Raw genomic sequence first — 51,003 nt, 5'->3', positions numbered from 1 at the left:
ATTTTCAACTCTTCCTGTTGAGGCACATTTTCAGAAAACCGTTGATGCAATACTGCAGTTTGTCCAGCAGGTGTCAGTGTCTCCCCCAGAGATCACTTCAGTCTTTCTTCATCATGTAAAGATCAAGAAGAAATTAAAATTAAAAGGAGGAAAATGTTCCATATTTGCGAATCTGAATGAATTCAATAATAAGTTTGTTAAAATCTATTATTTGAAATGTATTTAATTACTACTACTATGAGAACACTCAAAATTCAAATAGTTATTGATACGTTTATTTGAAGGTATTTTCCTGTTATTGAATATGAACACAGATTGTTTTACCTCATTCAAATCATAAATAGAGATTACAATGCAGTAAATAGCTTTCAAGAAAATTTCAAGAAATATAAATTAAATTTTGTTATGAAAAATAATGGTTTTTGGCTTTCAGTGTTTCTTTTTTAGTTAACATGACTGAGTCGTAATTTATCTTGTCACTGTTTTCATGCTTCATATGAGAACAATGCTTTTTGCTTCAATGCAACACATGGAAAATTTTAAGGGATATAATATGCGAGGAGCATGTCTTTAAACTGACTGTATTCACCATTGATTCCCAATCAGGGGTCTCGGTTTGATTTTAAGGCAGGGGCGTCAAACATAAGGCCCATGGGCCAAAAATCGTCCATAAAAAGCTCCAAATCTGCTGAAAACCACCAAATAAATTGTAAACATTTTTTCAAGAAAACACCGCTTTAAATATATTTAATGTTAATAATAACTAATAATCTCACTCACTCATATTAAAAGATCTAGGGGTCAGCAATTAACTACAAATTAATGTTTTTTGGACTGTGGGAAGAACCAGAAGTAAACTCATGCTCAGGGAGAACATGCAAACTCTGTAAAGAAAACATGTGCTGTCATCCAGCAGCATTGTAGCCTGCAGTCCATGTCAATGTATCCCTGCCTCCCACCACTCCATCATATCAAAATGTTTGATAGCTTGTGGAGCAGATATTGTAGCCATGTTGAAAATAAATGACCCGAAAAAGAATCTATTTATTTTCTGTTTATTATTTACACCAAATAGAAGGTATGAAATGGAGAAAATGGCTGTGATGGAGAGCTGGATGTCTAAGGGCTTCCATGTGTTTCCAGAGGCAGGGTAAACTGGGTGAAGATAATGATTGTTTATGTGAAATTAATTTTACATATCATTTAAAGCAATAACAGGAACGCCCGAGGGCAGCTGACTCTGCCGTTGCGCAGCGCGTTTCGATGTGGTCTCTCATCACTCGCCCCGGGGAAAGAAGCGGCAGTCGGCCTTAAAGGCCAGTTCAGAATGGCACAACCGCCATGTTAAACAGACCCAGGAACCGCCCGGTGGAAAGGACTGCCTGACGCGGAAAATTCCCTTTGACCTCAGGATGATCCGGGATAAGTTGTAAGGTGTGCATCCGCCGGTGGACGGTGTCGTGTGTCCCAGGTTTTACCACATCTGCTTATGTTGGAAAACATAGTTTAATGGAGGTGAACATTCGGCGAACTGATACTGCTCGACTGACACAATCAGTAAAACACTTTTTTTAATGGTTTTGCTGCTCATTCCTGCACTTTTCTCTCCCAGCCACACACACAGGCAGAAACCGTACACACAATTATTATCAGAGCTTTCCAGAGGCTGCAAAGAAGCTGGTGTTTCACTTGATCTTTTCCTAACAAGAACAGCAGCGAAGAGTCGGAGGAACGACGCCTCAGCTCACAGCGCTACTCCGACACTTCCTGTAGTGCGACCCCAGAGTCTCTGAGAAAACTCCCACTCCGCCCGACACTGGAAAAAATTAGTAGATTGAACATATTTATAATGACCACCAATATCACAGGAAGGAGGGGATTGTATTAAGGTCTGACTGACATTTAAAGCGACACTTGGGGCCAATCCCAATTCTACCCCTTACCCCTACCCCTTACCCCTACCCCTATGATATGCGCGTTCACGAGGCTTAAGGGCTATCCCAATTCTCCTTTTTGAATAGGGGTAGGGGTAAGGGGAAGGGCTATTTCACCCCTTTCAGCAAAGTCTGCATCGATGAAGTCCGGACCCATGCTTGTATATAAAAAGCAAATGTGGACCATCAAGATTTGTATTTCAGGACCCCGGGTTTAGAGGTTAAAAAGGAAGAAAAGTTTTTGAAATCAAAATACAGCGCCAAAACACATTGGGAGTAAATTATATTATTCGTCTAAGCTATAATATGTCAGTAATAAAACGTGTTTATATAAATATATTTGTATTACTTTAGGAAATTCATAAAAGAAAATGGCTTGGAAGGGGAAGTTACAGCCCAGCAAGCTTCAAAAAAGTGGGAGAACCTCAAAAAGAAATATAAGGTAAATAATAATACCATTATTAAAAAATAAAAGTAATTTCTAATGTAATTTCTATTATTTCTAATATCCATAATTTTTTGTTGTTATAGGAGTGCGGCGGTGCTTAAAGGGCCAAGGGGTATCCCAATTCATAGTGCTGCAAAGATAGCCCTAGCCCTCAGCCCTATTCTAAAAGGGGTAGGAGAGTGATAGGGGTAGGGCTAAGGGCTAAGGGGTAGGGGTAAGGGGTAGAATTGGGATTGGCCCTAAGGAACTTTCAGTTTTCGTAGATTTTGGCGGCGCCAGTGGACAAAAGCGGTAGTGTTTTGCCTGAACGAATACCACAGTTCCCATGAGGACTAGCGCGTGGTGTCATAAAATGCTGCTCCCGGTGGCATGCTGTCGGACTGAACTCGCCTACATTTGTTCCCAGTGGCTGTGTGAAGGATGGATAGCGACGAGGTAATGAATCTAATGGTGGCCAAACAATATTGTATCATGATGCTGAAAATAAACCTTTAAATCTGTGTTTGGGTCAAAGCAGTATCGACTCAAGTCCAAGTCAAAGTTGCAAGTCAACTCGAGAATCATCAAATCCATGAACTGAGTCTGACTCGATTCATGAATCAAGACCCGAGTCTGACTCGATTCCAAGTCATGTGACCGTCTGACTCCGTTTCTATAGCAACTCTTTGATCCACTCAAATCTGCATCGCAGCCAGTTTGAACTGGATTTCATTTTAAATTTTTTGCAACGTCCAGCGCAGACATAGCCTCTTGCTGTTGACCCATATCATTCAAACATTAAAATACTGCCCTTGTAGTTGCTGAGCAAGCTTTTGACTTCCAATTCTTGGCGAATTCAGGTTTTCCAGGACGTTTCCAGTGTGACAAACCAACAGGAGAACCAACCACTCACTGAGAAATGTAAGCACCTTTGTTTTCAAGTCTATATTTGACATTATTACTGGAAATAAATAACAAAAGTGTTTTACACCAACGTTTTCTGAATTGGCAACACTCCACAACAACTTTACTGGCTTTTACTGTTTCATTTTGCTCATATTGTTAGATTTAACAGATGTGTGTGTGTGAGGCAGGTGTATATTGGACATTTGTGAAAGCAACATGTTCTGAACTGATGTATTTACAGCAGTCATCCAAGATGAACCAGTTTGCACCGAGTGGGCTTCATCGAGAGCCTCAGACGTGTCCCCAATTGGGGTCCCACGCACGTGACCGCCGAAAGTCCCACGCGCGCCCGGGGTATGAGCCCTACACTCACCCCCGACTGGAACGCCACCCACGCCCCCTGCAGGAGCTTCCTGCATGCTTTCAGCAGGAGCCCCACCCAGGCACCCAGCAGAAACCCCACCCGCTGGGGCCCCAGGTATGGAGATAATTTAGTTTCTTTATTATTCAATCAATCATGATTGATGATTGATTGATTGATCAAGATTAAATTTATGTGTCGTCCTACCCACTTCTACCCCCTTTCTCTCTGAATCTTGCCTGATTAACTCGGCCAAAGGCTTGATGGCGATAACAAAAAGGCCAGGGGATAAGGGGCAACCTTGTCAGCTAGACCTGTTCAGGGGGAAAACAGTGGAAATTTGTCCATTAGTAATAATTTTAGCTTGTGGTTTTCTATAAAGTGTATTAATCCAATTAATAGAATAAGAACCAAATCCAAATTTAGATAACACCTTGAATAAATAAGGCCATTCAAGACTGTCAAAGGCTTTTTCAGCATCTAAAGTGACAGCTATACTGGGTTCAGCACTGGATGTTGCCTCATGAATAATATTAAACAACCTGCATAAATTATTGGCAGAGGATCTCTTCTGAATAAAACCCACCTGGTCTGGGTGTATCAGTTTAGGTAAATATTTACTCAACCTATTTGCTAGACCTTTAGAAATCACTTTATAATCAGTATTCAAAAGGGAGATCGGTCTATAAGATGAGCACTTTAGGGGATCTTTTTTTTTTTAGGGATCACTGTAATCATAGCCGAAAAAAAAAAAAAAGGAGTCAGGAAGGCTTTGTGTTCTGGATGCTAGATCTATCACATCCATAAGAAGAGGCACAAGCAAATCCTTCAACTCTTTATAAAATTCAGGAGGAAACCCATCTTCCCCTGGTGATTTATGGGATTGTAAAGAAGATAAAACCTTCTGGATTTCTTTTGAAGTAAATGGGAGATCAAGATCCCTCTTGTCCTAGATTAGATAAAAATGTATCTACTGCAGACAGATCTTCCAGTGATTCTAATTTATATAGATGAACATAAAAGTTTTTGAAGGTTTCATTTATTTCTTTTGGATTTTGGGTAATACATCCACATTCATTTTCAATTTGATTAATTGTTTTTAAACTTTCCTCCCTTTTTAACTGCCAAGACAGGACCTTTTGAGCTTTTCCCCCCCAATTCATAGTGCCTTTGTTATGTTCTCGAAATATATCTTCTCAGCTCTATAAGTACTTAATGTATTATACTTAAGTTTTTTATTGACCAATAAATTATAAGTCTTTTGATCTTAATGATGTTGAAGATTTTTCTCCAGGCTCAGAATTTCACTCTCTTAAATTTCCAATTCTGCTGTATAAGATTTTTTTTTTAAGTCTATTAGTATAGGAAATGATCTGTCCTCTTAAATGAGCTTTTAATGTATCCCATGAAACGAAACTAATGGGTTAGGAGGCACAATTTGTTTCACAAAATAGTTTGATTTTTTTCCCTGATAAATGTACAGAAGTCAGTTTTCTTTAGGAGGGTTGGATTCAAAGGCCACCTGTATAAAGTTGGTCCTTTTTCTGGCATTTCTATAGACAGAGTAAGGGGGGAATGATCAGAGAGAATGCTTGGTAAATATTCGGACTCTAATGCTCTGTAACTCAACTGTGTTGACAGTAAGAAAAAATCGATTCTTGTCTGTGAATTATTACGGCCCGAATAATATCAGTAGTCTATGTTTTGGGGGTGCACCTGCCTCCAGACTTCTGCTAGATTTAAATCATTCATAAATGACAAAGTAGTTAAGGCTGAGTTTGTTTTGGAAATGGAGGTTGAAGATTTATCCAGTACTGGATCCAAACAGAAGTTGAAGTCTACTCACATAAGAATATGTTTATGACCTCCTGATACCTTAAGAAAAATGTCCTGGATAAAAGAAACATCATCACAGTTTGGAGCATAAAGATTTAGCAAAGTCCATTGTTCTGAGTAAAGTTGACAATTTATCAAAACGTAACGGTCTAATGGATCAGTAATTGTATCATGGATAGTGATGAGAATATTTTTATTTATCAAAATAGCGACTCCTCTTGCCTTGGAGTTAAAAGACAAGGAGAAAACCTGGCCTATCCACCCTCTCTTTAATTTTTTGTGCTCTTCTATAGTGAGATGAGTCTCCTGAATAAAGGCTTTATCAGTTTTAATCTTTTTAAGTATGTTAGCACTCTTTTTTGTTTGACAGGTCCATTTAAACCATTAATATCAAAACTGACAAATTTTGCAACCTTGTTCATGAGAAAAAAAAAGTGGTTTGACAGTAATATACCTTATAGCCTCTCAGCAAAAAACCTGAAGAAAATGCCTCTCTTACAATAAAACCAAACATAAAAACACAAAAGAAACTAAACCCTTCCCCTCCCTTTAAGTACCGACTCCCCGAACACTCGGCACAATCCAAACTTACCAACCAGGGTCTCCACTGAACGCTTCCGAAACACAACATACTTAACTAATACTTCGCTCGGCCAGGAGCCCCAGGTACATAAACTTATAATTATTCATCATAAAATAACACAATATAAACATTTTCACACCCGCTCTAACTATGAATGTAATGGTTGAAACTGCCTTTCAAGTGCAGTACCCAAACAATCGCTTTTTTGATAATATATCCAGAACCAGACTAGAAGAATTAACACAACAACAAGAGAAATTAGGAATCATGAATAAAAGATCACTTTGTGGTGGGTGGGTGTGCTCTGAAAGAACAAAGCCGATGCCAATATGAATGAATGACCTTAGGGAATGAGCTCTTCGCTTATTATTAATAGTGGAGATTAATGTGAACACAGGACTGAAGGGAAACTGCTCAAAGTCAAGTTTGACTCCGCGAGATTTGGAAGAGTGAGGAGCCGATTCTCTGATGAAGACTCTTCTAGTCTGTTCCACAGCGACTCCACACACGAGAAGATCAGGAGAGGAAGATGTGGTGCGATCTGTCCTCTGTTGTCTTCTAGTGTGTGGTCTCTGAATCGGAGAAGACTGAAAAAAGCCTGTAATGTGTACTGGCTTTTACTGAATGCGGAAGCAGCCAGCAACAGCGCGGAGACAGGCGGTGGAGCGAGGTCAAAACGAGCAATAGCAGCTCTTCTCTCTTCTCTTGTTGGCCCCGCCCATTGGGTTCAGTCAGATTCGCAAGCAAAACTTCTGGATTTGCAAGCAAAACTTTTGAATTCAAAACCAAAGCTTTTTTCTGTTTCGATCTAAAAAAAAAAACACAAAAAAAAAATTGGTGAGGTTGCCACTTAAATTATTTAGTTCTCAGATCTATTCTATTTGATTGAACTTTTATTTTTTAATTGCAACTTGATGTTTTTTGGTCTCAACTCTCTTTTTCATTTGCAAAACCGTTTTTGATTGATTGAATAATAAAGAAACAAAATTATCTCCATACCCAGGCACATTCCTGGCGAGAGCCCCACGTGCGACCAGGGTATGAGCCCTACGTTCACCCCCAGCAGAAGCTCCACCCAGGGCCCCAGCAGAAGCCCCACCCAGGCACCCAGCAAAAACCCCACCCGCTGGGGACCCAGGCACATTCCCGGCGAGAGCCCCGCGTGCGCCCGGGGTACGAGCTCTATGTTCACCCCCGGCAGAAGCTCCACCCAGGACCCCAGCAGGAACACCTGCCAGAGCCCCAGCAGAAGCCCGACCCAGGCCCCCCACTGAAAAACAATATGTGCCCCCAGCTGGAGCCCAACGCACATTCCCGGCGAGAGCCCCACGTGCACCAAGGGTTTCAGCCCTACATCTGCCCCCACCAGAAGCCCCACCCAGACCCATGGCAGTAACTTCACCCAGGCCCCCAGCAGCAGCCCTCCTCAGACCCCTCAGGCCCCCAACAGCAGCCCCCCTCAGTACCCCAGTAGCAGCCCTACTCAGGCCCCCCTCAGGCCCCTCAGGCCACTAACAGCAGCACTCCTCAGGCCCCCAGCAGCAGTCCTCCTCAGGGCCCCTCAGGCCCCTCAGGCCCCGGGTAGCAGTCCTCCTCAGTACCCCAGTAGCAGCCCTACTCAGGCCCCCCTCAGGCCCCTCAGGCCACTAACAGCAGCCCTCCTCAGGCCCCCAGCAGCAGCCTTCCTCAGGCCCCCCTCAGGGCCCTCAGGCCCCCAGCAGCAGCCCTCCTCAGGCCCCCCTCAGGCCCCTCAGGCCCCTGGTAGCAGTCCTCCTCAGGCCCCCCTCAGGCCCCCAGTAGCAGCCCCCCTCAGGCCCCTCAGGCCTCCAGCAGCAGCCCTCCTCAGGCCCCCCCCCCAGGCCTCCAGCAGCAGCCCCACTCAGGCCCCCCTCAGGCCGCCAGCAGCAGCCATTCTCAGGCCCCCCTCAGGCCCCCAGCAGCAGCCCTCCTCAGGCCCCCCTCAGGCCCGAAGCACCAGCCTTCCTCAGGCCCCTCAGGCCCCCAGCAGCAGCCCTCCTCAGGCCCCCCTCAGGCCCCGAGCAGCAGCCCTCCTCCGGCCCCACTCAGGCCTCCAGCAGCAGCCCTCCTCAGGCCCCTCAGGCCTCCAGCAGCAACCCTCCTCAGGCCCCTCAGGCCTCCAGCAGCAGCCCTCCTCCGGCCCCCCTCAGGCCTCCAACAGCAGCCCCCCTCAGGCCCCTCAGGCCTCCAGCAGCAGCCTTCCTCAGGCCAATCAGGCCCGCAGAAGCAGCCCTCCTCCAGCCCCCCTCAGGCCCCCAGCAGCAGCCCTCCTCAGGCCCACCTCAGGCCTCCAGCAGCAGCCCTCCTCCGGCCCCCCTCAGGCCTCCAGCAGCAGCCCCCCTCAGGCCCCTCAGGCCTCCAGCAGCAGCCCTAATCAGGCCCCTCAGGCCTCCAGCAGCAGCCTTCCTCAGGCCAATCAGGCCCGCAGAAGCAGCCCTCCTCCGGCCCCCCTCAGGCCCCCAGCAGCAGCCCTCCTCAGGCCCACCTCAGGCCTCCAGCAGCAGCCCTCCTCAGGCCCCCCTCTGGCCCCCAGCAGCAGCCCTCCTCAGGCCCTCCTCAGGCCCCCAGCAGCAACCCTCCTCAGGCCCCCTCAAGCCCCCCTCAGGCCCCCAGCAGCAGCCCTCCTCAGGCCCCCCTCAGGCCTCCAGCAGCAGCCCTCCTCAGGCCCCCCTCAGGCCTCCAGCAGCAGCCCTCCTCAGGCCCCTCAGGCCCCCCTCAGGCCCCCAGCACCAGCCCTCCTCAGGCCCCCCTCAGGCCCCCAGCAGCAGCCATCCTCAGGCCCCCCTCAGGCCCCCAGCTGCAGCCCTCCTCCGGCCCCCCTGAGGGCCCTCAGGCCCCCAGCAGCAGCCCTCCTCAGGCCCCCCTCAGGCCCCCAGCAGCAGCCCTCCTCCGGCCCGCCTCAGGCCCCCCTCAGGCCTCCAGCAGCAGCCCTCCTCAGGCCCCTCATGCCCCCCTCAGGCCCCCAGCAGCAGCCTTCCTCCGGCCCCCCTCAAGCCCCTCAGGCCCCCAGCAGCAGCCCTCCTCAGGCCCCCCTCAGGCCCCCAGCAGCAGCCTTCCTTCGGCCCCCCTCAGGCCCCTCAGGCCCCCAGCAGCAGCTCTCCTCAGGCCCCCCTCAGGCCTCCAGCAGCAGCCCTCCTCAGGCCCCCCTCAGGCCCCCAGCAGCAGCCTTCCTCAGGCCCCTCAGGCCCCGAGCAGCAGCCCTCCTCAGGCCCCCCTCAGGCCCCCAGCAGCAGCCCTCCTCCGGTCCCCCTCAGGCCTCTCAGGCCCCCAGCAGCAGCCTTCCTCTGGCCCCCCTCAGGCCCCTCAGGCCCCCAGCAGCAGCCTTCCTTCGGCCCCCCTCAGGTGCCCCTCAGACCCCCAGCAGAAGCCCTCCTCAGGCCCCCCTCAGGCCTCCAGCAGCAGCCCTCCTCAGGCCCCCCTCAGGCCCCCAGCAGCAGCCTTCCTCAGGCCCCTCAGGAACCAGCAGCAGCCCTCCTCAGGCCCCCCTCAGGCCCCCAGCAGCAGCCCTCCTCCGGCCCCCCTTCGGCCCCCCTCAGGCCCCCCTCAGGCCTCCAGGAGCAGCGCTCCTCAGGCCCCTCAGGCCCCCAGCAGCAGCCCTCCTCAGGCCCCGCAGGCCCCCCTCAGGCCTCCAGCAGCAGCCCTCCTCAGGCCCCTCAGGCCCCCCTCAGGCCTATAGCAGCAGCCTTCCTCCGGCCCCCCTCAGGCCTATAGCAGCAGCCTTCCTCCGGCCCCCCTCAGGCCCTCATCAGGCCCCGAGCAGCAGCCTTCCTCCGGCCCCCCTCAGGCCCCTCAGGCCTCCAGCAGCAGCCCCCCTCAGGCTCCCCTCAGGCCCCTCAGGCCCCCAGCAGCAGCTCTCCTCAGGCCCCCCTCAGGCCCCCAGCAGCAGCCTTCCTCCGGCCCCCCTCAGGCCCCTCAGGCCCCCAGCAGCAGCCCTCCTCAGGCCCTCCTCAGCCCTCCAGCAGCAGCTCTCCTCAGGCCCCCCTCAGGCTCCCAGCAGCAGCCTTCCTCAGGCCCCTCAGGCCCCCAGCAGCAGCCCTCCTCAGGCCCCTCAGGCCCCCAGCAGCAGCTCCTCTCCAGCCCCCCTCAGGTCCCCCTCAGGCCTCCAGCAGCAGCCCTCCTCAGGCCCCCCTCAGGCCCCCCTCCGGCCTCCAGCAGCAGCCCTCCTCAGGCCCCCCTCAGGCCCCAAGTAGCAGCCCTCCTCAGGCCCCTCAGGCCCCCAGCAACAGCCCTCCTCAGGCCCCCCTCAGGCCCCCCTCCGGCCTACAGCAGCAGCCCTCCTCAGACCCCCCTCTGGCCTCCAGCAGCAGCCCTCCTCAGGCCCCTCAGGCCCCCCCTCAAGCCTCCAGCAGCAGCCCTCCTCAGGCCCCTCAGGCCCCCCTCAGGCCTTCAGCAGCAGCCCTCCTCAGGCCCCTCAGGCCCCCCTCAGGCCTCTAGCAGCAGCCTTGCTCCGGCCCCCCTCAGGCCCCTCAGGCCCCCAGCAGCAGCCCTCCTCAGGCCCCCCTCAGGCCCCCAGCAGCAGCCTTCCTCCGGCCCCCCTCAGGCCCCTCAGACCCCCAGCAGCAGCCCTCCTCAGGCCCCCCTCAGGCCTCCAGCAGCAGCCCCCCTCAGGCTCCCCTCAGGCCCCTCAGGCCCCCTGCAGCAGCCTTCCTCCGGCCCCCCTCAGGCCCCTCAGGCCCCCAGCAGCAGCCTTCCTCAGGCCCCTCAGGCCCCCAGCAGCAGTCCTCCTCAGGCCCCTCAGGCCCCCCTCCAGCCTCCAGCAGCAGCCCTCCTTAGGCCCCCCTCAGGCCCCAAGTAGCAGCCCTCCTCAGGCCCCTTAGGCCCCCAGCAACAGCCCTCCTCAGGCCCCCAGCAGCAGCCCTCCTCAGGCCCCCCTCAGGCCTCCAGCAGCAGCCCTCCTCAGGCCCCTCTCTGGCCCCCAGCAGCAGCCCTCCTCAGGCCCCCCTCAGGCCCCCAGTAGCAGCCCTCCTCAGGCCCCTCAGGCCCCCTGCAGCAGCTCCCCTCCAGCCCCCCTCAGGTCCCCCTCAGGCCTCCAGCAGCAGCCCTCCGCAGGCCCCCCTCAGGCCTCCAGCAGCAGCCTTCCTCAGGCCCCTCGGGCCCCCAGCAGCAGCCCTCCTCAGGCCCCCCTCAGGCCCCCAGCAGCAGCCCTCCTCAGGCCCTCCTCAGGCCCCTCAGGCCCCCAGTAGCAGCCCTCCTCTGGCCCCCAGCAGCAGCCCTCCTCAGGCCCCCCTCAGGCCCCCAGTAGCAGCCCTCCTCAGGCCCCTCAGGCCCCCCGCAGCCGCTCCCCTCCAGCCCCCCTCAGGTCCCCCTCAGGCCTCCAGCAGCAGCCCTCCTCAGGCCCCCCTCAGGCCCCCCTCCGGCCTCCAGCAGCAGCCCTCCTCAGGCCCCCCTCAAGCCTCCAGCAGCAGCCTTCCTCAGGCCCCTCGGGCCCCCAGCAGCAGCCCTCCTCAGGCCCCCCTCAGGCCCCCAGCAGCAGCCCTCAGCCTCCTCAGGCCCCTCAGGCCCCCAGTAGCAGCCCTCCTCTGGCCCCCAGCAGCAGCCCTCCTCAGGCCCCCCTCAGGCCCCCAGTAGCAGCCCTCCTCAGGCCCCTCAGGCCCCCCACAGCAGCTCCCCTCCAGCCCCCCTCAGGTCCCCCTCAGGCCTCCAGCAGCAGCCCTCCTCAGGCCCCCCTCAGGCCCCCCTCCGGCCTCCAGCAGCAGCCCTCCTCAGGCCCCCCTCTGGCCTCCAGCAGCAGCCCTCCTCAGGCCCCTCGGGCCCCTCAGGCCCCCCTCAAGCCTCCAGCAGCAGCCCTCCTCAGGCCCCCCTCAGGCCCCTCAGGCTCCCCTCAGGCCCCTCAGCCCCCAGCAGCAGCCCTCCTCTGTAAATATTGATTAGTTCACTGATAACTTCATTATGAAAATGTAAAAAAAAATAAAATGAAAAAAAATAAAATAAAACAAATGTTGAAGAATCTGTCTTTGAAAAGTGCAGTTTGCATGTTCACATGATGGAAAAGGAGTCTGAAGAACCTTTTAAGCCCACACCTTAATAGGAAGGCTGTCAGTTCAGTTTGAAAATTGTGTGTGTGTGTGTGTGTGTGTGGGGGGGGGGGGGGGGGGCTACAACTGTGTGTGTGTGTGTGTGTGTGTGTGTGTGTGTGTGTGTGTGTGTGTGTGTGTGTGTGTGTGAGCGTTCTCGTATTTCTATCCTTGTCGGGGCCAAATGTCCCCACAAGGATAGCAAAACGTGGAACGACGTGCCTCGTCGGGACCTTTTTCCGGTCCTAAGTAGGAGAAACAGTGTTTTCTTGACCATGTTGTTGTTACTGAAAAAAGTTAAAGTGCAAAAACATTTCTTTAGGGTTAGGCTTTGTTGTGGTGTGGGTTAGGGTTAGGGTAAGGGTCAGGGTTAGGGGCTAGACATGAATGGGAGTCAATGGACGGTCCCCACAAGGATAGAAATACAAGACTGAGCGTGTGTGTGTGTGTGTGTGTGTGTGTGTGTGTGTGTGTGTGTGTGTGTGTGTGTGTGAGCGTGTGTGTGTGTGTGTGTGTGTGTGTGTGTGTGTGTAGATACATGAAATACAAAGACTCATCCGTGCCGTCGGTTCAACCTGCTTCACCCAACAACCCAGCTTCACAACCCTGAATCTAGACATAAAAATTGCAACAGGAAGTGCTTCACAGATTAAAAGCAAACCCGCTCCACCCACTCCACCCACCAATCCGTCTTCCCCAAAACCAAAGATACAGCACAAGAACACAGAGCATCCCTCCACCCCCCCCCCCCCCCCCCTTCCTCCACCATAAACTAATGACGTGAGTATTAAAATAGAATATAAGGCTGGGCACAGATGAGTTAGAAGAGGAAACACACCCAGGAGCCATCTACATCGAGAGCATCTGGTCACCCATGGCAACCAGGGCTCCTGCACAGGACACCCAGAGGAGACGGGGGAGTGATCCCCAAATCTCCACCAAGAACCCACAGCACAGCAGCTCGGCAGCCACAAGCGAGCCCCGCTGCCGATGCAGAGGGCTCCCTCAGAGGAAACACTTGAAAATGACAATAGGTAAAAACATAAAAACTTAAGACTAAAAAACATGCTAAATGAGGCTAAAATATAGAGTAGAGCACAAGCATTATAAAATATTAATAGGATAATGAATAAATACAACATAAATAAATAAAACAGATGAATAAGTAACAAATGATACCAAATCAAGACTAAACTAAAAATAAATATCAGTTAAAAGCTAGACCAAAAAGGTGGGTCTTGAGCCTGCTCTTAAAAATGTGAACATTCTCCGTGTCCCTGAGCTTTCGCGGCAAGTCGTTCCAGAGTTTAGGACCATAGAACTTGAAAGATACCTCACCCTGAGTCTTTAAGTTAACATGAGGTATTTGGAGGAGATGCTTGCCGCAGGAGCGCAGGGTCAGCGGAGGCTGATAGGATAAAAGCAGATCTGAAAGCTAAGAAGGCCCAAGACCGTTAAGACACTTAAAAACCATTAAGAGAACCTTAAAATCGATCCTGAGAGACACGGGGAGCCAATGCGGCGATTTTAAAACTGGTGTAATGTGGGCCCGCTTTCTAGTCCTTGTCAGGACACGAGCTGCTGAATTTTGTAAAAGTTGTAAACCTTTAATGCTCTGCTTCGGAAGACCAGAAAGCAGGCCATTGCAATAGTCAATACGACTGGTGATAAAAGCATGCATTAGCGTCTCCGTGTTGGCCCGAGAGAGAATAGGGCGGACTCTGGCTACACTGTAAAAAAAGTTTGTAAAAAATACAGTAAAAAACTGTCAAACAGCAACAGCAAAGCACCGTCAATTCCAAAATTGTATATCACCGTAGCAAATACACTGAATTTCTGTAAATCAAGATACAGTGCATAACTGTAATTTTCCGATCTATAAAAGACAGACAATTTTACTGTGATCTTTTCAAAGAATTGTAAAATTTATGAGGAAATATGAAGACAAAAGTGGATAATAAGTCTTTATAATCTGCAGTATTATTCAGGATAAATCACGGATTTCACAGATGTGTACGTTTAAATTACAGGAGAAAACCGTTAATCATTCAGCATGTTAGGCACCAGTGATAGTCAAATGGCAGCCCGCGGGCCGAACCGCCCAATCCAGCCCACGACTGGATTGCAACGGGCGCACGCAAGCAGGCACGCACGCAACCCCCGGGCCCGTGACCGTACACGCACCCTGCACCCAGTCCAGTCCACACACCCCCCCACCCCCCCCAGCCCGCGTTCCAAGTGCCCAAAAAACAGTGGCCCGAAGCCAAATCTCATTGACGACCACTGATATACACTGTCATTTCTACAGAAAAAACATGTTCAAAATGTGGTCCATATATTGCTTATTTAAAGAAAAACACTATTTCACAATGACATAATATCAGCTGTTGTTATTTAATGTTCTCGATTGACTGTTTGGAGCGCAAGTTGAGCGCATACAATTCATGAGCATATCCTAGAACAGATTGCAGGTATGGGTTGCACGGTGTCCGCCGCCGGACCTCCAGAACCGACTTGTTGCGACACCTGGGGCAGGCCCGCTCCGTAGGACCGCTGGGTGAGACCGCGCGTCTCGGTCCCGCTGCTGAGCGGGTCAGCGGGGAGACGGTTGGAGTGGCGGGGGCGGCCGGCGGCGTGATCCGTGGTTGCCCGCCGCCAAAGCCTGACCGGGCCTGGAGGCTGGGCCGCTGAGTCGGGGGAACTGACCGCCACGGCGCTGGGCACCGTGCCGGGCGGGGGGCCCCCCGTGGCGGGTCCAGGGGTTCGTGTGTACTCTGTTTCTCTGTTTCTCTGACACCTCCGTGCTGGAGCCAGACGCTCACTGCGCCCACTAGCCGAATTCGTCCGAACAAAATCATAAACGGTTGGTATTCGGACAAATAGACGACACACTCGGGCTCTAAACGACCACTTTGTCACCTAATTTAAAAAAAAATCTAGATGAAGTTATACATTTGAAGAGTTTAGAGCTAAAGTGAAATCAGCTTTAGCAGGTCGATTTCGGCTCGGGGAGGAGTGCAATGCATTGTGGGTTATTATGTAGTATGCTGTAGTGTAAACGCTTTGCATACTGTCTGATGGACTGAGTATGGAGGATGCAGTATGGGCAGTATGAGTATGGAAGGATGTAGTAGGCAGTATGCGGTTTCGAACACAGCCATGCTCTCGATTCAAAAACAAACCAAGGAGCGCAGATAGCAGAGTGCCTTTATAGCCAGCTCCCCCTGCTGGGATTGGTTGATTACTGCAGGCCACACAAGAAACCTCCTGCCACAATGTGATTTCTAATTTCCCAGTGACACTGTGAGGGTAAGTCAACATCCAAAGCACTACATACTGTATAGCCCCCTGTATAGGCCATCAAATCACCACAACAATATCAAGAGTGGAAATTCCAAAAATGCAAGGAAAGGCAAATTTATTTAGCAGCATTCAGATATATTTTCATTTTGTTGTGATCTTGATGAGGGGCTGTGGCTCAGTTGGTAGAGCGGTTGCCTTGCAATTGTGAAGTTGTTCAAATCTCTAGCTCTCCCTGTCAATGAGATGCAGTGTCCTTGAGCAGGACACTGAACTCCAATCAGCTGTCAGTGGATGGCTTGACCACCTCGCATGGCAGAGGACACTGGTGTGTGAATTGTAAGGAATTACATTTTTAAAGAAACCTTCCCAACCCCACTGATGACCTGATAACCCTTTTCTTGGTAGCTTTAATCCACCAGCATGAGTAAGTTTTATCCATTTTTAAGTCAAAATCTTTACCCAGCATGCAGGGTCAAATCTTCAACCCATTACTGGGTATAAATAACTCAGCATTGTTTACCCTTGAATAATAATAAAATCTTATTTTAATTTCATGTCAAAACTTGCAAGTGTAATCAAACAGTGGTATCCATACAAAAAAAAAAACCTGTTGGAGTGTTTTACAGCTAATTAAGTGAAATGATTGGTCAATTATAAATAGCATAGCAGAAAAAATAACAAGATGAAGTTTCATTGGCTGCTGTGATACATTAGAATTGAAAACCATGTATATTTATTGAGTGAAATTTGCTTTCTTTTTCGATGGGAATGGGACAGATGGTGTGATCTCCCCCCCTCGGGTGGTGAGGGAGCTGTCCGTTCAGCACCACCTGCAGCCCGGAGTGACCCTTCGGAGAAACGCAGCGTCAGAGCCCAGATGTGAGCAGAGGACGGTGATCAGAAGGGGACGGATCCACCTCTCATCCATCAGAGGCTGGAGTGTCTGCGGGATCCAAGCATTTGGTGGCAGCACTTGAGAAGCAGGCGGACCCACGCAGAGGAAACTGAGACTTTCTTGCTGTGTGACGCTCAGCTGCACAACAACAAGCCTCTCCTCTCCTCTCCTTCAGCTTGCTTCTCGCACTGTGGAAAAACGAAAAAAAAAAAAAAAAAGAAAAAGGAAAAAGCAACCTTGAATTTGCAATCCGGACGAGTTGCGGATTTCCACCTTTGCGCGCTACTAAAAAAAAGAAGAAGAAGAAAAAAGAGAAGGAGCAACGCCGCGTCCTCCATGCAAAGCGAGAAATCCGGCATGAACTCTGCAAGGTAGGGCTGTTTTATTTTTAGCTCTATATGCGACTGTAATTGTTCCCGTATGCAAATTCGGCACTCGATCCCGGAATGTGGCGCTTGATGCGATTTAGAGAAAGCGCATTGTGTGTCTGTGAAGCCGTGATTATCCAACAGCCAGCGGAGATCCTGTGACTCAACACCGCAGTGTGGGCTCAGTGTTGTTTACAGTCCAAATGGTGGACTGCATGCTCGCGCTGGGCTGAGTGGATCAGCTGTATCGAACGCGGGGAAAGTGGGCTGCATTGGAACGCCGTTGTTGTTGTTGCTGGGTGATCATCCGACTCAGGCAACGCAGAAGGGTGTCACCCTGAAAACATCAGACGTGTCCAGTCTCTTGTGTTGTCCGTGATTGGTTATGAGTTGGTTATATTGTCGTGACATCATGTGGAGCAACAAATGCGCCACACACAGTTTGTTGTGGATATGCGCTGTAGCGTGTCTTTGGAAGCGTCCCTGCTCTGAATGTGCAAAATGTAACATTCATTTTGACAGAGAATCCTTGAGGATAGAAAAACCTGGTGCTATTTTTAGATGAAGTGCAGAGTGGGTACCAGCACTGCTGTGTCAGATTCCCTCTCCCTCTCTCTCTCTCTCTCTCTCTCTCCCTCTCTCTCTGTTTGTTACTCTAAGTGTGCTGCATTTCCTCCCATTTCAACGAAATGAACAGAAAAGTCAGAGATGAGAGGGAATTTCATTCGAATTGAAAGCATGCACCTGCAGCATCAAAGCAGAAATGCTCCGTTAATCCTGTTCTCTGTGGTTATCAAAGGCTCCTCTGGTGAAGCCCGCTTTACATTCTGACCCTTTAATCTGCAGTTGCACACCTTAGCAATGTGCCTTGTCACCTGTCACCCCATCCCAAGCACCGCCGCCTCTGCTTTGTCTGCATGCCTGCTGGGTAATGCAGCGTGCAACTTTCACTCAGTGACTGTTCATACCTGCTAAGCCTCTTAGTGTTTATCACTTGTGTTTATTGTCATCAGGCGCTGAGACGAGACCAAGATGTCGATGTCCGGGATGCTCCGCAGCCGCCTCCTCCTCCTCCTCGCTGGGACCTGTCTCTGTGTCTGTGGAGCCCCCGTCCTCCTCCAGAGCCTCAGGCCCTCACTGGACAGCGCAGTGACACTGGGAAAGTCAACGCACCGCGCCGGCGTAAAGTTTGCACCCTCAGACGCAGAACATGCGGCAGGCCTGATGTTAAATGTAGGTGCAGGAGGAGGGACTGGCCCACATGGACGTCCTTGGGGGACGGATGCTGTGACGCAGACGGAAAATGGGGACGGTTCTGACAGAAGATCTGGGCTGAGTGAGGCTGCTGGAGACGCATGGAGCCAAAGGAGCAAGGCGAAGAAGACGGGAAGCAGGTCTGAGATGGGAGATTCAGATGCAGAGACAGCTTCAGTGTTGTTTGTCGACACAGTGGGTGAAAAGGACGAGGGTGAGCCAACTGGTGGGAGAAGGCAACTGGACACTGACATGGGCACTCCAAGGCTGCCTCCAGGTGGATCACTGACTTCCACTGAGGAGACACCACAGCAGACACCAGGCAGCCAAGAGAGCGACAGGACGAAGCTGCTTGGTTTCGATTTTTCCCGGGATAAAGATCCAGAAACATCCAGTTCTTCACCTGAAGCTAGAAATCTTCACATTTCTACAACCTCCCACAGTGATAACCCCCCTCTGCTGTTTGTCACCCCTCGGACGTTCACTAATCTGATGAACTGGGGAAATGATGGAGCTACCATGTCCTCACTCCCAGACCCGTTTTTAGCTGAAATCAGACAAAACCTGATGCCCAAGGAAGATGGCCCGGACAGTCTGTGGACAGAGGCAGCAAAACCCGGAGACGGTGAGTGGAAAACATCAAACACAGTCCCAGTTTTGTCATAGAAGCGAGACACGAATGAACTTTCCTATTGAAGATAACTTTTTGGTCACAGATTCCACCTCCACAAATGTATGAGCCTCAGTAAACCTCTGCAGTCATTGTCATGCAGTGAGAAATCCTCCCACAGCGCGCCACACGTTTCAGCTCGCTGGATTTTTGCAGGTTTCCAGGAGGCTTCCATAAACAGTGTGGCGGAAATGAAAGCGATACATCTCGTGGCAGAGATTGCCTTTGATGATTGGCAAGGAAGGCGCCCGCTTTTCCACGCTCCACTTTGAACCCCAGCTGGGACCCGTGGCAGTCTAATTACTTTCTATTCCTGACTTCAGTTTAAAAAAAAAAAAAAGAAGAAGAAGAAGCAGGAGAGAACGCACACTCAACAGCTAGTGAGGACTACTGGCAGGGCGCGTTATACAAGTCTCTGGAGGATTCAGCACAACCCTGAACCCCCCCTTCCTTCTCTCCCACCCTTCACACTCCCCCCTCAAGGCTATTGTGAGGAACCAGGCAGGTTATTATTATTCTGTGAATCGGAAGAGGGAAATGGATTAAAGGAGTCTGTCTGAGCCAATATGTGTCCATATGGGGATCGTCTGTTTGATGAAGCTTCCTCCCAGTCGCAAAGAAATCTGACACAAAAAAAAAAACTTCAATTCCCAAAATGACATTACGTAAAAGGATTGCAGCCTTCATACGGATTTTTTGGCCTACTTTAGAAACACTCTTGGACGAAGGGTAGTGAAGTTTCTCTCTTGACACCCCCCCCCCCCCCTTGAAGCGAGCCTCTTATCTAGAAAGAACCGTTCTTTCTTCTCTTTGTTGTGTCTTAGCTGCACTCTGAACTCGGGAGCGTGTTGGCGCATTTAATCAGCGCGCTTTGTGTGATCTACATGTTTTAAAAGGCTGCGCTCAGTCATAAATACTGAATCAGCTTCATGCTGCATGCAGCTGCTTTTTCAGTAAAATGCATACATTTTTCATTTCCACTGTCAGCAGAAGTGTGTACTTATATAAACGGCACGACCTCGGCTTGTCGTCGCTGCTTACCCCTCATTTTGTGGCTGAGTTTAATCTCGGCTACTTTCACCATCATGTTTCCATCAGCTCTGCCCTTTGGAGAGCAAGTTGTTGTGCTGCATCCAACAACCTCTGTTGCATCTCTTTTGCTTGTTTTTGACACAAATTGCAGCAGACACCGTGGCCCCGCCGTCTCAGGACGAAGCCACAGAGGCCACCATGTCGTCAGAGTCTCTCCCGCTCATCTTTGAGCCTTTGGAAGAGGCCACGCCGGAGGGAGCGGCGGCGGCGGCGGTCACCCTCGCCCAGCCTCCCGGGGGTGGCGTGGCGGCTGAGGGGACGCCTCCGTCAGAGGTGGACGTGGAGCAGCTGGTCACCATGGAGACCGACAGCGCCAACGGACCCTCGCGCCCCCCGCCGGGGCTCGTGGGGGAGTGGACGTCCACGTGGCAGACATCTGGGGCCGAGCTCCTGGAGCCAGTCGAGAAAGGTGATGAAGGTTTCGTTTTCTTCAAAGATTCAAAAGGAAAATTAAAAAAAAAAAAAATCTTGTTCAAAAAAGACATTTCTGTTGAACCACATATTTTATCTGCTGCTGCACCCCACATGAAACTCTCTCTTCCAGGCTCGACACTTTCAAGACCACTCGACTGCAATAGATTAATAATTCTCACACAGGATTAAAAGTTTAGCTCGGTATGCAAAGCCTCTTTTTCTTCTTCGTTATTTTTGCATGACTTGCGATTTCCAGCTGCTGTCAGGACGGAAAACCTTGAGGAGAACTTGCCCACCGTCGCACCCTCCCTCTCCTCCATCCAGCGCGCTCTCACAACGGTTACCATGGCAACCCGTCGGCAGGCGCACACATCCAGATCGGGATTAGAGGAGATGGAGTCTGAGGGTAGGACGAGGAAGCGTTTATTCACCAGCATATTTCATCTAATTTCCCCCCCCAGTCAGTTGGCTCTTTTTGGCTGCTGAGTCGATCGTCTGTCTCGTTTCTCGGCAGAGGAGCCAGATGAGGACGAGGATGACGAGAACTCCGAGGAGTCGGTGGAGGAAGACAGCGAGGAGGACCTGACAGAAGTACCTAAAGCATCTTCTACGCCGCCTCCGTACAGTCTCATCCCTCCGCCTCCAGTCTGGGTTCAACGCAACCAGGGACTGAGTACGACCACACACTACTCTTCATCAACTCACATGTGTTCAGCACTCATGAAGCGAGCCGGAAATACGCACAGACAGGAACATTAACAAGTTGATAAATTGCTGTATGCCTCACAGATCAATGTCTGCCTCTTGTCTTCCAGTGCGAAGCTGGGTAGAGCTGATCAGAGAGAAGGTAAGGCCGCCCTCTGCTGTCCTCATTAAGCCCTTTGAAAATATCTATTGATGCGTCAAAGCCGGCCCTGCTCATTGATCTCTTTCATCGTCAACAAACCCACATGAGTGAACAAAATCAACAAACAACAATCCAAATTTTTCCATCCTCAGATCAGTTTGGAAAACAAAAAACTCAAAAAGCCACAGGAGTGGACCTCGGCTTACTGCAGCTGAATACATTTCATTCATAATTTAGAGAACCTTTTTTCACTTTTGTACTAAAGAACTGTCTGAGGGACATTAGAGGGAAGCATGAAATAAGAATATCACAAGAAATAAATGTTGAAACATTCAGTTTTCCTTACTTTTTTGTGCCTAGCCTATGCCTCTGTGGAATAAGAGGCATAAGCCGGACTGAGCCGAGCAGACGTCTGATTAAACCTCTGCGTTTTCCTCCTCGGTAGGCGGGCTACGTGTCTGGTATGTTGGCCCCCGTGGGCATCGGGATCACGGGGGCTCTGCTAATTGTCGGCGCCCTCTACAGCATCAGGATGATCCACCGCAAAAGGAGGAACAGCTTCAAACACCAGAGGAGGAAGGTCAGACAGCCCGAGGTAAATATTCCACTTGTGATCCCAGGTATCACTTGTTGCACGTGGCAGAGGATGAGTCATAACACGCCCTTAACAATGACTTTATGCTTTCACAGCAGCCTCGAGAGCCCGGCACCGGCCGCCAGGATCAGGCCATGCTGCTGGCCGACAGCTCTGAGGATGAGTTCTGATGAGAGCCCTCCCCCACCACCCCCACCGGGCTCGTTTTATTGGTGACCAACGGCCGGCGCTCCCATAATGGATCCTCGGCCAAAACACTCTCATCGCAACCAGCGCTTCTCCAATCACCCCGGGCTGTCTGAGTATGACTCATCCGATCCACTGAAATACGACGGACTGAGAATCAGGCACAATTTGCACAGGCAGCCTCCACTTCCCACTCTTCAGAAACGTACCATGTGAGCACTTTCAAAACGTTGTCAGATGATGTTGACCTTAATGACTTGGCTGGGCCGACTGGTGTGTTGCACTTTTACATAAAAAAAAAAAAACACAATACTGCTGCTTAGAAACACATAATGCTTCAGCAGGAAGAGCGTGCTGCCGGTGAGCTGAGTTTTGTGGTTTTGTGGAGGAAGAGGGGAAAGCCAGAGCCAGATTTACTGTCAAAAACAAAGGGCTGTAGAAGAGTTACATCACATTAATCATGTAAATAGTTTATGTGTGGATCACTTTGGGTCAGTCGTGTTTGTGAAAAGAAAGTTTTATTTCTCGCTAAAGATCCAGGATATTTAAGGAATGGTTTCCTGTGATTTTGCTTTCCTCTGAGAGTTGGATGAGGGGGATCTGAGAAGCTCTGAGCTGTTACCAAAACTAGAGAAACGTCACTTAAGCTCCCTAATCGATGAGCAGCAGCATTTTGCTTGTTTCTAGGTGGTCTGCCTGGTCATCCACTGACCCCCATTCCTTCAGAGTCCTCTGTTTTCAGTCGCCCTCCCTGTGGCTCGTTGCAGATGTGCCAGTTGTTCCCAGGGTTTGCATGGAAGCCAGTTTCAGGTCCGGATACAGAGGTCCATGGAAGACCCCTTATGGACTTTATAAGTAGCCATGCAGGGCGCGATTTGGATTATTTAGAAAGCTTGTGAGAAGAAGCCCTTTGAAACAAAGCTTCTTGGATTTCAAGAGGTGGATGAGTCCTTCCCTGGTAGTCAGTGCTTAAAGTTCATCCCCTCTGAATATTTGAAATCCTCCAGAAGCTCTTGAAAACTACATTTCTCCTTTAAATTAGGATTTTTATTTGAATGTTGTATTAAAACCTGTCAATGGCTCAATCATCCTCCAAAACAAAGTGAAGCATTTGGCCAACCCAGCCTCCTCATCCAACTCTGGAAGTGGCAATAAGAATTTCCACACTTTCTAGAAATCACTACCCAACAATTAATTTGAATTAGGGTTTAAATGTAAACTTTATGGAAATGTAAATGTTTTATTCAAAGTCATTTTGTTCATAGAAATGAGTGAGAAGCACATACAAAATACCGTCATCCTATAATAGTATGTAGCATAAAACATGTCTTTAGATGTACAATATAACTGATAGGAACTCGTCCCTTCAAGCATGGCGACCGTCTCTTCATACACACACCTGCTGCAGAGACTTTGGGTGAATGAAATGTTTTTGTTGGCTGGAGAAGCACAAACACCGAGGACCACGAAGCGTAAGACTTGTGAAAACTTAGAGCTGTGTTAGAATCTAGCTCAGTTTGTACTGTATAGTTTCTTTCATGTGCCAATCGGTCCCGGACGGGGCCGCTGAAGGAGGCCATGCTGCAGTTTTAAGTTTTCAGCTTTCCAAAAGAGTTGTGTAATACGAAATGTGCCAAATGAAAAGAGCCACAGAGTCCACGGTATTCTTTGATGTTACATTACGGCGTGTTTTGTTTCAGATTTCATGAACCATCTGACCTGCTTCACTTACAACCGCTTGTTTATTCGCAATAATACAAGTTCCAGTGTGATGTAACATAGTGGACACTTTTGTCTGTGTAGATATGGAACAGGTTGTAATTCAATAAACGTTTCTTTTCGGATGTCTGATTGCGTCCCTTCTTTCGACCGTGTTTTTTGAGAACCACTCCAGAACAGCAGACAACATAAACCCAGTTTTACGGCATTAAAAAAATCAAATAATTTATTTCTGTGTTCTTTTTTTTTTTTCCACATTAAATAAAAGCTATCGGACATTTCCGGATCAAAATCAAGAGAGGGGGACGGGGAAGAGGAACAGAGGGAAACAGACATGCAAAAAAAAAAAAAAAAAAAAACCTTTTCGCTCAGCTCTTTCGCACACTTGGATGGCGGTGGAGGCGGCGGCGGCGGCGGCGGCACTGGCCGCCTCAGACTGCAGGAAGGCCCCGGAGCTGCTCGGTTCGGTGTCGAGTCGTGTTGCAGGGACCTCGCTGGTTAGCGGCACGATCTAAATGTTAATCGTCGGTTTTCTGGGGGCGGCTTTCTTGTCATAAATGTGTGGTGGCAGCCGTCCGCGGTCACAACAGCCAGGCGGGAAGAGGACATAAACTACTTCTGACATGTGCTAACACTGAACTGGCATGTCAAGTTCCATTCCGAAAAGCAGAGGAGTCGTCTGAGGGAACTCGGTGACGTAAACTGGCAAACGGATATTGAAGACGAAGCCCTTCAGTCTGAGATCGAAACGGAGCCACTCAGTTGGCTGCGGCAGGCTGTAATGCCCATTTACCTGAAGGAACTGCTCGAGTTTCACAGGATCAAGACAAAAAAAAAAAAAAAAAAAAGGTTACAGACTTGTTTCCTTCAACATCTGCTTTAAAACACAAGACAGGTACAACCTAATCCCCGTCCTTTCATTAGCAGTTGGCGTGGAATAGAACAAAAGCCCAAACGATGAGACGACGCACACAACAGGAGGAACAAGCGTCCATCCCAACAGGACGTTCAGTCGGGCAGAATCAACCGGAGAAAGTCCGAACAGGGTCATAAAAATCCAAACGGTGTCTGATGAGCAGCAAAGGTAACAGTTGGTGTTCGGGGGGGGTTTGATTGTTTTTCGTATGCTCAGAATCATTCTTCTTTGAATCCCTCCAGATGGGTTAAAGTAGCACAGAAATCCAAAACAAAACAAAAAATTCTAATTTGATAAATCAACCCAAGTTCAGCCCCAAACCTAACAGATGAATCATTGTTAAAAAAAAAAAAATCTCAATATATTTAATGAATAGAACACTCGTATAAAAATCTGAAAAAGAAAAATAAGGAATCTGATCCATTGTTCCAAATGCACACAGATGTACACAGACACCATTATGTAGGTGGCAACTCTGTAAACATTCACTCTCCCTTCCAGTCCTCAGCTCCCCGGATACTAAAACTAGGCAGAACTGCGAAAAAAGGGAAAATAAACCCGAAAGATGGACACAGTCCCGTCGAGTCGCTGATCGAGGTCGGCTCGTCTGACATTAAACCGGCAGAACTTCAGGAAACTTTTTGTTTATTCTGTCATCAAAATTTGTAGCAGGTTTTACAGTGCGACAAGGCAGTGTCTGACAGTGCTCTTCAACTTTAACATCGTCGATAAAAAGCACACAAATGCCCGATTGCATATTTTCAATTGCTACGAGGACAACACAAATTTGCATTTTCCCACCTCAATTGTGTAAATTTAGAGTTTATTCTCCCTTTAAACATTGCACCTTTTGTTTCTACCTGCCTTCACCGAAACACTGAGCACTGACTCGAGTTCTGAAATGCTAAAAACAAAGTGTGTGTTCGTCTTCCTTTCTGTAGCTAAGAAGTTCTGTTGTCCTTATTAGGCCAAGACAAAAACGCAGCACCATGAAAGGCTCTGATTTGTGTGAGAGAGAGAGAGTGTGTGTGAGTGTGTGTGTGGGGCATCTGAAAGTGGCGAAATGAAGGTCTAATGGAACAGATCCACACCATTGTCAAAACAGGATGCACACAAACATTCATTCTTACACAAACACGCTGCAGCAATTTTCCAAAGAAGTGCATCTGACCTTTTGTTCATTTTACTTCAAAACAAAAACAAAACCCAAAGCATTCAAAGCAGACTTTCCTTGCCAATTAGTGTGTGTGAGAATGTCAGGGTGCGGCGGAGCTTGTTCCGGGTTGGAGATCTTAAAGTGTTAGCCAGGCTGTGCATCACGTCGGAGCACTTGGGGGGGGGGGGGGGGGGGGTGCGTCGTGGACTCAGCCTCTCTGAGGTTCAACAGGTGTGTAGAAGACAACTCCAAATAAAACTGAAAAACAAACTGAACAGAATAGAATCTGCTAAGAATACTTGTCTATGCTCTTCTTTTCCAAAGAGGTAAAACACACACACACACACACACAGGCACACACACAGCATACTCAAACAGGAATCCAGCATTTGCAACGCTCTGCCTCGGTCTCGATACGGAGACGGACCACAGGTGGGTCGAGACGGCCGGATGGCGGCGGTTAGTGCTGACGGACTGAGTGGCACTTGCAATGAGGAGAGTCTGACTAATGATCAGTAAACACAGAGATTTTAGCCGCACCGTGATTGGCAAAGAGTCTCTCTTTATAAGACGCCGATTTCCTGCTTTTCTTGGGGGGGAGGGGGGATTTGCAGTGGTTGGCAGTGCATTGTGGGAGAAAACCAGTTTAAAGATCTCTTCGACTAAACCCTGTGAGAGATCGAAGAGAGTTTTAGTGAAGGACACTGAAGCAAAAAAAAAAAGAAAAATCACAAGTTGGGCAAAGTTTGAGGTGCTAATGGAGTGATTTGTTTCGATCAGCTGCTCTGCACCAACACGCTCACATCACATGGGGGTGGTGGGGGGGGGGGGCAAAGGTCACTCCGAGGGCGGGCCTCGGATCGCGTCACGCGCCATCTTCCCGCGCTCATGTTAAAATAAATGCATGCATATCTTTACAGGCTTCAGTCCTGGAGGCCGAGGCGGGTGGCGGGAGCGTCGGCGGCGGGGGGGGAGAAGTGCAGCGCCCGCCGTACGGGATGGGGAACAGAGACCAAAAACGAAACCAAGGACGAATATACACAGTACGCTCCAATCAGAATGACCACGCGCTCGCACACTCGCGCAAACATTTGCTTTGCTCACAGTGAATCAAATCACACCTCATACGCACAAAAACAAAGGAAAAACACACACACAATCATACTATAGCTTTATCCACCCCCCCGCCCACCTAACAAGGTTAAAAAAGAAACACAAAAATAAACTCCACAAATATTTTCTTCCCAGTCTGACTTTACTGCCCCGCTGCCTTGTTTCACATGATTTTTTTTTTTTTTGTTTTCTTCCTCAGTCTGTTCTGCAGGATGAGTTTGGTGCGGCGCCTTGTCCTTTAGGGTGTCTGATGAGGCAACCGAGCTTCAAGGTCACAATGTCATCTAGTCCCTCCAGTCAAGGTCATCCCAGAGACCACCCTCGCTCACCCCCCTCCCTCCTCCTCGTCACAGAAAGTAACGGGGGGGGGCCCCTTCATGGTGGGATTTCTGTCCGTTTCTGCCTAAACAACAGTTGTCCAGAGGTCAAAGGGCAAAAGGAGGGGGTGTTTGTGTGTCTATGCATACCTCTGTGCATACTCCTTGGACACAGATGTGTGTGTGTGTGTGTGTGTTGGTGAACGTAAGAGCGAAATGACCAGGGCAGAGCTGAGGCTGTGAAGCTGATGGTGTTGGAGGTGAACAGCACCTGCAGTCCCGTCCTCCTCCCCCCCCCGCCGTCCCCTCGGCCTGCCTCTAGCGGAGCCACAGTTTGAGCCGCAGTGCGTCCACTCCGTTCAGGTAGTATCTGAACAGCCGCTTGTCTCTGACAAAACCCAAGTTCTCGTACAGCTTCAGGGCTGATTTGTTGGTGATCTCCGTCTCCAATACCACCTGGAGACAGAGAAAGAGACGGCGAGGCGCTTTTAGTTCGGTTCGCCGTTTTTCAGGCCCGTCACACGGCAAATGAAACACACATGCGCATGAAAAGACAAACAAATGTGACACAAGCAAGGAAAACAACTAATGAAACAGGAAAATGAAAAACAAAGCTATGCAAAATATCTTCAAGATGCAAACTCGGAAAGAGAAGACTTAGACGACACATACAAGGCTTGATGTTCAGTACTGCGATACAGAACAGATTAGTACTCGAGGCTGATGTTTTCTGCATTCATTATTTTTCCTGCAAGAAGCAAAGCTCTTTCTTTGTCAGTTCATTGTTTTTAATGTGGCTAGTCACACAATTTTTTGTGGATTACTCGCCATCGAATTGCATTTTCCCCTTCACATAATAAAATTGTCATTTTGATGTTTCGCAGCATGAATGCACAGAGCATGCACACATCATTCATCACAGTTCACTGCAGTATTTCAAAACATATATTGTGCATATAGATTTCACGATAACGATAAATTTGCCACGCAGGCAACCACAGATTATACTGCTTTTTGTGTTGCTTTTCAAACAAACCCCTCCTGTAAGAATGCTGAACGGTAAAGGAGCAGCAGTATTTTAGCTTCAAAGCCCCTTTGCAGGGATTTTCTGCAAAAGCTCTGAACAAAAACATCCTCTGCCATTCAAAAAAATTGTGCCTAGTTTATACGATCAATTCGAGATCTCTCCTCCTTCAACACACCACCAATCATGATGAGATCGTTCGGTTTTCAACTTCACGAATCAATCAGTAGTACAGTTAAGAGTGGAAAAAGCTGTGTGATGTTGGAGGTGTGACAGAGCGAATGTCTGAACCGAAGAGGGGAAAAGGTGAAAGGACTCGTAGATGACGCCATCTCTGAAGCTAATGAGTTTACAGCAAGGTTAACTGAGGTTTATGAAGTCCGTTTCAGTGACAAGTATTGTAGGAAAAAGCTGGGAGACACAGCCTCTGTCATAAAAAAAAGAAACCAGAAAATAGCAAAAATATTCTGCAAATCTCATTTGTTGAGATTTAATAAGGTTTTATTCAAAAATGAGACTTCATCATACTGTATGAAAGTCAGTGTATATATAAGTCTGTCTTTACAGAAGAAGCTCACACTCTGAGTTTAATGCAGTGGCATGATGTTTGTAAGAAAAGCTGAATTTGAAAAATGGTTCGGTATTTTTGGAGAGAAAAACAGACTGTTTGTCCGTGTTGAAAATTCGACTGATACACCGAGGCTGTTTTTAGCTTCCAGGACACAAGCAAAGCCTTCAGGGATCAAAACATAAAAATGCTGATACACAACTGAATCTGAAATCTATTCTGCTCACATACTGCCAGTCTGAGTTTGACGCTTCTCTAAAAGTACCGGTAAATCCAACTGAATCACAGTGTCCAAGCCAACAAATAATCTTATTTTCACCTTAAATGTGCTCTCTGTTTCGAGAATCGAATTCATTTCAGAATCTGTCTTGGTGAGGCAATCATGTGGCGAGTCAAAAGGAGACAGATGAAGAGGAATAGTTTGTGGCTGGAGAGAAAGTACTGACACGATAAAGATAGGTGGGAATTAAACCAAAATGCAAAAACCCAAACAAAGAGCTACATTTTCGATGGCACAATGCTACCCTGTGCTCCTCATGTCAGGTATGGCGAACATTTTATCAGAGTGACGGGGCTGCAGCTCGAGAATGTGGCCAAAGTCACGCTTACATGTTTGCCTGGTTTGATGAATATTGTTGAAACTACTTAAGCTTTATTCAGAAATGTCGGGGGACTGGGGGGAAAACGTGAACTGAATGAGTGTACCTGTAAAGAGAATGGGTTCAGTTCACTTACCTCGTCACAGTCACCCTCCACCATGGCATAGATGGCCTTTTTCACCAGATTAGTACCTGAAACAGAGGCAGTGTCAGACATGCAGGTCTCTCGTAATAAGATGCGTTTTTATAAGTCATGTTTGATGAGCAGCGGTCCATATGAGGTCAGTATAGATAGTATATCTACGTGGAGCATTTTACAAAACTACCTGGTGAGTGTTGCCTAACTTAGCACGGAGTGCTGAAATCTCACCGATGCTTTTCCTTCTGTGTTTCGAGTCCACAGCCAGCATGGCGATGTATCCACGACGAAACATCTTCTTATGCATGTCAAGCTTACAAACAATGGCTCCGACACACTCCTGCTCCACCATGGCCTGCGACAGACACACACATTTCCCATTATGTTCTTCGAAATCCAATCAGGAGCGAGGCAGAACCGTTTCTTTCTAGTTTCTGTCACCACGGCTCTCTGGCTGACCCCCGACCTTTATTTAACTGCACTTCCTCTCATATCACATGTGGCGTTCCTGGCAAAGTGGAACTGGGAAGTTTATGACCTTGAGGCTCAGGGAATAAACAAAGAAAGGGCAGTGTTTTTGCAAAGTGGAAATCCAACTGGACAATGCAGGTGGAAGAGGAAATGACACAAACACTACACGTTTTGTTTCAGCTGTCAGAGACCAGACAAGACGTTCTGAGATCCCTGGAGACCAGAACGGGGCATTGTGCTGTCAGTCTGACTTCTTATGAATTGACAGCTATTTATACTGACTTGTGTCCACAACATTGACAGGGATTAAGACGCGTGGTAGCAAAAGCAAGAGTTCAGATTTGATTACAGCTAAAAACATAAAAGCCAAACCTACCAGTGCATGGCCCCCACTGTCAGTGCGCACATGGCGTGCTTCAAGGGAAACTGACAGGGGATTAAAACCACCCGGAATGCTGTCACATCCACCACAATAATGCCGTGCCACTTCAAGAAACAGGGCTACAGGGTGTTCGTACTCACCAGAAAGCACAGCTGCGGCCAGTTGTGGATGAAGTACCTGTACGTGTAAATTGAATAAGGCTCAGACAAGTCCTTGGTGATCAGTCTCATGATCCACGGCATCTGCAGCTCGGACTCGTAGCGGACGTAGCGGATGCCGTGGCCGTCCGCCTCCGCTCGGCCGGCGGGGGAGCCGCTCAGGTCGAGCCGGGCCAGCTCCGCGGCCGGCGGCTCTCCGCGGCTCTCGTCCCCGCCGGGCCCGGCACCGTCCGGCAGCTCGTCGCACGGCGGTCTCGGGGGCTGCGCGTGGCCGTACTCCTGCTTGGGGTCGCGGGCCGCCTCAGTTCTAGAGAAACCCGGCATCCCGTTCATGCTATTGTTAACCAGGGGAGAGTGACTGCCGTTTTTGGAGAAGGGGCCGTGGCCTTCGTGCTGGCAGTCCTCACTATTGTTTCTGGCGGCCGGAGCCCCGTCGTAGCCGCCGCTGCTGCTGCTGTCACAGTTGTCCACGGGCGATGTGGGATTGTCGGGCCGGTCTCCTGCGTGCTGGTGGCTGTCAGCGTCGGCCAAGCCGTTGAGCTGCTGCTGTTCTCGGGCTTGCATTTTGAGGTGCAGCGCCGCCGGGCTAGCTCTGGCTAGCATGTTTTTCTGCTTCTTCTTCACCGACCGCTTCTCTTGGCTCGCCGGTGGCGTCTTCGTCCCTGTACCCGCGGGGACACGGTGGTCTCCGTGGCAGCCCGGCTCCCGGTCGTCCGCCGCCGGGTCCGCGCTCCCCGTCGCGGGGAAAGGAGGACTTTCAGCCGGGGATGCAGGCAGTGCGCTAGGCCCAGGCGGCACTGTGGCCATCCCACTGCATTAAGGACGAGAATCGCGCTGGGAGAACGTTGAACACAATTTCATCCGAAAAGCGAAGGGATATACGGTCAGTACAGGAGTTAGTTTACCGAATATGACATGAATTCACGGGGTCTTTTGAGGCGTTTTCCGCTGGAGACGTTTCTCGCCGCTTTCTCCTCGGTTTCCCTGCTGCCGCAAAGTGCTGTCGCAGCAAACGCTACAGCCGCGACAGTCAGACACGCTTTACGACAGTAGTGGAACGCATGACCATGACAGCCGAGGTTACGCGCGCGCGCGCGCGCGCACACACACACACACACACACACACCCACACACTCACAAACACAACAACACACACCAGTGCACAAGAACACGCATTAACAGGCACCTATAAATACACTAATACACACGCCTATGCACACAACACACAAAGTAACACACATAAACACATATTGATACACATCCACTTATACCTGGTTTTCAGCTTCAACCTTGTGAATACACACCATCATTAGGTCAAATAGTGTGTATAACAGTGGTTTTAAAGGCGTGGGTCTCCTCAAAGGGTGTCACAGCAGAAAAAAACACTTTTCCCATCATGATCCGTCTATTTTTTTAGAAGAAATTATGACTTTAAATATAAATTTTTAAAAAATATAGGTCGGGTGAACTTGATAATTTCCATATCATGAATACTATTTATGAAACAATTTCTTGTAAATACAGTTAGCAATATCAAGATACATTAAAAAAGGTTACAGTACAAAAACTATCATTGTAACATGTGTGACAGCTGCAACATTGTATCTCTTGCAGTGAGCTCAGAACAGATTTAAGCCCAATATCTAAGTATACTAAGAAAATATTGAATCAGCTATTAATTTTCTGTAGTGTCTTGATACCTTATTTGGGAGTGAACTTGCAGGTTGCAAAAGATCAAGAGCAACAGGTGTAATGTGAAGAGGAAAACAGTAAAAAACAAAAAAAAAGATATATTGCCCATTTTCAGCTCCGTCGCCTTTTTTGAATTATTATTGCAAAATAAAAACTAAAATAAAGCATGAACCATGAATAAATAAATAACACTCTGAGTTTGCAATGTTTCAGTTGACAAGATAGTCCCTAAAAACCGACAAAACATCACTCAAAATAGCTATTACTTCCTGGGTTCTAAACAAATTGACTCATATTGAAAAAAAAAAGTAATAAATAGGTGAACTTCCTCATATCAGCCTAAATTGTATTAGTGTGACAAAATTAGCCGATTATTGTGACGAACAAAATCTTCTAAAATCGCAGATGTAAGAGTCTCCTCAGTATGGATTACACACTTTTCTACATGACATATAGCCTCTCTCTATGTCAATATTAGATAAAGGTCAAAACCACAGCAGGGTTATAATGAATGTCTTTTTTCTCGTTTACATGTGCTTCCTTCGATGATCGGAAGAGGGCGACAGACCCCAGGTTAATTTGGGAAAACAACAATGAAGCAGCTCCTCCAGCAGATGTCTCTGGTGGATCAGTGTAGGAGTCTGGCTCCTGACAAATCTACATCACCTTTAACTTTTTGAAACTTCAGGAACTCCAAAAAACCTTTAGCGTGATAACGAGGTCTTCAGTGGTGTTTATTGTTGGACGAGTGGCTCATTGAGATACGATGGAAGCTGGCTGTTGGGAGCTAAAGAGAAAAATATTTGGAATTTATTTCAATTTTTGCAGGCGCCAAAGGATACTGAATCAGTGACAAATGCACGTGGCGTGTGGACATCAAACCGCGCAGGTCTCAAAAAACTCAAACTCTTTATTCATGCCTCTATTTTAGTTTACATGGATGTTCCTGCAACTGGCGAATTTCTTTTTGCTACGCTTTGAGTTAATTATCTGTTTCCCCTACATAACCTTTGCCTTTTGCTGTGCACCTTTCAGGTATTTGGCCCATCAAAGCCAAGGCTGCTCTGACACCTTCACACAACCTTTGAAGAATGAAATCCCTCCTTTGATTCAGATCTGAAAAGGTGAGGCGTCTGCACCATCACCAACACAATGATCCCTCCCCAAAACTTGCATGAAATCAACAGAAATCACACGAGAAAAGATCTAAAACAACAAAGCACAGAAAGCAACATTTATACATAAAATTACTGAATGTAGCAAGAGAGTCCAAAATATATTTCGAAGGCTGTCCTACAAGAATAAAACTTCCTGAGTCAGAGTGTATGTGCATCAGAGCCCGGTTCATCCTAGGTGGCAGTGTTGCTCTGCTGTGCTCTCAAGTTGGTCCATGCACTCTGGATGGACCTCCTTTTTTTTTTTTTTTTTTTTTTTGCCACTGTAGCTACTTTGCTTCAGTCTTTGAGACAGATTCAGCAAGATGTAGAAAACATTCCTCGAGGTTTTAGCACCATGCTGACCTGACAGGATGCCACAGTGGCTGACTGTGTCATTGCACATTCTCTTTTCACTGCAGTGACTGTAAAAGTCAGGTAAACACTGTCATAATAATGAGGAAAGTAATTAACATACAGTTTGATTATGTGACATGCGGTATTCTGATGTAAATGGCCATCAGAAAATGGTATCATATGACTGATAAAGGATGAAAATCATTGGAGCGTTTCATCAGTGCATCGGAAGTGCCTGCACTCGATATAGTATATACATTCCCAAGCCCGAAGCATTTATTCAAGGCAGGATGGATCCATGTTTACACTGAATTCATACTCTGTTGTTTCAATGTCTCAGCAGAAAAAAAGTGTTTCCATTCAAATAGATAGATAGATAGATAGATAGGTAGATAGAAGGATAGGATGAGGGGTGGGTGGATGGATCAGCAGTCTTCATTAAGATGTCTTTTATAGTTAGATGCTGACACTACTTGTTGTTTTCTTTGAGTGCCCCTATTCTGTGATTAATAATATTCCAGTGTGCTGTTAATAAAATAGAAGAGCATTTTGTTTAGAAATATACATTACAGAGACAGAGCGATAGAGGAAGAGAGAGACGGGCCTTTTCAAGTTAAGCCTTGGGGCTGAGAACTCTCTGAAGAGCTGGAATCAGACATGCACAATCAGTTCCCCTCTTCAAATCTCCTTTACAGGCCTATCTACTTGAACAGCCTTCTCTTAATTACTTTCTCTATCACTTAGCAAGCAGTGCCTGGGACTAAGAGCAGCAGTGTCTTGCCAGAGACATTTGGCTGGTTTGAACCCATATTTATATAGGCCTATCTTCTTTCTCACAAGCCGGGCCCATACCTTCTCCCCCTCCACCACCTCCCCGTTTCCCTCCTGCTTTCATTGTATGCTCCTCTTGTCGCTCCGCGGCTCTCCCCATCCTGTCTCCAGCCCTTTCCAAATATCTCCGGGGTGTCAGTTGCATCATGTGACTGGTGCGCTCGTGATTACGGCGCTTGGCACACGTGCTAATCTACGAGGAAGAACCCAAAAATAACGTGAAAAAATGACAGCGTGTAAAAGAAGTGTAGGGTCAGGGGAGCGAAGCTGAGACTGACACGCAAATTCTCTCCTCCTTCGAATCACCGTGTGTCTCTCGTCTGTCTGAACTGGTCTCAGGGGCTGGAGGCCAAGCTCTGGACCCCCCCTCCTCCTCTCCTGCTCCTGCCTGCTACATTGGCTTGCTCCCCTCACTTTGCTCACTTCCCTATGTCCTCCTCCTCCCTTTTTTTTTTTTTTTTTTTTCGTCTGGCGTCTGGTCCACTAGAGCTGTATTTAATTAGTTTCTGTTGGGTTAATTAGGGGCTAAAGTTAGGGGGTCGGACCAGAACAAAAGCAGGTCAGGCTGGACGGATGCAGGTGCTCCGGAGAGGTTGCCAGATTCCACCATTCAGAATAAGATGGCTGCAAATTGTCTGGAGTACCGAGGAGCAAAGCGAGAGCCACCAGTAAATCACCGGAGAGGAGGTTTTCTTTCTCCCTCTCCATCACATATGGGACGGCGGCTCCTTATGCACCCGTTTTTGGCACCATTGTCCCTCTCATGTGATGAATTTCAGCAGCCTTCCTTTTTGCATTTTCCACAAGAAACTGCCTCGCATTCGCTTGACTCGCTGCTCGCTTTCATGTTTTTTCCCCCCCTCTCATATTACACTGGCACACATCACACAGCTGATAATGTATGGTGCGTGCAAGTGATGTCTCTGCCAGTCTGTTTTCCCGCTGCCATACAAGGTGCTGTGTTGTATGTTCTCATTCATATCACTCCCGGCACTCAGTCCCTTGTTTTTCATCTGCGAGAGGCAGCTATACCCTTCCCCTTTGCTTTGGCTGTGTGTAATGAAAAAAAGAGAAAAAAAAAATGTGAGGGAGACATCAAATGACCGGGACGAACAAGTGAAGTATACATAAAATGGGCAGCCAATGGCCTGTGAAGCTGACATCAGTGGCTCAAACGAAGTGATCACGTAAATGAAACAAATGAAAACGGCACTGTTGGAGTGACAGAAGCTTCACTTCTTTGAAGGTTAACTGCATGTTTATTGTTCTTTTGGGGTTTTTTTTTTTTTTTTTTTGCAACTGAGATATGTGCTGCACATGGGAAGAATAAACAAGCAAGTGCAGAGAAAGTGCCAAACAAAAAAAGTTAGAAAACGATCCGTTTCTTTATAATGTTGAGAAGAAGAGGAGACGATATGAAGTGATGGGGAGAGAGGAGAGAGGACAGAGGAGAGGAGAGACATCTCTGGCAATGGCTGGAGCCCCTCGGTGCGTCAGGGTCCTGGGGCCCTTTAGACAGGCGCCAGCCCAGCAGGGAACCAGAGACAATCACGCAGCACCAGATTCAACGCGCTGAGATAGAGGGATGGTGGGAGATGAGGAGACGCAGAGGGGCGGGATTGGAGGGGGGGGAGAGGGACAGACAGGACGGCTGAGAACAAGGTGGAGGACACGGCAAGGAGAGGAGCGGAGAAGTTCAGGTGGAAACGGAGGGCGGGGTGCTGCCGAGCGGACGAGTTGAAACGAGACAGGTGGAGAGGGAGGAAACGACAGAGCACATCAAGGGGAGGTGAGAGGAGAAGAAGTGAAAGGAAGAAAGAGCGAGCGAGAGAGGAGATAGCATATATTCCCTCTGTAGCAGTCTTTATCAACAGCCCAGATCGTGGTGTATGAACAGTGATCCAAGTCAACCATCTGCTGAGGCTAGATAAGCCTGGGAGAGCTGGGTATTGAGCTGTCACTCAGGGAGGAGCGCAGAAAAAGAAAGAGAGGAGGGGAGAGAGAAACAGAAGAGAAATAAAGAGAGAACGGGAGTGGAGCTCGAGGAGGAGGAGGAGGAGGAGGAGAAGGAGGGAGGGCTCCGCACAAGGTAGGGAAATTGAAAGGCGAAGATTTGCACGGAGTGGAGAGTCTCCGTCTTGTTAGAGAAAGACTTAACGTCAAATAGATGTCCAGCCCCGTCCTGTCTGATCTCAAAATAATCCCCCAGTTAATAAGAGCAACAATGAAATTGGGCGATTTATTTGTATTTATTTCCACGCACACACACACACACACACACTCACACACACACTTCCACCACACTGTCATCGCTTCTAATCTCACTAATGATGACGTGAGACTTTGTTGTTTATTTTCTGTCTCCAACACGACACACGTACCCATATTCATCTCGGCAAGTTTGGAGAACAAACTGAGGCCTTTTTCCAACAACTCGGCTGCAACTTCCAGGTTCCCGCGATCGCAGCAAATCTGGGAGGCCGTCTCCTCGCTATCGGAGCCAATTAGACACCTCGAGTGATGGGGAAGATCCTCTGACTGGGTGACTGCTTGATTAAACCCATGTGCAGGTGATTAAGATAAATCCCACTTAAACATATCCCCCTAAACCACTTAGAGAAGAACTATGAATGACAGTATTTTGCAGTGTGTATAAATGAAGCAGTATCGCGCTGAGAAGACTGCTGCCGTCACATTTTGGGTGATTCCCGTCATCAGTGGCTGGGCTTTTGTCTTTTGAAGGAGCGCGTTTGTCCCCAAACTCTACGAGCGTGGATTTGTGTGTTTATAGTATGATAGTATATACGGGGGCGTGAATTATGGCCGGGAGGGGGGTCAGGCCCGGGGAGTTGGGGGTTAGGAGGGGATTAGCCGAGGCCAGTTGGATCATTTTACAGCCGGAGGACCCCCCTTCACCCTCTGCAGTCTCCTGGACAATGAGGATTAAACTCCTCTTGTTCCTCAACTCCAAAAAAAAAAAAAAGAAAAAGAAAAAGAAAAAAAAAACGGCAGGACGACAAAGACACTATTCCTCCTGGGTCCCCATGGCTGCGGCTGCGAGCCGAGTAGATGAGGAGAGGAGGATGGGAGGGAGGCAAGGAGAGAAGGAGGGAGGCAAGGAGGGAGGCAGGAAGAGGCAGGGGGTCCATCATAAAATTAATCCCTTCACAGTTTCCTCTGGGTGCAAAGTGAGATATGAGGGAGACATGTCTAATGAAACGCTACAGTCATCTAAGGGCACAGCGATAAAAGCGTGTATTAAACTAATGGGCCTCATCATTAGTGGCTCCATTAAGCGGATCGAGATGGTCGCGCTCTACTTTGGTGATCTGTACGGAAGATAAATCAATTCTGAGGAAAGTTCACCTTCTAACAGTCCCCGATTTCAGTGTTCTTAGAGGAGCACTGTGGCAATATTTAAGTTCAGTGACTTATAATCTGAGACTGTCTTTGCCTATTTGCAGATTCAAGCCTGAGGAAACGCTTGGATGTACTATCTGTGCACGGTTGTTAGCAACATATATGTGTTTGTATCTTACGACCCTATGTGTTTGCTTTCTCTGTTTGGTCACAGGTCTTTCTAAGAGTGTTTTTCAGCAATGGCACCACATTAATGGTTCCATTCAAGCAGTAAGTATGGTTAAAAACCAACAAACAAACCGTTTTTTTTTTTCTTCTTCCTGAGGATTAGAGAAAATGATAGCACACTGAAAACATACCTCAAACAAGAAACAAGAGGAAAATAAATTTGCTTCACTTCATCTAAAAGCATCAGGACACGGCTAACATCCATCCACACGTCATTCATATCAGAAAGTGCAATAAGAGCTCAAACATTAGCATGCTAAAATGTACCTCAACACATTTAGTATTCACACAAGTTAATAATTTAGTTTTTAGAAACTTTATTGCCCATCAAATAATTTTTAATATAGTTTTTTTGTTAATTCAGTCCAGTAAATTGGTTGAATTTTGTGAGAAGAACTTTGTAGTTGTACCTCGATCTTTTTGACAACAGGATGTTTCTTGTAATTGAGTCCCACTACACGAATCTCTTCCTTCGCCGCCATCTGGCTGGAGCCCAGCGCATCAAACCGCTGGTTCAAAATTACATTTTGAGACAGAAATCCCATGCGCGATGTACCATTTGTGAACAAAAAGTATCACACGCAAAGTAAATGGCAGGATAAAGCCGGTATGAAAGCCCAATATTGAGCGGCGTGTGATCATAGCCCGAAGGCATGGCGCTCAGGGAGCATTATGTGGCTGGGACTCGCTGTGGGGCTCGGTATGGGGCGCAGCGGCGGGCGTACAGAAGGAGACTGTTTCAGTTGCCCTCTGTGTGTGTTTGCGGCTGTACAATTACTGTAACAGTCACTGCCGACTCCGCTTTGGAGACTCCGGACAAAAGTGAAGTGATGTTGTGATGCAGAGGATCAGAATTTACTGGTCAACATCCAAGTGAGAGGGACAATGGAAGAGGAAGACAAAGGATGCAGAAGTCCATCGGTTTTAATCTGAGAATTAAAAAAAAAAAAAAAAAAAAAAAAAAACTGAGGGAGTCATAGGAATGTAAAGAGAGGAGTGAGAAAGAGGCTGCTGAGGAGGAGGAGGGCGAGCAGCACAACAGAGCCAGGGGGAGCTGGAAGAAAGAGGAGAGGAGGGGCATTTCTTACAAAAAATAGGGGGTTCTTTTACTTATAGCAAGGGGAGAAAAAAAAAAAAAGAGCAAAAGAAAAGCCTCTTCTCGCCTCCTGGACGCAGTGTCAGACCCAATCAGTGTCTGGTCTGGCAGTGCTGCCTGTCTCCCAGGCACCGGCTCACAATGGAGGAGAGCCTCGGCCGCCACACCTCTCACTTCCAATCTGCCTCCTCCAGGACCGGCCCGAAAGCCCCGGACCGCGGGGAGGCACAACAATGCGCCTCAAAATGTTCGGATTCTCATAAAAAAAAAAAAAGTCCCTGTGTGACGAGAATTGGATTAGCTAGTAAAAGTAAGCTTTAGATCATTTCGTGTTGATTTAGACAGTTAATATCAGTTTTTATTGTTATAAAGAGGGAATCAGTGTGGCTTAGAATAGCCGGCTGAGAGTAGGTAGGGGTATTGTTCTTGAAGATTTTCAGCAGAAGAATGGGACTTAGTGTCAGGGTGCATATGCATAAAGCCAAACACAAACATGGATAAACTGCACCGCGATTACAACGACCAACAATCCCTGAGCTGCGGAGACCAGCGCTAATAAACGTGAGCAACAAGGCTTGATCCTTAAAAACCTTGCCACTCCAAAAAAAAAAAATGTCTATCTTGAATAGACACCCCCCCTAAATCGCATTGTTGAGCAAATCCTGTATTAAAAGGAAAGGGTTACTCTGCATTTATACTCTTGAAGACTTTAGTTAAGCCAGTGCCGCCGCCACTTTGCAGCGCGGGCTTCATCGAGCCTGAGTAAATCCGTCTCTCGCCGGCGATTGGCTGGAGCCGAAGGGGCCATCTTTTTCACACGCTTCATCACTCACAATCACCAACACTAACACCACCGCCACCCCCCTGGCTAGTGTTTACCCGTCACCAAACAATGGCTGGTTACTGGCAATTAAACAGCATTTTCCGAGGAATCCGTGGCACTGGTCTAATGGCATTACTGTTGGATGATTCAATCCTTGAATAGTCAACAGGATTTTTCCTCTCACCAGGAAAATACTGCTTCATCGAATTACCCGTATTACATAGATTTACCCAAAGCTTATGATTCAGGGTTCACAGATTACCGCTCTTCTAAAGATGGTGGGAGAAAGGAGCGATAGGCCGGGAGAGCGACGACTCCAGCGCCTCAAAGCTGGTCAGTGAAACTCTAAAGCAGACTTATCCAAACAAAACCTGCGCAGGTTCAGGGAGATTATAACTACACCTTAATGCTTTTGTGAAAGTCTGCTTTGTTTTTCTGAGTTGAACTTGACTGCTGGCTCAGTCGCACGCACGTGCACACTCCTACATGGAAATATAGGAGCCAAACTGCACATTGTGCCCTTTGACCTTCCTCGGGTCGAGTCGAGCCGGGCGGCTCGGGGAACCGGGAAGATCGGCCAAGTCCATTATCTCACAATGAAGGGCTAATTACCGGGCCTGCAAGCCTCAAATCACACGGCAGCAGACTGCCTGTCTCTGTCCTCCGCTCACCCAACATCTTAATTGCTCTTTTATTCTCTCTCTGTTTTTACTCTGCCTCTCTCTCCGACTCTCTCCTTCGCTCGCCTCAGCCATTTCGCACATAAAAGCGAGATGCTAATTGCCTGCTATGGAAATATTGGGCCCTGTGATTAGCCAGGCAGAGGGTTTGGCTGGCCTGTCGAGCCAGCGTGCCCGTTGTCGAAAAATAGGGAAAAACGCAGTCGTCGGCGGAGACAGACTTTTTTTTTTTTTTTTTTTTTTTTTTTGCCTGTCATTTGCAATGCGGAGCGGGGTTGTTGAAAGCACGAGGGCTGTTATTGTGCTCCAGTGGCAATTTGTCAGACTGCTATGTTGGCAAAACGTTGACAGGAAATCAGCTTGAACAAAATTACAGGAAAATTAGTTCAGTTACTTTCAGGCGGAGTTAGCGGTTTGTTACGGCGCTGACTGCACCGCGAAACAAATTATTCTGCCCCTTCATGTTATAAATATCTGGACTACTTTCAGTTGATAAAAACAAAATGTCTGAACAAAACTTGGAACATTGGTGAATTTCTCTTCAGGTATGTGTTTATTATCCATGATTTATGCTCTTCTCCCCTTTGACCCCGACTCATCGTTCTGATCTGAAGGTAATTCGCTAATAATCCACATAATCATCTAACAAGACAACAGGGGATTGTTAATAGACTCAATCTTGAGATCATATACATATGGAAATGAGGCCCAGTGGGGAAAACTGAAGATCCACTGAGGACCTTCTGCTTCCTCCACTGACATCCTTTATCCCGCTTGTTCAGTGGGAGAGCTGCTGCTTTAACCGTTTCCTTTATTTTATTGGAGAAATGTGACACAAAGAAAGAAATGTAACTCATACATCCTGATCTTCAATCTTTTAATGCAAACCTTCAGCTCTTCTCCATGTACTTCACTTGTCAAACGATTATTTTAGGAACTCTTCTTTAGTGGGAGCCACCGCCCATTTGACCTTGGCTTTATCTCGGTCCCCAACCGAAGCCTTCTGACAACCTTGACGGATATTGAATCGCTCTTTCAAGACAAGTTCTCATTGCAGTGGTTTTCCCCAAGTGCTTTGTCCGAGATGTTGGAAAAAGATGGAGAGGAGAGAGTCTGGGTTTTTGCGCACAGCGGAGTGGCCGGGCGGCGCAGCGATTGGTGGCGGTGGCGGGGTGGGGGGGGTTTCGGGGGGGGGGGGGGGGGGGGGGGGGGGGGGGGGGGGGGCTGCAGGTCGGCTGTTCAAAGGCTGGCTTTTTACATTGTTGGTCAGTTGGGGATTAAGGTCCTCTGTGCGGTAGAATAGCCCCTCTAATTAAAAAGGATAAGAAGGCAGAAAAATAGCGAGAGGCACGGGAGGAAGCAGAGACAGACAGAGAGAGAGAGAGGGAGAGAAAGAGGGGGGGAGAGCAAATTTGCAGAGAAAAGAAAGAAAAGAAAAACTGTTTTCAGTGTCACTCCTGCAGCCGGGCCCATCAATTCAGACTGGATTAACTTTACACTCCTCCTCCTTACTTCTCTCTGTCACTTTCTCCCTGGTCTGTTTCTATCTCACAATTTCAGAACTTTTCTCCCCACATGCACTTTATTCTCTTGAATGTGTGCGTTCAAGGCATTAAGCTGGATGGATGGGTTTGGGGGGGAAAAAAAAAGGTTTAAAAAAAAACAGACATTTTTAGGGTAATTTTCTGCAGAATTTGATGAGTTGCAACTCAGCTAGTGTGAACAAAAATGATGGTTTCAATTGCAACACAAATTCTTATCTTTGTTTTTTTTTTTAACTTGCTAGTAAACTCTTGCACGTGTGTGTGTGAGTGTGTGTGTGTGCGTGTGCGTCATCAGAATGTGAATAGAGGGGCTGTGTGCTGTGCCCAGATGCCGGCTGACGGTAGGTGGGCTGTTTGCCGTAGGGATGCCGGGTTGTGTTTTTGTTTGGCCCTCCTCTGTCCGGCCTGCCTCCCTCCCCTGGCCCGCTGGGGGGTCCGGGGCCCCCCGGAGCCAGACCCTGCTGACCGGTACCCAGGTATGAGGTCTGTGGGTTTGGTTGACACTATAGCCGCGGGGCCGTGGGAGGTTAACGAGGTACCAGCAGGCACAAGACATTCAACCCTCCCATGGGCAAACCACAAGTGGTGGGTGTATGTCAATGAAGGGCAGGAATGTGATGTAATACAAGTTATAGGCCAGCGGGAACCGCAGGGGTTAAATAACAATGCTGCACCGCAGGTGCAATATGAAGAACAGAACTGATACGGAGCTTTCAAGGACAAATCGTCCATCAACGTGTTTTCCTGGAAAGTCTGTCCGCTAACTGGCTTTTTTACCGTTTGTAGGAACATCTCTTTATTGGATGTAATCATTACAGGAGAACAATGCATATAAAAATTTGGCTTTTTCAACTCACAAAGTGAGCAATAAATGAAGAAGTCCATCAATCAAGCTACTGTTGAACCTCCTCTGCTCTGAAACAGTGATGCCAGAAGGTTATGAGACGGTTTAGAAAACGTCTTCAGTCATCGATTCTCGCCTTTCAGCAGGGACATCGAAGACACAGTCTATGGAGGAGAGATCAGTTCATTGTGTAACAAACCCCCCCCAAAAAACATTGAATTTGATGGTGCAGTAGAAAAAAAACTTGATAGCGCCTTGTGAAAGTCTTTCATAAGAGGGATCACAAGAAAGAGTTCAATAAATGTGAACATTCACCAAATGCACTGAAATAACTGTACCTTATTACTACACATAACTACACATTTTCCAAACTAAATCAAACCTGTGAGAAAATTCCTGTTAGAAACCGTAAGAGCAAGAATCATGTTACTTTCGACACCTTGATGATCTGCTGCCCCGCGTTCCTTGTAGAAAGATCCTCTCCAGTCTATATGCTGATATATATGCCATTATAGAAATCGGACATGCGCATTTCCAGCTTTTTGTGACTGTGCTAATTTGGATCCAGATCAGTGAATTCTCCTGAAAACCTGCATGCTGCCAAAATGTAAAAAAAAAAAAAAAAGAGTGCTCTGATTTTCCACATTAAATTGATATTGAAATGTGTGCTTTGCCCAGTGAAGGACATTGTAGACTTCAGCATCATATTAAATCCCTCACAGAAGAGACAAGGGGATTGTTTGATTCAATTTGACAGCTGAAGACCCGTATTTAGGATGAAGTGTGAAAGTAAATTCACACAACAACACTTAAAAATACTTCTTTCTTTCCAGTTCCGCACATTTAGATTTGATATAAGTCAAACATTAAAACCCTCCCGACGATGCAGAGCTATGGTCCAGTAAATGTTCAAAACACATAAAGATAATAACATATGTGACAAGACCAATGGGACACAGAAGAACACATCTTGGTAAATGCATCCTCTAAACACACAAAAGTTGGCTTTTTTTATTCTCCTGTCTGTGCTGTTTACAGTTTTTACCATTAACAGTATTTTTTACAGTATATTTATAAGTGATTGTCAGAAAACTTATCTTTTTTGAGCTGGAATGGTGTTTTTTGTTGTTGGGGAAAACTAAGCAGAAGGAGCAACAGTCTACACATTATAGACAAAATCTGTGTCCAGCTGTTTATGCTTAATTAAATACATCTCCCAAGAAGAAAAGACGAAAATCACTACTTTTATGACATTAATTGCAGTGCAGCTTCAGCAGGACAGCTTCATCTGTGTAGTTTCTCTGTGAAACAAACCCGCAGTTCAATATTCATAGACGCTCATTTCGGTCTCTTGTATGCCTATCAATAAATCCATGAATATTATCTCCAGATGGCAGAGAAAAATCACAGATTTCTAATACAGTTGTGAGTGTCAGTGAGTGGCATATGGAGACTGGTGGAGTGGGCCAAGTCATTGATTTGACCTTGGTTTCAGACCGAGGGGGTTGAGGATTGTTTTTTTTGCAGCCAGCATGGAGAAATATGAGTAAGAGGGCGTATAGGGGAGCGGGCTCCTGGATGTGGAGGAGCTCTGGATGATGGCTTGGGTTTGTGCGCGCACACCGTGAGAGCGCGCGTCTCACAGTCCCACGATTCTTACAGCCTCCGATTCGTCTCCCTGCAGCAGCGGGAGAAACCGTGACTGGGTGGATTCGCCGGGAGCCAGGGGGAGGGCGCATCGCCACAGACATTAACAAGCGACTTCACCTTTTTAACAACCGCGGCTCCGTTTAGCCCAAACGCTCCCCAGGGCTATTAGATATTTCCCGATGAATTATATATCAGAGCTGAAGATGAAAGGGCCTCCGCGTGCGCCAAGAACATAGCTGTGGGACAACAAGGGGAGCAGAGATTTAAACCCCGTCAGGCTGTTTGTTTCACTGATCGTTGAAGGGGAAAAGGAAAACTCCACTTACAGTAATGCTGTACATAAGGGGGGAAAAAAGAGGCACAATTACAGTGTGATCACATTAATAAATTGTTTCATAATCGATGTAATGTCATTTAAAAAAAAAATATTTTGACGCAATAAAATTATGCAACTGCAAAAAAACAAACAAACATGAATGCTATGAATGATTGGAGTTCACGGGTTGTATTGATTTTCCCATCAGCCTCAGTCTGTTCATCTGGCACACAGACTCCTAATTAGTTCTCTAACCTGCTGCTTTCAATCACCAACCACTAATCCACCGCTGCCAAAGTTTGGTCAAGACATATATGTATAAATTCACTCTGGTGTGGATTGGAATGAGAGCTGTAGATCAGCTAAAAGAGCAGGACGGGATTAACTGCATTGATAATCCAGGAAGGGGTTTATGTAATCCTGAAATTCAAGTCCAGTCACCTCAGATGAAAACACAGCATGGTGAAATACAATATATAGTTACAGAGGCCTCCTTGTAAATCTCCATCACAGTGTTACACAGCTCGAACTGCTGAAACTTATTCTAATCTGCAACAATAAAATGTGCTTGATCTTTTTTTACTTTAAAGAAAACATTCAGCTGTGGTTTTAATTTTTTATGAAATCGTTTTTAATGCAGGAAATCTGGTGCGTATAAATGAAACTAACTTCCCTAAACCGAAAGCTCTTTGTTAAAAAAATAAAATAAAATAAAAAGCTTGATAATTCTGGATGTTTTAGTTCAGTTCTCGGATCTGTATATTCATTTTTTAAAAATACATTTATTCACATACTGGCTTTATATAACCAGAGGTGGCCCAGATGTTGCCTCCACTGGGCCATTTTATTCCAGCTGCATCCGGTGACACCTCTGTTCATCCCTGTTTCTCTCATTTCCATTGGCTGCAAAAAAAAAAAAAAAAAAATTCTCACCCTCTAGCTCGCTCTCTCTTTCTCTCTCTCTCTTTATCACACACACACACACACACACACACACACACACACACACACACACACACACACACACACACACACACACACACACACACCATAAATACCGAGCATCTCTTTAGTCGTTTCCAAATCCAGCGGCTTTACCGGAAGGAGACTAATCAAGCCATTTTACATCTGACGGCTCCAGTAAGTGTCTCTTGCAGCTTTCTGTTTCCATCCGCCGCATCTGCTTACACTGACATTTGACTTTTACCAAAAAAAATAGAAGTTGACAGTGAGGAAGTGTCCAGACAGGGCAGGTGGGGGGGGGTCTGCAGGGGGATCATTGGGGAGGCGTGCTCGGAGAGGAACTTCTCTTTCCTCTATTGCCCCTGTGGGCGCGCAGCAAAAGGCGCATTCATCCGATTAATAGCGGGACAGTAGACCAATCCACAACTTCAGATAATACACTGACTACTGAAGGGACTTATAGAAAGGGACTGGAAACCCACCAAAAGACCCGCTTCTTTACAGCGTTTAGAGATTCGTCTTTATTTTCATTGCGCGTCCAACATAGAATTAAATTAAATAACATATTATACAGTGATATAGAAATGTAGGCACATAGAAATAATGCGGATAAATTTAAATTACAAAATAATATATTGGATGCAGCATGGGCTGCACTAAAATACTTGACGCAAACTAGAATAAAAATAAGTTATTGGATATTAAAAATAAATAATTTATTATTATTATAACATATTTGCAACATTTGACCAATATAATAATAATAATAATAATAATAATAATAATAATAATAATAATAATAATAATGTCCGTTTGGGAAAGTTTCGGGGTGATGGGTGCTGGTGGGGGGGGGGGGGGGGGGTGGGAGGAGGGGGTGTCTGGCAGTCAGCTGGTCTGATAAATACAATGCCAGGCTTTGTTTTATTTTCGTGACGCAGAAAATTAAGGAGGCCTGAATGCGGAGTCGTGGCTGGCGTCCTGTAATCAGGCCAGCGCGTGCCGTCCGGATTAGCTCGTTAATTTCTTACAGAATGAAAAAAAAAAAAAAAAACCTGGAGTAGCCAATAATAATTATTATGTGGAGCAACCGGTAGCCCGGGGTGCAAGAAGTGACAGATTGAGTAGAGGAGTGGCCGTTATTGGCTCTATAAAGACTGGTGGGGGCCTGGAACTCACTCTACAGGTAGGTGACTCTGGAGAGCCCCAAAAATTACATCATGTAAAATAAGAAAATACTTTTTTAAATATTTTTTTTCCCCTTATGGAGTTTTAGTTTGATTTAAAAAAAAAAAAACAAATTAGGCCAAATAAGCTCAGAATTATTTGTTGTAATATCCGGAATTAATAAATATAATTCAACTCATACAGTGACCCAATTTTTCAGGCATAACTAAATAGAATATAAGCTTTATTTTTTTCTTTAACTTCAAGTTAATTACCCTTTTCAGCAAATATTGATTATTTTTCCCCCTGCAAAGTGTCTGTCATTACCTGGAAATAAGCAGCCATCCATGGACCCTCTCCTCGTTTGTTTTGATGAAGTGCTCCTCTCCAGTCACCACTTCTCACCTTCCAAATCTAATTACCGGGAGCAATTCATTAGTGGAGGTGTGGTAATCACACCCGAGCCTCCATTAGACGGTGGAGATATTAGTCCTGCACTTTGGGGGAATGTCGAAACATTGGGCGAAACGTCCCTTCTTATTTTAATTATGTCACATTTGAATGTACAAGGAATTAGGTTGAAACCAACAATGGGCGCGAGATATAGAAAATGACGGTGGCTGGCTGTTTGTGAATGAGTGCTCAGTTTGCAGGATTGCCTTCTTTGTTTGCGCCCTAAAGTCTTTTGTTATCAGCATTACTTATCGGTCAACACTGGGCTTTGTTTCTGCGAATGCCCCCCCTCCCCTCCCCCCTCCCCCCTCCCCCCCAATCAGCTGTCTATTTAGTTTCGCCCAACCTGTGGGTATATGCTAATTGAGAGCCCGGTTGGGGCGCCTCGAGTGTGCGCATTTTAACGACAATGGTTTGTTTTTGGCCACTGGAGGAGGAGGAGCGGAGTGTTGTTTGGTTGGTGGGGGCTTATGTGGGGGGCGGAGTTATAGTAGCAGTGTGTGTGTATTTGTGTGTGTGTGTGTGAACGCCTGTCAACCACACAGAGCATCTTCAGTCCAGCAGGGACAGCTGGGGGTCTCCACTTGGCTTTAAGAGCTCGGAGAGTTGGAGGACGCCCACTTCTTTATACCCACCGCTGCGCGTAAAGGCTGTGCGTAAAAACCGGGCGGACGCAGGCTGATTTGCACTCTTCAAAAAGACCAATATATTTTTTTCCTCGTGTTTTATTTTTTAGGTTCTGGGCGAACGGACAAGAGGAATATTTTTCTTCTCCATTTCCTTTTTTTTTTATTGTTACATTATTTCTTGATATCGGTGCTCCATCGACCGATCGCAAGCATGATGTCCTACTTGAAACAGCCGCCGTACACGGTGAACGGACTGAGTTTGTCTACCTCAGGAGTGGACCTGCTGCACCCGTCAGTCGGATATCAAGGTAAAAAAATAGAACCATTCTAAAATCACAAACACGATTTTAGTAAATCCTAAATTCTGCAACGAAATGATCTGCAACAAATTCACTTGCTTGTTCAAATGCAGCGGGGTGAAGAGGTTAAATTTCGTTTTGACCATGTTGTTGTCTTGTTACCAGGGGCCCCTCGGAAACAGAGGAGGGAGAGGACGACCTTCACCCGGGCCCAGCTGGACGTGCTGGAGAACCTGTTCGCCAAGACGCGGTACCCTGACATCTTCATGAGAGAGGAGGTCGCCCTGAAGATCAATCTGCCTGAATCCAGAGTCCAGGTGAGTCACCGAAAACACACAAAAAACACCCTTAATCTCACAGTTTACCCCAATTCAGGCCTTAAGTTTAGATCGTTATGGTTACATAACAAACCAGTAATCATTTTTATAAATGGGAGAAAACAAGAAACAATTAAAATATTGTGGAATATGTCCATATAGGGAATAAATATTATTGATAAAATCAGATTTTATTTAATTAATTTTTCTCCCTCCCTCCAGGTATGGTTCAAAAACAGGCGGGCCAAGCACCGCCAGCAGGCCCAGCAGACTCAGACCGGAGCGCAGAGCAAGGCGGTGAGCCGGCCGGTGAAGAAGAAGGGCTCCCCGGTGCGCGAGGCCAGCTCGGAGAGCGGAGCCAGCGGCCAGTTCACGCCGCCGTCCAGCACCTCGCTCTCGGCTGTGAGCAGCAGCACCGCGCCGGTGTCCATCTGGAGCCCGGCCTCCATCTCCCCGCTGTCGGACCCGCTGTCTACCTCCTCCACCTCCTCCTCCTCCTCCTCCTCGTGCATGCAGCGCTCCTACCCCATGACCTACACGCAGGCGCCGGGCTACAACCAGGGCTACACCGGCTCCTCGTCCTACTTCACGGGGATGGACTGCGGCTCCTACCTTTCGCCCATGCACCACCAGCTGTCGGCGGCGGGCCCCGCCATGAGCCCCATGGGCGGCGGCGGGGTGTCCAGCCACCTGAGCCCGGCGTCGGGCCTCTCCTCGTCGGCGTACGGGGCGGCGGGACTGGGCTTCAGCGGCGCGCCGGACTGCCTGGACTATAAGGACCAAACGGCCTCCTCCTGGAAACTCAACTTCAACGCGGACTGTCTGGATTACAAAGACCAAGCAGCGTGGAAATTTCAAGTGTTGTGAGCTGAGGAGGAGGAGGAAAGAAATTAAAAAAAAAAAGGGACAATTTTGAGTGACAAAAAAAAAAATAAACTGCAGATCTACACAAGGCCCTGACTTCTACCTCTGCAGGCTGGGTTAACTTATTGAACACTGACGAACACTGACTTCTCCCCAACTTTGATCAAGGGCACGGAACAAATTTGTTGACCAGAAGAAAAGGAAGAAAAAAAAGATCAAGAGAACGAAAGATCTCAGCCTGACTCGGTTAAGTTTGAGGGATAGGTCAGGGTTTTCTTCTTTAAGCTCCTTAAGGACTCCCCTCTTGTCTCTTTTTTTTAAATTTTGTTGGCACGCTGAAGGGCCCCTTTGATCAAAGCAGTGTGTGTGTGTGTGTGTGTGTGTGTGTGTGTGTGTGTGTGTGTGTGTGTGGCTCTGGCATGAATCTCGATGCACTATTTAATTTATGAGGAAAATATGTTTCAGATTAGTTATGAGACAATCAGTCTGTTTTATGAGCAGAAGTGCTCCTTCAATGTGTTTTAACGTGTTTTTTGAATTTCCCCCCTTTGTAATAGATTTTTTTTCTTATTTTGTAAGTTGTATGCAATTTTTTTTTTTGCTCCAATTCTTTTTTTTTCTGCCACAAGCCAGCTGTGAATCTGATAGATTTTATTTCCGTGTCTCCAGTGTTAAATGATAAATTATTATGAGGACTAGAGAATAGGGAGTGCAGGGTGTGTAAAGCCAGCAGTAAAAAGCAGGGTTCATTTGTAAAGTGTGGTGGAGAGAGCCACGAACACTAAATATACCAATAAAGGCAATTTGACCTGGTCTAACTTGTAAATCCGTCTAATTCTGTTTCATTGTTTCACAGTTCAACACACCACTTGCCATGTTCACTGTCATTTTTTTTTTCCTCTGCTGCCTCCTTCACGACCAAATAACCATCTCCACCAGCAGCCTGGACAGGAATGTGAATTATGAGAGAGCTATGTTAATCCTGGCTCATAAAGCGGATAATCCAACATTTTTTATTGACGGCTTGGGGTCCGGTGGATCACCGCTGGCCGTTTCACACGGACGAGTGTGACACGAGCTGCTGCTGCTGCAGAGTCCAGGGGTAAACAGGAGTTTAACGATGAAGTCACCCAGGAGGTGGCATAAAAACAGTGTAAACAAAAAAAAAAAAAAAAAAAAAAAAAAAGGAAAAAAGACTGGATTAACAGAGAGATTAAATCCAGAAAAAAAGATTTCTTTGAATTTATTCTTTGCTTCTGATCATATGCGAAGGACTTGATGAGATTGGGAGATTGAGATTAGCCCCGCTGAACAGAAGGGTGTCTAATAGAAGGCCTCTTCAGAGTCCTGGGACTTGTGCCTGGATTAAAGCATTTGCTCTAATTAGGATGTGACAAGAGACGTCAAAAGACACTGACTCACACGTCTGCTGTGACTTCTTGCTGTCTTTGAAGGGCTGCGTGTTTTCCGTTTG

The 51,003-nt window shown here is 47.6% G+C and overlaps 3 protein-coding genes across 3 annotated transcripts; 2 read left to right on the top strand and 1 right to left on the bottom strand.

Annotated features, from left to right (window-relative positions):
- Nucleotides 1-20,295: 20,295 nt before the first annotated feature.
- On the top strand, nt 20,296-21,931 carry LOC115401838 (armadillo-like helical domain-containing protein 4). The gene is made up of 5 exons (XM_030110189.1): nt 20,296-20,481; nt 20,590-20,748; nt 20,891-20,922; nt 21,368-21,517; nt 21,613-21,931. Exons 1-5 carry the CDS (start codon nt 20,421-20,423, stop codon nt 21,685-21,687), a joined length of 477 nt encoding a protein of 158 aa, XP_029966049.1. The 5' UTR covers nt 20,296-20,420; the 3' UTR covers nt 21,688-21,931.
- Nucleotides 21,932-25,153: 3,222 nt separating this feature from the next.
- Nucleotides 25,154-31,266, bottom strand: naa30 (N-alpha-acetyltransferase 30, NatC catalytic subunit). The gene is made up of 4 exons (XM_030110188.1): nt 30,248-31,266; nt 29,486-29,609; nt 29,252-29,307; nt 25,154-27,380 (listed from the first exon to the last, which is right to left on the bottom strand). Exons 1-4 carry the CDS (start codon nt 31,070-31,072, stop codon nt 27,243-27,245), a joined length of 1,143 nt encoding a protein of 380 aa, XP_029966048.1. The 5' UTR covers nt 31,073-31,266; the 3' UTR covers nt 25,154-27,242.
- A 16,894-nt stretch (nt 31,267-48,160) lies between these two features.
- On the top strand, nt 48,161-49,540 carry LOC115401772 (homeobox protein OTX2-like). The gene is made up of 3 exons (XM_030110097.1): nt 48,161-48,357; nt 48,514-48,665; nt 48,888-49,540. The coding sequence occupies exons 1-3, from the start codon at nt 48,261-48,263 to the stop codon at nt 49,530-49,532; spliced, it is 894 nt and encodes a 297-aa protein (XP_029965957.1). The 5' UTR covers nt 48,161-48,260; the 3' UTR covers nt 49,533-49,540.
- The last annotated feature ends 1,463 nt before the right edge of the window (nt 49,541-51,003 follow it).

The sequence above is a fragment of the Salarias fasciatus genome, chromosome 15 (genome assembly GCF_902148845.1).
Source record: "Salarias fasciatus chromosome 15, fSalaFa1.1, whole genome shotgun sequence".
NCBI classification, from domain to species: domain Eukaryota; kingdom Metazoa; phylum Chordata; class Actinopteri; order Blenniiformes; family Blenniidae; genus Salarias; species Salarias fasciatus.
Note: the sequence above shows the minus strand (reverse complement) of the source record. Positions and strands in the feature narration are given on the sequence as shown.

What these genes read in the sequence shown, in the direction of transcription:
- LOC115401838 (XM_030110189.1), top strand. Translation starts at nt 20,421, where the DNA reads ATGGCAACCCGTCGGCAGGCGCACACATCCAGATCGGGATTAGAGGAG. An exon ending in AGAGGAGATGGAGTCTGAGG is followed by an intron (nt 20,482 to 20,589) that starts GTAGGACGAGGA and finishes GTTTCTCGGCAG; the next exon opens with AGGAGCCAGATGAGGACGAG. An exon ending in TCAACGCAACCAGGGACTGA is followed by an intron (nt 20,749 to 20,890) that starts GTACGACCACAC and finishes CTTGTCTTCCAG; the next exon opens with TGCGAAGCTGGGTAGAGCTG.
- naa30 (XM_030110188.1), bottom strand. Translation starts at nt 31,072, where the DNA reads ATGGCCACAGTGCCGCCTGGGCCTAGCGCACTGCCTGCATCCCCGGCT. An exon ending in GGCCGCAGCTGTGCTTTCTG is followed by an intron (nt 29,610 to 30,247) that starts GTGAGTACGAAC and finishes TGTCTGTCGCAG; the next exon opens with GCCATGGTGGAGCAGGAGTG. An exon ending in TGGAGGGTGACTGTGACGAG is followed by an intron (nt 27,381 to 29,251) that starts GTAAGTGAACTG and finishes CTCTGTCTCCAG; the next exon opens with GTGGTATTGGAGACGGAGAT.
- LOC115401772 (XM_030110097.1), top strand. Translation starts at nt 48,261, where the DNA reads ATGATGTCCTACTTGAAACAGCCGCCGTACACGGTGAACGGACTGAGT. An exon ending in CCCGTCAGTCGGATATCAAG is followed by an intron (nt 48,358 to 48,513) that starts GTAAAAAAATAG and finishes TCTTGTTACCAG; the next exon opens with GGGCCCCTCGGAAACAGAGG. An exon ending in TGCCTGAATCCAGAGTCCAG is followed by an intron (nt 48,666 to 48,887) that starts GTGAGTCACCGA and finishes CCCTCCCTCCAG; the next exon opens with GTATGGTTCAAAAACAGGCG.